We start from the raw sequence: 60,730 nt of genomic DNA, 5'->3' as shown, positions 1-60,730 counted from the left end.
ATTATCTGTTGGGGGGGGTTTCTCGTTTTGAATGGCGCTCCTTTCCCACCCGCAGGCTGCAGAAAGGTTCTCAGTGACTCAGCAGACTGGCCGACATGGAGACAAAGCTGATTTATACAAGATCCAAAGCACAGAAGTGCCGCAGTCACCAGACGCTGCTTCTGTCCTGATTTTATCTCTGTGATAATGTACCCACGGAACAGCAGCCATGCTAAATAACCAAGTATTTGAGCAAAGCTTTATTTCTAAAAGCAACATTCGATTTAAGTGCTGATCCCTTTCTAGCAGCGCTGGCTCTGCTTCAGGACAGGACTACGTGGTGAAAGGATGATGTTACTCTCTAAAGCTCGTTAGTGCGATGAATTATGTAGTACCGTCTACTGCAATCCTCAGCAATTTACATCTCCATTGCTGTATTAACATGGTTACTCCAAGCTACAGTGACATTTTTACCTCGGGCACCGCCATCCTCAGAGCGAAGCACCGGGATACGATCTCTCCTTCTGTCTTAAGGGCACTTTTTAACGGCATCAAGTTTGTCACGGTCCTCCATAGTATAAATGGGCCCGTTGGTGAGATCTCTGTTGTAACTGGCCCCTTGAGCAGCAGTTTACCGTGGGCATAATCTGACCCCCCGGTTCTGCTGCACCCCTGGACTCGCCACCTTAGACCTTTTGCCCTTGGCCAGAATAAATCGCTGCCAGGCTGCATGTTTTATGTGTAAATATATGTTTACATTTTAATATATGATTACTGTTTCCAGCTTGACTAGATTCTTGATCGACAAGCAAAATTGGTTACAGACACAGGCCTGGCTCTGGTTGTGTCATACTAGTGGCCAGCCTGTGGCATATTCTAGCCTAGACCAGTCTGTGGGGGCTTTAGACCCTATGCCACCTAACCTATTGGGTGTCAGGCTCCCTGGCACACTGCTTTGATCTTACCCATCAGCTTATTTATGTCGGCACAGCCTCCGTAGAATTATATTCCTAGACACTGCTTGTTCTTAATAAGTGGAGTGCCAGGGTATGATGGCATAACCGGGTACGCTGTATGCCAAAGATAAATATGTTGCTGCAGACTGCTCCACCTTCTCTATTTCCATTCACTAGCCTTGGTTACAATGAAGTAAGAATCCATGTTGCATGTGGTACATCTGTACCTGGATCCTAAGTCAGTTTAACTGGGCAGACTGAATGGGCCGATGGTTCTTATCTGCCGACACATTCTGTGTTTTCAATGTTGAAAGGGGGTCTGTCTGCTCTACACCCTTTGTTAATACAGCATGCAGGAACATAAGCATGTAGACACCTAGAATACAGTTTAGTATCTTATCCATTTTTTTATAAATTATTTTTTAATTTTTTTCCAAAAATCTCAGAGACTTAGTGGTAGAGGCTGATACAGTGAGGGAATTTAAACATGAACGGGACAGACATACGGCTGAGTAGGAATCATACTTAAGATTAACTTCTGCATCAAGGTTCAGCACATAAACTGACAGGTGTCATATACAACGCTTATTCACATTACCAACATACACATTCATACACATTCATACACATTCGGTCATGGGTACAAAGCTAGATAAAATGTTGCAATCACATGCGTTGCTGATTATAGCATAGATATGCACACAATAAACATTTAGTATATTAGTATAACATTTAGATGCCAAAATAGCTACAATGATTTCACCCTGCCAGCACATCTTCCAAATTCCACTTGTCCTTGTTTCTCCTTGAGTTCTGTCCAGGCGACAATGAAAGGGTTACATGCCCAGTCCCTCTCTAATACCTGCATTATCCTCAGTCTGTTCTCATTCTGAGCATGAAGCAGATTCTTCCGCTCTAACTGATGCAAGGATGATGAAACAGGGGCTGATGCAAGACCTCGCAGGCATTTCATATACAGCAGAGCTGTGTGCGCCTACACGATATGAATATATCCTTAGGAAGAGAAAGATGCATAAAGAGGAGGAAAGCCGTGTAGATGGTGTACTATGGACTCATTATATGCTTTATTTTTGTGTAAAATAAATTCTTTGGCGCTAAAATTAAAAGTATCAGAGAGATAACATGACAGAAGTATTCAAATGCCTCAACTGGATTTAAAAAGTCCAACAGTGAAGTATCTTTCTAAACGAGGAGAAATGTTAGGATAACAGACCAGAGTGTAAAATATGAGCACAAGAAAGTATTTCTCCGCTGAGAGGCAGAGGTTAACAGAGAGCGAATATGAGCCAGAATAGGATAGTGACAAGGCTATACTGAGTATAAGAGAAGACCAAGGTTAGATGCTTTACAGGTTGTGAAAGACTCTCACACCGCATGGACAGAACCGTTCTTATTACATTCTCTTTTTCTAGTACAACTCATTATGATGCAGGTTTAATATTATGTTACAAAATGAACATCTACTGCTTTCATTAATTTGCAATCATTCGCAAATACCCCATGAAGGTCGACTGACACATGACAAGTGCAGCTGCATCTCTTAATATTTGTACATCCCATGAAATGTAGCTGCAGTAGCCTCAACCCAACTGGGCTCTAAGTGGACATATAAGATTTAAACTGGAGGGAAACTGCAACATTCTCTACCCCTGCAATCAGCAGCCATCATCATTATCAAGCCATCTCAACGACCAACAACCCTCTTCAGATCATGCAGACTCATGACTTATCAACTCATCCCCAGGCACTTCCCACTCAACCACCGACTAGATTGTAAGCTTGCAAGAGCAGGGACCTCTTTTCTGTTTGTACCAGTCTGTTATTGTGTGTGATCTGAATTCTTTCATCTGATTGTAACAGTGCTATGAAATCTGCTGGCGCTATTGAAATAAATGTAATGTAACTGAGATGATAAAAAAAACCATAGACAATGTGATTAGCATCCAGTATTCTTTGTTGTTTTAAAACATTCCGAATTCGAGGGTTTTAACTGGACATAGGCTTGATATTCCCAAAGATGGTTGACATTTGAGGAACGTTGAGGACAAATCTCAGCATCAGCATGTTGACAGCCCCAGGAGGCAAGCCAACAAAGGTTAATAAAGTACATTTGAATCCAGATACATGTTTATTTGCAAAGCTTGACTTGTACATTTTCTGGCAAGCTCTACATGCGTCATTGTTACTTTATGTTATGTTCCGTTTCATTATAACTTCTGGAAGATTTCCACCTGGGTTTGTGTTAAAAGAAGGTGTGGTACTTGGCGTTTCTCAAATCTTATGTGTCAATATTTTAAGTATATTTGTAAACTTAAATAATCTATAATTCTCTGAGCCATATATTTGTTTTGCAAACAAGATACATCCTCTGTTATCTCATGCCCCAGGTAATAGTCTCAGCACTATGGTATCATAGAGGGATTATCCAAAAAGACACCTTAGTTGGAGCCTAGGGGTGGCAGCTATGGACCACAAAGTCTTGTTGATCAACAGCAAACATTATAGAGCTTTACATGCTGTCTGCATCTGCTAGATTGTGTAGTGGTTTAATGCCACAACCATCATGGTTCATGTGTGGCATTACTGTCTGGTTTGGGTTACTCTGGGGCTGCTACAAAATGGCCCAAGCCAAGGTATCTTACTCACGTGTCTAATGCATACACACCTCAGGACCCACGGTGAATAAAGGAAACAAGCTGACCAGTTTAACTCACAGACATAGCTATGCCTATTAAAGGGCAGAGAGCTGTTATAAAGGCCGAGCTGGCCCTCCGTAATCCATTATGAAATCTGTAAGATTAAACCCCATGCGATATACTGGAACATATCATACCATCTTCCAGAATTTACTCCCTTGACAGGGCCACCATCATAAATATTTGGTTTAATAAAAGCATAGGGCCTGTGACCTCTACTGCCGCTCTCCATCACCTACAGCAACATCAGCACACCATGTGTCCCTCGGCAACCATATTTTATTTCTCCTGCCATACGTTCCCATTTCCCTCTACTGTATATTATGTACATTCCGTTATGTCTTTGTTTCGTTCAATCATTCTCCGTGTCTCAAGTAACCATCTCTCCTTCTACACCCCTCTGAGTTTTTATCATATGTGAGACCTTTTAATCATCCAACATAAAAAAGAAATGTCCCACAAGCATTCAGGACATCAGAGATGACTTCTTCATAATCCATCTTTAACATAGGTGTCAATTTGTCCAGGGGTTGCATTATGGCAGTTTGGCACTATGAGTGGGCCATTTAACCTCATCACAAAGTGCCCATAGATCTTATATAAGATGTACATGTTTCATCGCTTATAGGTCTGCTTTTGAAGACGTCCACTTCATCACAGGACTATTTCCATGCACTATAAGGTTTGATTCTTCAGGAAAGTATTATACATTTCTAATAGTTAAATAATCTAAAATGTGCCTTTGTAAAAGAAGTCAACAGCTCTGCAAGGATTAATGGAAAACAAAGAATTAAAACGTAAATTTGACCCGGTCAAGATTATGAATCTATAAATAATATAGTGCCATCATATTCCGCTGTTCACTGGGATACATTTTTTTGCTTCTGTTGTTGCTTATAAACATAAACATCTTCTGCTGTAGCTACCATGCCATCACGTCCAAAAACAACAATGGGATGAATCATAATGAACGTGCATTTATATCCCAGGTCTCAGAGTCCAAGTTCCGCTGCCAGTGTATTCAGCAAATCTTAGATTTCTTTCTACCTACAGGAGAACGGCAAGTGATCTGGATACCTGTGATATTGGGAAGAGGATGCCATCATATGGACTGCAGCGGAATTGCAGATGTAGTGGAATCCGTCATTTTGCTAAAAATTAAACTCTTTCATGTTATAGCCATTCCTGTAATATTCCATTAATATAGCCATTCCAGATAGAATAAAACCTTGAGGCTGTAGCTGACCGCTCTAATACTTCACCATCTGACCTATCAAGCCTGTGACAAAGTAGGTTGTATCTGTCTTTAAGGCTCATGGCAGTGCTGACTTCTAGCTATAAGAGGTTAAGGAAATCTAATTTCTGTAATCCATCCAAATGGGAGAGCACTGAGGGCACCTCCAACTCATCTCAGGACCTCTACCTCTTTGGGTGCAAACTATGTTTTGTGATGCATTTGCAGATGTTGGAGATGTGGTGGTTAGCAGCTAGGTTTTAGGACTGACAGACCAAGGAGTAGGGCAAGTCAACTTGTATATGCTTTATTTAGATAATTATTCAGATTGTCGAATACTTTATACACCATTGATTTCTATGAGGACGCTGTAAGACATGTCTGTTTTGCTTCCAAGAAATTGAGTCGCTCAGGACAGAGCAGGATACAGCAGGGAAGTGGACTCTCGGCCTTGGGTCTGACGGTTGATCAAGAATAGGTGTTCCTGCTGGTAATGATCAATCAGATGGGCAACAGAAGGAAATGTCTGGACAGTAAATAGAGAAGAATGTAAGGTGAAAGAACAACAAAGCTAAAGTGTGAGCCCAAAACCTATTACAAAGTCACAGGCAAACACAGATTAGAAACAGGAAGAGAAGGTGAATATTATGCCATATGCCCATATGTTCAGGACCATCTTTAATTATAATGGGGGCTTGGGCAAGTGTCCCCTATTGCTGAGCCGATGGGCCCCCAGCTGTACCTGCTGCCAGCAGCCCTCTTTAATATATCTTGGCCCATCTGGATCCCTCCCTTTCTACCCATGCAGAACAATTTCAGATGGGTAGGAGGAAGGAGAACATACCCGGGCACAATGCTAACTGGCAGCTGGCTCGGGAAATACTTAAATAACTACAGTGGGGGGGGGGAAGCAAGGGACACCTGTAGTGGACTCTTAAGATAAGCCTGGGTATGGGCAGCTGCCCCTTTTGCCCCGATTATGTACAAATCTCTCTCACATACAAGTCATAGAAAAGTTTGTAATAATGAGGTTTATGAAAACCCCTCGGGGCCTCACATACTCTGTATCTTTTGCCAAAATACAGAGAGTGAGGGTTATTTTCGGCTATGTGAGAATATGTGAGATACTAAGCAGGGGAAGAGGGCCCCGAACGCCACTGAAATAACTGTGACATGCGTTTTAGGGCTCTAGAATTATAGACTCATAAGGTACGGTTGTAAATCATGTTACTCTCTGTATCTAAATTACGTCATAGCTGCTCATTCGCCGGTAAACTTCAACATGATTCTCAACAGCTGAAACTCTAGCTGTTGGTTACTTAGGTTTCTAAACATCACAGAAAGAAAATGCAGGGGTCCCGTCACACACACACGTGGATGGTGAAGTCCTCAGAGACACAACAGGATACTCACTTCTTCATACTGCTTTCCTTCCTTGCCCAGTGAGTAGCCACGGGCACCAAGAGACCGTATGGGGATGTTGTAAATGTGCTCCTTGTACAGCACAACGAGGGTGTATGGCTGTAGGTGATTCTGGGCGGAACTCATGCGTACCAAAAAACAGCCATCCTAAAAAAAAAAAGCATAGATATTTGAGGAACAAAGATGAAGATGGACGATACCTGGTGATGGCGGGCGACCCTGGTACTTTTAGTGTCTGATGGCGTGGATATGTACCAGGGTCAACCCGCCATCACCAGGTATCGTCCATCTTCATCTTTGTGGACGCACTTTGCAGCATTTGATCTGTGCCTGGTGCGGGCAGATTGGGTCAGTATGGGGTGCTGTCGGCCAGCAGCTCACCGAGTATTGGCCCTGTGTGCCAGATGACCAGAAGAAGCGTGAGAATGGTGTCTTGTCAGAGATCACAGGAATAATAGAACATTGCTCTTTAGAGAAAACAGGGTGAGGTTACATCGAATAACTGGAGGCAGTGCTGGTTTTTATGCAAAACAGGATATGTGCAGGAGAATCTGTTTATGATATGCTAGATATCTTCCACATAAGTTTTATGGCGTAGATAGACTATAGAGAGCAATGGAGAATCTATAGGAAGAGCGATATTTTGTGGCATTAGATATTTTTATGGGAGAGGTTATATGGAGCAACAGGAGGAATTAAAAACAATTGTATATGGTGTAACAAGGAAAAGCGAGCAATATAACCTTTATTACCCAATATGCACATTAACAGGAATTATGATTCACCCCGAGTTTTACCTTGTTTACTCTGCGCAGCACTTTTTCTGCCTCTTTACGGTCCATATCTCCTCCGTACCAAGTTTTCCCCAACACTCCTGTATCCTATTACAGAGCAGCACAACATCAGCTCATGATGTCATATTAATTAATAATATAATTAATGGTTGGCCTGGCTGTAAATAGGAATACTATGGGGTCAGGGGTCTGTGAAAAAAACAACATTCTTCACATATGCATTTACAAATAAAAGTCAAGTGGCTTCCTGTAATACCCTTTCTATTATGTCACAAAATCAGCATTTTTATAGTTTTAGCTAAAAACCTTAAAACCATAGCGGGTTTGTGAAAAGAATGATTCTGGTGTAAAGATTGAAAAGCGGTCTTATCACCATAGCAGCCAATGGAATGGTCGAAACAGCAAGACCATTCCATAAAATCTCCAGCAGAATCTCCTTTTAGCCATAAACCCCGAAATATACTTTTCTGCAGGACACCGACTTGGAACCCGTGTCACAATATTTGCAGTGCCACAATATCCTCTAGGCATGTGGACCAGAGGTGGCTGGTGGCGGTTTATAGCAGCAGTAGACGTGGCTGACAGATGTTGCTCCTCATAATCAGGAATTAAGGTATAAAGGTGGTGTGAGCATGAAGTTGGTGTGTGTGTGTGTGTGTGTGAAATGGCTTTACAGAAAATGCTGGGCCTTTTGCAAGATGTGCCGAGGGTCCATCCTCTCTATATACTGTACGTATCCTGAGTAGCCGTGTGCCAAACATGTCACCGCACATGTATGACAATAGTACTCACGGTTATTATTTTGGAGCAAGTGGACAAAAGGTGCCGGTTTTTAAACTTTATATTTGTTTTACACACTGCCCCCAATACATTCAATTTGCTTGTCCTTACATGACATAATGATGTGTCTTGAAACCTGCATTGATTACTAGATATCACACAAAATGCATTACCTGTGGATCTGTAAATGTCACATACATATCTGTTGGGCAAAAAGGGACAATGTTAATAGTGTTAAAATGTGCAATATATTTAATAAATAGTTCATGGCATGGTGGTTTATGTAATTAAGAGTTTTGGCTTCACCCCCATTGTCTTGCTGTCCTGTTTATCTGCCTCACTGTCCCGCTGACCGGCTCAAGGAGGTAAAAAAGGAGTTCAGCTTGCACAAAGCCTCCTCATAATGCTAGCCAAGTGGGGTGGATATTCAGGTATGATGGACTGGTGGTCATGCCTCCCACCCTACCTACTTCTGGTTCTGGCTCCACAATTTGCCATACAGCCAACATAAGTGATTTGGACGACTCAAACGTTTGGGGGGTATGTAGAGTAGTAACACTCTAAAGACTCCCCTAGTGAACAAATTGAGTTTTCTTGAATGGTTGCTATAGATGTGAGCATGGAGTGAGGATAAAAGTGTCTTCTAGGCCCTACTTCCTTGGAGTCTGCCAATATTGATACTCCACTTTTTGACAAAGAGTGTCTTACCATCCAACCCTCGATGAACCTCTGAGACACACGGAGGTGGTGTGCGAAGAGCAGAACATGGTAGAGACATCCTGCGGTCAGCAGTAGGGTGCGGCAAAGGCCTTTTGCTGGGTGGTACTGGTTTTGATGGCCACTGAGCTGAAGTTAGAAAAGCAAAGACCAGTTGGTATAACTTTTCAAATTTGGAGGAGGTTAGCTCCGGAACCCTTAGGCAAAAATTACACCTATAACATTTGGTTAGCAAATAAGAAGCGGCAGAATTAAAATTACGGTTACAAAAATTAAAATATGGTCATGCACGGTTCCAAGCAAAACTTGGCCACCTTAATAGTGGCTCTGTTACTTCCCAACGTCTTACTTAAAAATTTAGTAGTACTATGAAAAGGATCAGTGACGGAGATATCATAACCTACCGACATTATGTGCTCCCTGTTGTCTGTGGATCTGCGGGAAGAAGCCAAGTTTAATTAAAAAAATAATTCAGAGAAACAATGATAAAAATTTAAAGACATCACAATTCTAGTATATACACCTTTATATACTTTTCACATACTGCACTCAGTTATAGATAATAATGGCCACTGTGGCAAATCTATTGTCAAGTGACTTAAGTTGGCTTGATGCCTTTCTGAACAATGTATTATGTAATCAGCGTGACAAGGGGTGATGCGGGCCCTGAATAATGCATGTTTAAACCAATTTCATCGCATTCATTATGCAGGTCCAGATAAGCCCTTTTAGGAGAAGAAACAAATGAAGGTTGGCCCAAAATACTGCACCGTGGAGTTTGTGATAACATTGCTCGGTAAGTAACTTGAGAAATTACTATCTCTTCATTTTTTGTTCATATTATATTTTTATTTCCCTCGCTTTCTGGCTGATCACATGTCTGGGAAAGGACCAGGATATATAGGATATATGACTCCATGCAGTGACACAGGTCTCTACTCCCTTGCCTGTCCTCACCTACTGAAGATACAAAGATGTGACGTTGTATCCATCTGTCTGTGACAGATCTGTGATTAGATACTGTCTGTGACTACGCACTCATGAAGAATTGCTTCAGTGTTCAAAAGTCACCTGTAAATTAGACGTTTTCAATGTAGGGCGAAAAGAAAAAGTGAACAGTGATTGTAGACCAGGCCAAGTTTTCTCCTGGAGAAAAACCCTAAATGCTATTGGCCCCCTTGTGGTCATATTGAAGTAATACAGCTTTGGGAGAACTAGAATTTTCTGCTTGTTTAAATACCGAAATATCTCCCGTTTCTCATGGCAGTTTTACATATTTATTCTCAAACATCTCTCAGCACAGTTAAGACTTAACTCTCAAGGGCATTCCATTCAAGGTCTGAAGAAATTGTTTATTCATTTTACAAGTGTGATGGAGGAAGGGGGATTGGAAAAAAATTAAAATGCCTTGGCACAGTAGACAAAGAGTAGAGAATGTGGCAGGTCATATTAGTTTATATGATACAGTAACTAAAAACAATACTAGAAGGAAAGATATAAAAAGAAAGGCCCTGAGAGGGATCGGAACACAGGCAAGAGAAATGTTGATATGAGATTATTATGGATGAGAAGAGGAGGGGACACGTGATATTTTGTGAGAGCTAACGAACTCTACGGATTGGAGGGAAAAAAGCAGAGAGTCATCGACAGATAGGCATAGCTATATAGAGTATATCGACATCATTCTGCCACCAGGAAAAGGAAACTGTGCCTGACTTCTTCTGCGGGCCACATCGTAATCTCTGCCAAAGGCACTGAGTGGGGGGTGAGTGTACTGTTTGGTAGGATGCGATAGAAGTGCAGGAAGAAAAAAGCTGTCATATTTTGGCTTTGACTTCCTTGGAAAATGTTCTGGTGTTCCGGTGGCAGAATGGATGACACACAGAGGGACAGAGACAAAGGGAGTGGGGGTTATGCACAGGGCTGAAGACAGGCCAGCTGGAAAAGAGAAACAGGATTAAATCAGAAAGACAGGGAGTGGAAGAGTTCAGATGAGAGGTAGAGAGAGTACAGAGGAAAAGGATGAGGAAAGAGGACCGTGTAAGAGCAGAGGGGACACTATTATACAGAGGGGACTGGAGAGTGGGGATAGAGTAAGCCAGAGGGAAAAAGATGTAATGGGGGTAATCACAAAAACAAAATGGCTGAGCAGACACCATACATGTTTTCCTGCTACGCCTGCTGGTTATATTAGGCAACAACGATAATTCTAACCTGATTAATTATCTGCATCGTGGGGCGCTTTTGGGGAGCAGGTGGTACTGCGGCGCGACCTAGAAACAAACCAGTGATAAAATTATTTAAAGGTCAAAAACACCTTTGTTTCATGTAACATTTCACGCTTTTACAGGAGGTCTACAAATACCCCAAAATAGCTGTAACTTTAATTTTTCCACATTGTACCCTTAGTCTAAAGGTTCGTGAACTGACCAAGCGATGTAGGGATCCAGGAAGCTTGTTAGAACTTCGTACTTCGGTTAGGATTTTGGTGGGAAAAGCAGGACATTTTACATGAATTGCTCTGGTAATTTTTTCGTTGGATGTCAGAGCTGGAAAATATCTATATCATCAATAACTCATACAATAAATGTATTATTAACAGTAGGGATGAGTGATTTTAGTGCTGAATTAATTTATGGTGAGTGTGAAGATGCGCGGGTGGTGAAACCTCTGGTGATATTTGGATCATTTTGAACATGTAATAGAACCCATTGAACATCAAGATCTGTAGTTAGTTTTTCTCCATCCCTGGTTTTTTATTTCCTTCTGTACCTGAATACATGGTTGTGTTTTCTTGGGGTCTCCATAGAGGAAGTGGTGTCCTGCTTTGGTCATTCGGTGGTGGCTCATACAAATCGTCTTCTTCCTCACCTTCATCACTCTAAAGCAAGAGAGTGACTAATGAGTTGCAAATAAACAATAAGCAACTAACATTATGATCATTATGGCAAGAAGTGATAGAGCAAGGGTCATGGAAGTTAGATTGACTATAGAAATGTTATTACTACTAATTTCCATCAAACATGGACAACTATAAAGCAATGGTTTGAATGAGAGTGGTGGTCACCAGAAAATAACAGAATGCATTTTTTTTATTTTTCTAGACAAAAATGAAATCAAATACCACAAACACAACTTTCAAGAAACCCTACTAATAAGTAGGAGTAAGTAATTATTACTCTTAAGTTTTATAAATGATGACTCATGTAAGTTCTTTTATATGATGGACACACACATGTGTTGGAGGGCAACACAAGGACCATTTGGGTAAGGGGATTGTGTTACTTACCTCCACAAGATTATTCGCTGCAAAAGAAAAATAGAGGAATACCAGTAATTATCAAATACATTAAAGTTTCATGTACATTGTGTAATGGGCCGTGGGTCTGTCTTATTGTCCACAACACCAAGCAAAGCGACCATAAACAAGAGTAAACATAGTCAGGATTGTAGTCCATGATAAGAAATACAATCTTAAGGACCTACAGTTGGGATGCTGGTTACAAAACATATATGGCAGTGCCCTCAAATACACAATAATGCTTTCTAGTGTGAGGCGTGGGATTCGCATGATTTTCCAATGTAAGACTCTGTAGTAGGTGAGTATGGAATATTACCTTCCAGTGTATGGAAACAATCACCTAATTCTTGACCCTACTATTCAACGATTAACATTATGATTCTATGACACATTACGGTGTGAGCCATTAAATCCAAGTGACTGCCACTGTCCTTGACCAACATTGCTTTCTGACGACAGTTGAGTTTTACCATATTTGTGTGAAGGAAACGTCGTCCGGTAGGTCCTAAAGGAGAAAAAGATAATGAGTTTCCAGCACTGAGATATACCAGTATATAAAAACATATGCAGAATTCTGAATGATACTTACATGGGTTTTCCACTTCCATACATATTCTGGAAAACAAAGGTTCTGGATTAACGATGACAGATTGCTGTTGTGCACCATGACGCAGGTGTATTTGTAGATTCCTCTACATATCTCAGTACAAGGAAACATGTAGACGGTGTCTACAAGCGATGCAAAAGCATTTCTAAGATGATTTGTCTCACCTTGATGTTGAGAGCTAGGAGCAGTGCTGATTGATCTGTTTATTCCTATTTATCCCTTGGTATTTTTGTAGATATGTCTGGATTCTTGCATGTAAGTAACGTATTATATTGTGAGTTGTTCCGCAGTACGGATCTGAGTCCGTCTCTGCAATATTGCTGTTGAGTCTCTATGTGTACCTGAGGTTCTTTGTTAACGTGTCTATAAAGGGGGTATTGTTCATTTAATTTGTGTTTTATTTGCATGTGCCTCTAGAACAAAGCAGAAGCAGCGGTTAGGGAAAAGGACATTTGTTCAGGGCCAGTCCCCCCTCCCACAATGAACCCCAACGCTTGTGTAACATTTTTGTTGTAAATGGTGTTCCCGCAATACTGGACTTGTGTCATACAATGATAGCTTATGAGCCCCCGATGAGTGTTCCTCCCAGATGGGTCTTGATGAGCTGTGGTGTTTCCGGCACAGATATCTGGTACTTAACATGCAGCTGGATGGTTGGTTACCCGCTGAATATATAATCGATATGCTTCATGAAATTCATGCAATTAGGCATTATAGTCGCTGTTTGTGAATAGGCAACACAATCTATTAGTATATATTTATGTACTTGAAATCAATATTTGCAGTAAAAGCAGTGGATCGCGTCTAAAACCCGATCATCCAAATTATGAAAAGTGTATTTGTAGATGCAAGAGGCGTTTGCTTATATATTTATATATATATATATATATATATATATAAAAACACTTTCAAAAAGATGGTCAGCACTCCAGGTCTTTAAATAGACAATTTCATTTTATTCAAAGTCAACGTTTCAGTCATTACTGACTTTCATCAGGACATATATATGCGTTCTTTTCTTTGATTACATACAACATCTTATTCTGTGGACAGCACCAAGATATTTCTTCAGACATGTTTCTTCTTTTAAGACCTCTTTAGAGGATCAATTCCATTACATTCCAAACATTCTCAGGGAATGCCTGTAGTGCTATGAAACAAGAGCATTTATTATGCTGCTTATTATTCTAGAACTCTCAGCTAATGTTTAGTAGAGATGTAGCCGCATGTTTAAGGTTGCTCAAAAACATGTGTGAACATGTTTGTTAGGGTTTTGTTTTTTTCCCTGAGCTGTTATTTGGCCACGTACATAGTACATTTTGTTAAATAATTGTGCGGAAAGCCACAAGCGCTGACATTCAACCATTCATAAATGTGCTATATATTTATCATATATAAGAACTGCCATTGACCTGGAAGCCACTTTTTAGGCATACCGGACCCAGCAACGAGGTCACCGCCTGCTAATTATCACACATCTAATGAGAAGGGGTAATCTCCTATTAATGAATTCTTTGAACGTGAGAAGTTAATGAATTGCTGTGCTGTGAATTCCAGGGTGCGGTTTCAGTTTCTGGTTTATATTTGTTTGTTCATTTCTTTGAGTCATTTCCATGACTTCATGGGTTAAAAAATGTTTACCAAACTCAAAATTCGTAACATATTAAAAAGGAAGAATCCATTTTTTTTCCAGAACAGACATGTAGGGGAGATTCCAGATAAAATGCAACAATGATGCAGAACTAGATACCATCTCCATACCTTCCAACATTTCCAAGGGTGAAAGAAAAAAAAATACTTTTTATTGGGTTTTGATAGCTATTTGTATGACATGCTCATTTCAAAGAACTATTTTACTTATTTCTACCACGTAATCTATAACACATCGCCAGTGGATAATTTCCACATTATTCTGACTTTTAGGGCTATAGAACATTGTGATAAACTCATACCCAGTGTATCAGAGGAGACACTGGTGCTGGGTAAAAGCCTCTCGGTCTCAGAAGAGTTCTTCTCCCTCCAACCAGTTCCCCTTTCGGGTTGAGCCTTTTGGGTTTCAGCGGCCGTGGGACTTTCTGATGATCCTCCGAGACTGGGGACAAACGCTAAGGGTGCACATGCAGGAGAGTCGAGACAAGCCATTGTCAGGGTATTCGATATCAAAGCCGTGATCAGGTAGCCAGAGTTCAGGGTAGTTGTATAAAAGATCAGACATCAGAAATAGTCAGGTTAAACACAGGATCAGTACTATAGAACACGCTAGTAAAGGATACACTACAACAAGCACAGGCATGATCATCAGAGGGCAAGAAGCAGTGACTTTCTGAGGCTTTTATAGGGCACAGGAGGAAAAAAAGACACAGAATTAGTATTTGGCACCAAAATTCTAATGGAGTGACGTCACTCCGTTCGTGCCCTTTAACCACAGCGATGTTCCATGTGGTGCGGCTGCTGCTGTAGTTGGATGGAGGCGGATCAGGAAAGGAGTGGGGCACAACGGACGATGCTGCTGCAAGAAGAGCCACCGGATGGTGCGGGACATAGGGTGGTGGTCAACCCCAACAGAGTGGCAGAGGAGCGGACCTTGCTGCGCCGGCAGGAGGCCACCCCAGCAGCACACCAGCATGTAGGTGACAACCAGCAAATATTATGAGCTCCTACAAAAGGAGAGATATTGGGGGAGAAAAGAAGCAACAGGGGAATTTGGATCCCAAAAGGTGTCCCTCCTAGAGAGTAACACTTGAAAGCAGGCCTGGACTGGGCATCTGGAACAGCGGGGAAATGCTCAGTAGTGCTGCATACTTACTGATACCTGCACTCCAGTAGAGATCAGGTCCTGCAGGCTGCATCTGCTGGCTGGATACATGTGGAAACACGTTGCATGAGTATAAAAATGTAACGTGGGTGTAACAGGAACCTGTACTCTGGAATAGATGGGCAGCAGCTCAGGTCCCCAAAATAATATATTACTCCAGAGAACGACACGGAATCAGATGCAAAACAAACTAACGTTTATTGAGGAACAACACTGGTTTTTATAGAAAAAAGACAAAGCAATCATGGGTAAATAGATAACATGAATCAATTCGGTCATCATTATCTGGTGACGAGAGAGTGTCCCTTCAAAGCGGCCAATGGATACAAACCTGGACAGATGGGACACGGTGGACTAATTGGCAAAGAGGCTATTGTCTCAAAGGGGGGGCATGTGGGTGGTCACGTAGGCTACAAGGCGCTCAAGGTAGTAAGAGAACAGTTACTGGGGCATAACTATAACCAACTATGCAGATATACAGTAGCTTATACATAAAACATATCAACAACCCGAACAACACAGTAAAAATATAATCACATGGATATAACTAAAATGATGACATATATTCCATGTCCTGTTACAGCGGGGCTGTGTGTTTTCAGACAGTGTCATATGTAATTGGGAAGCCTCTGGCCTTAAAGTGCCGGTCATCCCGAGGCTAGCGCAGCCTGTTAAGTATGTTATCACTAGACAGTTGGCAGGTATGCCATTTTTTTCTACTTAATAATATTCAGTATCAGTGCATACAATGTAAATGTATAATCAAGTATCCTGGAAACACCTTTATCAGAACATTTGTACACTTTTATTACAAAGAAGAGTTCCAAAGCATATGTCTACAATTACTCCTCTAAACATCACAAACACAAAAAGGCAGCAATATCTTCTGCAGGATTATTATATGGAAAATGAAGGGTTAATGGTGTCATGTGGCGCGTTTACATTAAAGGACTCTTCACACAGGTGTTTGCATACCAGTGCTGTGTCAGGAATCACCTGTATTTGCATAAGGGGCGTGGTCTGGAACCGGAAGTTCTTTCAGTTGCTGTGCTGCACAAGTGGGTGCTGGGAAGTAAGAGGGAGAAGTATGGACGATGGGGGGCAATTATAAAATGTGTGGGTGAGAAATGAAAAGAGGAGGAGTGAACAGATTTATAGAGAGGGGTAACAGTATGAGGACGGGAGATAGGGGTGGTATAGAGAGGAAGGAAGGGGTTGGGGGTGGGGGATGTACATAGTGCTAGCTGTATATACAGTAAATGGGTAAATGCATTTTGGGCTCTAGAGCAAAGGCTTCTTTCTTAAAGCCCATAGCAGGTACGTTACATCATGTTAGATTCTGATTTTAGAATCTCCAGGTGTCTGAGAGTGATAGGAGTTATACTCTACTATGTGTAGTCTCCTGACGTTGTGTGGGGTGAAGGTTCTGGCGAGGAGGAAGTGAGAGCGTGCTGGGTGCTTGAGTGCCGATATATGGTGAGGTATACGTTGAAGGTACAGAACCATTTCCAATGAAGGGTAAACAACAGTGACAGACTTTTACAGCTATATGTACTAAGGGGGGGTATCGCCGGGGTGGATTTATACAGTCTATAAGGGCATTGGGGCCTAGAGTTATCAGTCCTCACATAATTGTACAACCAATGAAGGGAAGCATTGTGTAATAGAGCATATAATTATTGATTTATATAGCACTGTCATATTCTGTGGTGCGGCACAATTGCACATAATTCTGTAGGATAACAAGCATGTGTCATGTATGAAAGGAACTGTTTATACGTGAGGAGGAAGTATATACCAATTCACACACGGCACTCATGTTGACAGCGGATGCCTGTAGTTTTTGTGGAACGGCTACCTCTCGGCTGTTGCGGAATTACAACCACAATTCGCAGCTAACAGGGTTTAGCGTGAATGAATGTGTGGACGAGGAGGCTCCAGCCCAGGTTTCAGGTTGGATTAGGGCAGTGAATAGGGAAGCATATAAAGTATATTGGTTTGTGGTATAGGGCATTGTGTTTAGAATGCACAATGTTATGGGAAGTACACGATGCTTCATAGAGGAAGTCGTCCCTGAATAACACGTTTTGTATTCGCGCTATAGATTGGAGGGATGTTGTTATAATAATATATCTATGACCAGCCGTGTAGATAAGTGTCCGTAGGTTGGTTTTATTAATGGTCCACGTAGACTGATTTTTCTGTAATTCTGTATTCAAAGAGGATAAATGTTTGGAGGGGGTTGTTGCTTGTGGGATATTGGTTCCTCGGTATGAACGCATACTGGATTACTGGTTTGGCACATGCTAGACTTTTACTCATTACAGGTAGCGCGCCAAAAACTGTCCTGTCATATCCGCTCTCACGCGTAACTTGGCAAAAACTTTCCCTTTGTATTATTATATTAGGTTCTCAGATGCCCCCCGTTCCTTTAAAAAAGAAGAAGAGGGGGACAGCTGCCCCCGATGATCCACCTTCCTCTGACTGCCTGTTTCCGGAGGTCCGCGTGTTCTTCGTGGAGCGTAAGATGGGGTCCTCACGGAGGCGCTTTCTTACGTCGCTGGCCCGGAGGAAAGGGTTCTGTGTTATGTCGGAGTACAGGTATTACGTGGGTAGCCCTGAGCTGGTTTGTCTGATGTATAGAGCTTTTTGCTGTGCTCTTACTGCTCATAAACTCATCATATAACATCGATGTGTTGGCCGTATCGGCTTTTTGTCACATGAAGCTACTTACACAATCCCTCATTCCATGTCTGAGGTCCTGGAAGTGTATATAACTTTACATCTTTCTCTGTGTCACTTGCCAAAGTCTTTACTTGAACGCGATACCTTTTATTGAGCCAATACAACTGCGGCACTATCCATCTATTCATCTGGCTATTCTGTGTCTGTTCCCTTTGCAGTGATGCTGTGACACATGTGGTGTCCGAGGGAAATTCATACCCTGAGGTACTGGAATGGATTCAGAAACATGCGTCCCATCCTGTGGCATCTGGGGATACCAGGCACGGACTCCGTATTCTAGACATCAGCTGGTTCACAGAGACTATGAGCTGCGGCAGACCTGTTACTGTGGAGCCCAGACACTCTTTAGGGGTAAGCAAGTAGTTCCATGGTTAATTTTGTTAGCCTGTTACGTTTGGGCAGTGAATGTAGAAAAGGTTTGTTTTACAGACAATACGTTGTAACACTTATGTGCTTGATTTTGAACAAAATAAAACCTCTGTATATTGTAATAACCTGGTTAATAAGTTAAAATAAAGATCTCCTGCACTAAGTAGATAGTAGCCTGATATTTTGTTGCCTACATGAATTTCATGTATTTTTCTCAGGTTGGTCAATCCTTGGGTTCAGCTGATAAGGCTTTGCCATCACCAATACCACAATATGCCTGTCAGCGCAAGACACCCATAGTTCACCATAACAAGGAGATCACGGTACTGTCATAATATGCTATCAGGTTTTACTTTCCCTTTAATCTCTGTGGGTCTAAGGATCTATTCTGTGTCCTTCTGTTTTGTTTTTTGTGTGTTCAATAACAATCCAGTGTGCCATGCGTTACAGCTCTAGACGTTTTATCCATCACAGGAGGCTCTTGAAATCCTTGCACGGGCAGCATCCTTCCAGAGCTCAGAGGTTCGCTATTTAGCCTTCACAAGGGCTGCATCGACGCTAAAATCACTGCCTTTCAAGCTTCAGTCTGTAGATGATGCCAAAGGGTTGCCCTGGTGTGGAGGTCACTGCAACATGGTCATTCAGGTACCTGGGCATTACCACATATGACCACAAGGTGTCATTGTCTGTAATTTGGATTATTATCTTTCATTTATGTAGCGCCAACAATTTATGCAGCGCTTAATACAATACATATATTCAAGGGGTCTGACAAGTTGAGAATTGACAGGCTAAGGCAAACCGATACATTAGGTAAATACTGGCCCATATAGTTTGACAGATGTTAAACATCTATTCTGCAAATCTTACCTTAGCCTATAGGTTATGTTAATATCACAGAGGCTATATGCATAATTTCCTTTACTGCTTGATTAATCCCGTAGTTGGAGGTTTTTAGTGAATTGCTGTAATAGTTTATATCCTGTAGAGTATAGATGGGTCTATTTGCTGTCCCTGAGCTAAAAGCTGTTTTTCTATTTCAATTTATTAGTTTGAAAAAACATGAGTAATGTTAAAGCTAAAGATAGTATAAATGATGGATCAATTAAAGACGCTGTCCCACCTCATCTGCTGAATTTAACATTTAAAATTAAACATCACCCCATGTACTGTCAAGTGTCCAAACCTTCCCCAGGAATCTTTCTTTAATCATGTAATAAACAAGCAGGAATGCTTCATAATCATGTTACTTCTTAAAAGTTCATGTATTGTGTAATGTGATTAACCAATTGCCTCATTCATGCCTATTCCCTCATTGCAGGAAATCCTGGAAGACGGTGTGTGCAGGGAAGTGGAGATGGTGAAGAGCAGTGAGCGGTACCAGGTTATGGAGGTATGTGATACAAGGAGAATTAATCTACATACAGGACATACAAATGCTTCAGTACAGTATGCATATGCTGTGAGATTTGGATAAAAGCAGATCGTTCATCGTGCAATATATGGGCAATTAGAGAAATGCTGGTGGTGTGTCCATTGTAGTAAGTTTGACAATTAGGGAAGTGTTTTAGGATATACATATATAACACTGCAAACACTTTATCTATATCTGAAATGTGTATCAGATTTTTAAATATTTCACCTGTCTTGATATTGGCATTGTTTCTATTCAGTACCAACGTGGTAAAGAAGAACTCAGTTTCTAATTTATCCTAATAGCACGGCCATCTGTAGTCTTCTATAAAGATATGTCATCTCTGAGTGTCTAAGCTTTTTGCTTCTCATTTAATATTTTTTTTTTTTTTTTTTTTTGTCATCTCCCATCAGCTGTTAACAGGTATTTTTGGTGTTGGGGTAACCACTGCAGAGCGATGGTACAAAGAGGGTGTGCGAAACCTAAGTGACTTAAAAAGCATTGAAAGGAAATTTACGGAGGAGCAGAGAGTAGGTGAGACTTGAGGATGATCTAATAGTTGGATAACCCTGTTGGTAGCAGTTAAACTACTTTATTGGTTCTCTTCTAGGGCTGCTGAATTACACTGATTTACAGACGCCTGTGACACGTGAGGAAGCGGAACGCGTGGAGCGTCTGGTAAGAGATGTTTTCGAGAGATTCAAACCCGGCGTCCAGGTCACAATGACGGGTGGATTTCGCAGGTAAAGAAGTGTGGCTATATGGTTTAATGAAAGTATGCTTTTAATCTAAAAGTGTCTCAAAATAAAATGCCTCTGAGCATTATCAGTAACGTGGTTATATACTTAGTATAATGCTGTGCAGCAAGACACCTTGTGGGCTGCATGGGCCTGCATTACATCCCTGTATGCTGTGTAATCTGTAAATGGGGTGTTTTTCTGTACATATGGAATTGTCTTTTGTTTTGTGCCCACGCTGGTGTGTATATTATCATGTGGCTTGGTTTTTATAGGGGGAAACAGCAGGGACACGATGTGGACTTCCTTATTACACATCATGATGAAGATGCTCTAGCTGGAGTTTTGAATAAAGCTGTTAATTGGCTTGAGCACAAGGTGAGGAACGGAGGTATTGCTGTTGCCAACACTGATTTAGTGAGGAATAAAAGCTAAAATGGAGTTGTCGCCTTCCCTGCTTTTAAGAGTTTCAGAATTTGGCTTTTGACAATCAATGTTAACTTAACATGCAAGTCCCAAGAAGAGGGAGGTGAGAAGGATGCTCCCAGGGTATACGTGTAAAGCCAATTTCATATAAGTCTCCATTCGTTCCTCCCCTGCCTCTTTCTACTACAGATGGCATAATTAAGTATGTGATGTGCGCATGATAAGTGTGTCTGTGTGTGATGGAAAGGTAACCCTTATAATAGGTTACTTTTATAACCTTTATGCGAGTCACTGCTGGCAGCTTGATATACGATCAATGTGTTATGACGCATTTATTCTTTAGATTTTATTTATGCAGCACCAGCAGATTCTCTATTGTTACATTAGAGTTTCTCATTTCAGGGTTTGCTCTTGTACCACCATTTGAAAAAGAGGAGTCCTGTGAAACACTCTGTGTCCAGTACCATGGATGGCCATGAAACGTGTTATACCATATGGGCTCTTCCAAACAGTGACCCACAAAGTACGGATCTTACATTAAACCCATGCGAGAGGGCAGATGTGGATATTATGGGCTCCTGTTCTGAGCTACCAACAACTAAAGACTGGAAAGCTGTCCGCGTGGATCTGGTGGTCGCACCACACTCTGAATATTTCTACACCCTTCTGGGATGGACCGGATCAAAGGTCTGTAGGGGGGAGTATCTAGCTCCGTTTACAGAATCGCCCAAATGCTATTTTTTCGGGTAGTCGTCTGGCCTGGTTTTCATAAACTGCTTGTATTCTGAATTAATTTGCTGTTTTTGTGTGTGTGTGTTCTTTGGGGGGTGTTATGTCCTTAGCTTCTGTTTAATAACAATAGTCTAAGTGGTACTTGATATGTAAATGCACTTCATGTTGTTAATATGTAAATGCACTTCATGTTGTTAATATGTATATTTACAAAAATAGATCACCGGTCCATGAATGAGATGGGTGACCTTAAGATAGATCTATACTTCTGTTATTAAAATATGTATCTAATTTGCTTTCATAGAGCTGCCGTCATTACATTCACTAGAATGTATAGAAGGTAGATATTGCTGTATGGCGTATGAGGCCGTAATGATAATGACGCTTCTTCCCCCGCTGCAGCACTTTGAAAGAGAACTGAGGCGCTTTTCTCTACAGGAGAGAAAGATGTCCCTGAACAGCCACAGACTTTATGACACCGTAAAGGTGAGATCAATCAAATGATTTCTATTTTGAAACCATCTTGTATGGGTTTGTGTATTTTCTGTGTCTATTGTAAAGTATTTCTTCAGAGCATTTAACTTACCTGCTCACCTCTACTAAGTTCCCATGACCCTCAGCCAGTCCCTGCATTTTGGTTCTACTTTTGAGGTACTCTTTTCCGACGGGTTCTGCAGAATGATGTAGAATTTGCTTAATTCTGGTAAATGACTTGAAGAGCTCTTTATACTGTTTACTCTTATGACCTAATGTTAGTGTTTTATAACGCCATTGCAGTCCGGATGGGGATCTTCACAGGTTATGCACACGGTTCCATATTCATATTGTCCTGAGTAAGAAGACCATAGCATCAATATAGCAGACAATATAGCAGATCGAAGTGCACCTATGTAAACACGACCTATGTAGCATAATGACAGCTGTGTGACAGGTGGTCCACCTACATTGCTGAATGTAACACCTTTTGTAACTTAATTCAGCACAGAAACATAATTCTTAACACTGAATGCCAAAATCCTTCAGATAAATAATTCTTTAATTATGTAAAACGTCTCATCCATAAAACTGGCCAGGAACATATTCTAATGTTGCCATAGCAACTGGAAAAAACTTCAGGTTTTTTTGTGATAAACTTAAGTGGAAAGAATCTCCTGAGCAATGTTTGCTTAACGTGCTAGACCACACAATTTATAACTGTACTATATGTATCCAATACTTCCGTTAGTACATACAATATCATTTTGTCATTGCTGTAAGAATTAGAAAGTACATTTAACATCATTATAGAAACAAGTACCTTGTGAATGCTCCTGTTACAGCCTTCATCGTGTGCTTAGCTGTGTAGCAGGGACGCTGAAGCCCGGTAGTGTTACTTGTATCACTCTTATAATGATGAAATAAACTAGATTAACTCAAAAGCCATTCTGTGCACCAAAGTAATTATCCATTTTTATTTATTTAGATGTGCTCTCTGGCTGCTGGGTCTGAAGAGGAAATCTTTTCACATCTGGGTCTGCAGTATGTACCTCCAGCAGACAGAAATGCCTAACTGGAAGAGTGCAAGAACTCTCAAAGGCGGCGTGCTTTTCATACACTCCTGCCGCACAGATTGAGACTATTAATCGGGTAAAAAAATCAGGTAACTGCAGAAATGTTTGAATGTAAACATGTTTAGTTGTGCTGATTACAATACAGGGGCAGAGGTAGTTCTTATCTACATTTTAAGTTATTTGAATGCATTTTTATTAGTTCAAAGGAGGGATGAGTTTGCTTACCCTCCAAAGAGGTCTTGAATGGTTATGTGAGCCTACTTATGGCAACTTTAATTATTCCTCCAGGAAAGGTCCCTGACTTGCCCCCTCTAGTGGCTGTGCCTTACAGTACCGCGTTTCAACCCCGCTCGGCTCGGTGCAGAAGTAGTAGAGAAAAATGTAGATGCCTGTGCAGGAGGCAAAGATCTTGGGTACTGTGTAGTTGTTTATGAGAGGGACCAGCTGCCCTTTTGTCAGCAACAGGGTCATCACCCCAGCACTGTTTCTGGCAATGAGGATAGTGATGTGTTCGGTATGCGATAATAGGGAGCTACATAAAGATACACAAATCTATCTGATAGAATTGTTTAATTTGTAAGCAACATGCTTGTCATTGATGTTATAGCATTGATTGCCATTGATTATTATATTGTTGTTAGCTTCTAGTAAATCTTTCAAGGTGTTTGCTGGCTTGGTGTTACTAGGCTTAGGCTGCATGAATGTCAGACCTTTTTTTATGGGAGAGTAAAAATAACTTGATAAAATGCGATTTATGTTTTCATTTGCTGGAGAAGCGCCGTGCTATTACTTTAACGTGGCTGTAGACAAATTGGGTTGTTTTTAGTTAGAGTAAAATCACTTAACAAAAGCTGGCTATCGGGGATATTCTGAAACGCACTGCAGCGCCTGTACAACTTTGCTACAATTGTGCGTTTTACTTGGTGTCTGTTGGGCGGAGGAGAGATTTATTAGTGTTGACTAGTTCTAACAGCAAAAAGCTGACTGCGTCTGAGATTAAACTTTGGCCTGGTTTGACCATCCTGGGTATGAAAGTGGAAAACTGGTACAGGTAGTGTTTTCATTCACTGAACCCTGTCAGCCAGGATCATAGAGAGGATTTTCATGTAAACTTGTGGCCAAACCAAGTGTCATCCTGCTGGCAGATTGGGACAATACTGTCTCTGAACTGTGAGCAAGAGAGGGCGATCTGGGGCAAGCTTTAGATGGCACAAGGTTAGTTGTAGGGGAAATCTGTTACAGGAAGTGTCATGTACCCCCTTTTTTTCTTTTCTTTCTTGTAACAAACATTGCGAAGTGTGTGCAGTTACCTGGTAACTGTCTTAATGCGTGTTTCATTGGAACATTCATACCGTGATAAAACTGCAGAAGTGGCCCTTTTAAAAGTATGTGTATAGCCCCAGTAAATCGGACTGCTTAAATATAACTTTTTTGTATGGATGGCGGAAGGGGGACTACCCTGCACAATCTAAGCATATAGCAATGTATTAAGTGTTTGAACATGGGGCTATGTTATGTGGGGGAGGGATCATCTTAATGCCAGCATATTAGAATATTCTTCTCACCCTACACTTTTTTTTTTTAGACTGCCAGAGCTTTCATGAATCTGCACTATTTAGGCTCCTTGAGTTTATACATATATTCCAATACATATTTATTGCTTATTTTAAAACACAAGTTTATATTGTGACGCTGTTGGGCTCTGGAAAATGACAGTTCCATTACAAGAATGTGTTACTGAGCTAGGAGCATAATTATCACACAGATTCCAAATTATGTAAAAAATGGTTTATCTGTTCCATTTTTGTATAAAACACACAGGAAACCTAGCCAATCAACACACAGATTTCAGTCACAGGACTCAATGAATTGTTTTCTTTAAACTTTTAACCTAAAGAACATACAAATGTTTTCTCAACTCTACACTCTGGTGTCTATGCTCTTCCATTTAACTAGTTCTCTTTAAAAAAAAAAAAAAAAAAAAAAATTAAATGAAAATAAACAAATTCCACATATCCCCATTGTTTTATCTTCTGTCCCAGTTACAGTACAAGAGTAGAGGGCAGCAGGATACTGTTTCCTTATGCAGTTTTCTGTTGTCCCTTCTTTCCAATCAGAGACTTGTGGATGTGGGGAATGACTCCTATAAGACACAAAGAAAAAGTTGCGTCTTGCTGGAGCTACTGTTAGAAAAACCTCTTCTATAAGCTTTATTAGTATTATCTTTTATTTATATAGAGCCAACAATTTATACAGCGCTTCTTTCAATACATATATTCAAGGGGTATGACTCTAGTCCTCTTACTTTGTTGCTGATTGTAGTCGGCTATCCTAGTGGCCAGAATGTAACACTATGAAGCACCTAATTCTAACCTGAGGCTCTGATGAAATATTAGACGATAACTAAGTAAATCCACAAGAGATGTAAAGCCTTGTTATGATAGAGCAGCATACCTCCGCCTGCAATGGTGGCCTTGATGAGGGAGTCCAATTCCTCGTCCCCACGGATGGCTAACTGCAAGTGGCGAGGAGTGATACGCTTCACCTTCAGATCCTTAGAGGCGTTTCCTGCCAACTCCAATACCTTGGGGGGGGGGGGGGGGGAAATGGTCCCCTTAGCATTTTTGTACATATTTGCAAAAAAAAAAGCACAATGTTTTCCTTTACAACAAGCAGGCAAGTCGTGTGGGAATTACATACCTCAGCAGTGAGATATTCCAGGATGGCAGCGCTGTACACTGCTGCTGTAGCACCGACCCGTCCGTGACTTGTAGTACGGGTCTTCAAATGTCTATGGATACGACCCACGGGAAACTGAATATTAAAGGTACACACGAGATGAATCTTTAAGTGTATTTTTGCTTTTAATTATTTATTTTTTTAAATAAGGGTATATTTACCTGCAGGCCTGCTCTTTGAGAGCGAGATACTGCTTTGGCCTTGGCCTTCCCGCTATCTTTGCCAGCCTTACCACCAGCCTATAAATGGAATACAATATTTCACCAAAGCAAATTAAATTAGGCAACAGTAAGTACCATCTGTATTTTAAAAACACCAAACTGTCATACAATTCACGACTGTGTTAAGATTCATGCAATATGTCAGTAATTTAATTTTTTTCCCCCAAATGTACACAATACCGAAATTGCATTCTGCATGATGGGTTGGTACAGACTTTTTATTAAAATGTACTCATGTTCTCACTGCTGGCATCCATTCAAAAACACGCACACACCCCAATATCTCCGCTGTCACACCGCCAATATAGATGAACTGATAGTGTCTCAAACTTCACATAGCAGTCAATACTGAGCTCTATATCTATATAGATATACACACTAGTGTATGAGTTGTGTCTGTATAGTCAATGTTAGTGTTATTCTAGTCAGTGTTTTGGGGGTGATCAGTAAGGATACGGTCATAGATAAGCATCCGTAAGACTGAGACTTTCACCGTGTAAAAACGGTTAAAATTCTGTACGAAAGCGACTGCAGCCTTTAAGTCTTATTTATTTGGGTTCAATAAATACAGACTGACGCATAGCAACCTTCCCCAAGCCACCCCTGTGTCACTGAGGGAATAAAGCCCCCCCGTCAGTGGCCCTGTTCGGTGTGTCAGTGCAGTGTTAGTAAACATAGCGCAGCAGAACATGCTGGCCGCGGGGTTTGCTGGGGGATGCACACCTCCTATACGGTCCCCTACATTTCCTATATCCACCTGTGCTGTGAGCTGCACCTGCGTTGAGGTGCCCGCTGAGAACACACGTCGCGCCTTCCCTAACAGGACTTGAGGCAAATACCCCCTACAACAGGCTCCAGAAAGTGCTTTTAAGCACAGAGGCATTTCGGTGCCAGTCCGTAGGCCATGGAATACAGTGATATTTGCCTCTACCTATCTACTTCCAGTTTTCTCGGTTCATGGGGCAGTTGCGGTATCAACAGCTTTACCCCTGGATGTCGTGCTCCCGAGTGATACTGGCTTTATAACCCCGGTCCAGTGTATTAACCCGGTAGAGTCAGCCATTCGATAAACAGGATGTCGGTTGTTATCACGTTTCCCGCCTTTTTTTTCTACGCCGGGGATATATCGGGGGTATCTGCCGCTGTGAACGGATTGGGGAATGTTTAAATGTAAACACTGCGGCGGTCTGAGGTATTTACCATGTTCTGGGGGTCCGAGCGTCGCCGTGGGAAAATCCGTAAGAAGTTGCCCGGTATCTACGCTCTGCTCTGTCGCCGGTACCGCGCACTGCAAGCCTCACACACACAATAACCCCCCCCTGCCCGTCAGGCCCGAGCGAGAGGACATGCTGCAGCCAATCATTGAATGCCTTCCTGGTTTGAAACTGCGTTGTAGCCAATGAAGCGCCTTCTTCTTCATGAGGTGCCTGAGTTTGCCCCGCCCACATCACTTAACGGCCGTTTCCCTCCCAAGGCCCCATAGCTTTCTTTTGCACACGGCGCTCATTATGGTGGGTGTAGTTTTGGGACGTCAGCGGGAGAAACAGGTCCAACCAGATGGTAGATGGGCTTGTGATTGACACCTTCGTTCCCCGCTGTTAACTTAATAATATTGAGTAGGCAGAACTGTAAGCGTGATTGACAAAGTGACTATCCAATAGGATGAATGGCTTCTGTGTATGGGCTTACGCTTCGCTTTCCCGCCTTCGTATCCCTGTTTGCTTTAGAAAAAAACTAAAATGGCGACGGAGTCGTTGTGGGGGTGGGGGGCCTTACTGTTTGGTGTTGTACGGTCACAATATAAATAACAGCGTTGGTCATAACCGAAGCCTTACGGTAGTGCATCTGAGGCATCAAAGGATGCAGTAGTTCTGCGATATATTTACAGTTTGATTATTTTTGTTTCTACCCACGCACAGTAACGGCTATACGTGCAGGGTCCCACATTAAGCGTAAAACTTACCGGTAATTATTTTATAACATATCTATATATCACATGCAATGCAACCGCTATGCTGTGCAGTGAATAACTAGGTATTATTATTGTTACAGCGTGAAATATACATCATGAGGCATCTGACTGGAGATATGTTAGGCAGTTGGTAACAGGACTTGGCATTTGCTTAAACTTTCCCCTGGGAGGTTATCTTGTCCGTTGACACCCTAAAGAGCCACTTCTGCATCCAATGTCAAGTTACTGTGTCTTACGTTACTATACGGTATAAACATACTTTACAATATCAAGTCAAAGAGCCACAATTAATGGCTGTTTTTATTTTTTTCCTGATGTAAAAGATTTTTATATTGGTCCCGCCATTTGGGTTGCAATTTTCTTTAAAATCAAGAGCACTGTCCACCCTTTTCATACATAATAGGGTGACACAGGGCTGGCAAGCTTGTGTGTTAGTATGCGTGTATATGTTTACTGGCTTTAGCTGGAGCCCGGTGAGATCACTTGGCATTTCTTGCTTCCCTCATAACACAGACATACCAGCACACAAACTCACCCTTAACTCCCCCGTTGTAACACCATACGGTAAAACACACACTCACCTTGTGCAGAGCATATCTTAAGAGCAGCTCAAACATAGTGCAGTGTTAGTGCTACTGCTGCGGGGTTGCTTAAGGTGGCCTTCTGAGTGTTTCAGCTACAGGGGAGCCTAGATGAGGTGCACCTTACTCAGCGTGCCCCCTCCTGAATGCCCAGTCTTGTACGGTGAGCATACACAACTTACCTGTCAGTTAAAGTCTTTCTTTCCCCCTGCCTCTCTCCCACCACACACACATATCTATATGTTCATGGACTGAGCTGGCATATTGTGTGTTGCACGTGCATGTGATGGCTGCATTGTCTGGTCCTTTTTGCAAACGCATGGGATGCTGCGTTGGTCACCTGCAATCAGCTCAAGTGCTCACTCAGGTGAGATACAATGCGCATCTGAGGAAAATCCTCCCATTGATTTCAATAGGAACACTTTCCTGCCACTTATTGACTGTTTCAAGTATTCACTCAGTAGCAAGAAATGTCAGACTGCAACTTTTAGGTCAAGTAAGACCTTTAAATTTATTTTCATTTTGGGAAAAATGCATATTTAAGTACTGACAATTATCACATGCATTCTTTTAAAGTAGGAGTGTCAGGGGCATTACACAGCTAGCAGACTGCTAAAATAAATATTTCTGTTCTGTTTTTACAGAGGAAGATACAGAGGTGAGAGCAGGGCCGGCCTTAGGGGTGTGCGACCGCACAGGGCGCCATGGTAGCAGGGGCGCCTGCCCGGGACTTAACTTAAAACATCGGGGGGGGGGTTTTAACATTCATGTTAAATAAAGTTTTAAAAAAAACCGATGCTTTAATCTAAGTCCCGGGCAGGGGCGGCGAGCGGTTGCTCGTGAAGTTCTCAGCAACCGCTCGGCACCCCTTACTCTCCGTGACTCCGTCGCGGTGCCGGCATCTCATGTTGAGCGCCGGACTATTCCGGCGCTCAACATGAAATGCCGGCACCGCGGCAGAGCGAGAAGACGGATGCCGCCCGCTCTCACCGCAGGACTCCGGCAACAAGGTAAGTGTGGGGGGGGGTGTAGTTTGAAGGGGCAGGGGGGGTAGCCTGAAGGGGCAGGGGGGGTTAGTTTGAAGGGGGGGTAGTGAGGGGGGGCGCCAGAGGAGTAGTCCGCACAGGGTGCCACAACGCCTAAGGCCGGCTCTGGGTGAGAGACTCTTGTGAGCCAAGAGAAATGGGGTGACATGACGCCGCTGTGTTTATAGAGGAAGAAATTCTACTTGAACTCTCCAAAGTAAAAACAGACAAATCAATGGGACCTGATGGGATGCACCCAACATTATTAAAAGAGCTTTGTGTCCTTGCAAAACTATTAGCAGATCTGCTTAACCAGTCACTAATGACAGGTGTAGTTCCAGAAGACTGGAAGTTGGCAACCGTAAACCACTGCACAAAAAAGTTACATACATCATTAGTTGGCAAATTAATGGAAACCATGGATATGATTGTTACCTTTTTGGAATCAAATAGTTTGCATGATCAGAAACAGCACGGGTTTACTACAGGAAGGTCTTGTCAAACTAGCTTAATTTATTTTTTTGACTGGGTAACTAAGATGATAGTCCAAGGAGGAGCTGTTAATATCGCCTATCTAGATTTTAGTAAGGCATTTGACACTGTCCCTCATAGAAGTCTTATAAATAAATTTCAGTCTATGGGTATGGATAATAGTTGAATGGATAAGCCAATGGGTGATTGATAGGAGGCAGAAGGGTGTATATTCATAGGAAGGACTTGCCACTAGTGGGGTACCTCAGGGATCAGTATTAGGACCTGTACTTTTTAATATTTTTATTAATAATATTACAGAAGGTCTTAATGGTATGGTATATCTTTTTGCAGATGATACAAAGGTCTGCAACAGGGTAGACGTTCCGAGTGGAACAACTCAAATGGCAAATGACTTAAGTAAATATTAATAAAATAAATTATTATTAATTAAGTAAATAAGTGTAATATTAATAAATGTAAAATAATGCACTTGGGATGTAAAAATACCAAGGCAGAATATAGGACTGGTGGCACTGTACTGTCTGTAACAACGGAAGAGAGGGACTTAGAAGTAATCATTTCTGATGACTTAAAGGTAGGCAGACAATGCAATAAGCATCCAAAAAAGCAAAAATGGTAAGTGGTTTGCAGGAGAGAAATTATCAGGAAAGGTTAAAGGATCTTAATAAGTATAGCTTGGTGGAAAGAAGAGGGAGGGGGATGCAACAGAAACATTTAAATACTTAAAACGATTTAACAAAGTACAGGAGGCCAGCTTATTTGAAAGGATGAGCAATGAGGTCATGGTCTAAAACTTGAAGGCCAGAGACTTAGATGTAACATAAGGAAGTTCTACTTTACTCAGATGCTAGTAGATAAATGGGGCAGTCTCCCAGCAGTTGTGGTGAAGGTTAATATAGTTAAGGATTTTAAACAAGCATGGGATAGACATAAAGCTTTCACCTCTATAAGACCTGGCTGAAGACTGATAGGGGTTTATATGGATTTAGTTGTGGTTACTGAGATCTGATACAATGAGAAAAATTATTGGGGTGTTGCCATACCAGGATAACTTACAGAAAGGATAGAGATGGCAGAAAAGGAGGAGAGGTTGCATTTTATGCATTCTTATACAGTAAGCAGAACCTAGAAACCACATGGTTAATTTTAGAAGTTGGTAACAACTAAGGAGGCTGTGGATTTGACGGAGACTTGATTTTGGATGGCACTGTAGGAAAGCGTTTGGCTTCCAGTGATTATCAATCTGTGTGATTAATGTAAGGAGAGAGGTTGAAATGTACGGGTTGAAACAGTAAAACCAAGCTTTATGATTTTGGAAAGGCAGGTTTTTCTATTATGGAAAGATTTGTAGGTGAGTCGTGGTCTGGATATTTTTAGACAGTACATGAGAAATTTAACTATTTAAGAGATGTTCTGCTAAAGGCAGCAGAACATTACATTCAACTTGTTAGACTAAAAGAAAAGGGAAACATCTGTGGTCCTTCACAGATGTGGCAAATATATTAAACGAGAAGGAGCTAGCTTTAAGAAACAATAAACAAAGATGGGAGCAAAGATAAAGCTAAGCTTAGGGAAGCAAAGTGCATTATTAGAAAATTAAATGAGTTTGATGCAAGGAGTAACATTCAATTATTTAATTCCTACGATTATACTATCTATAATGGCCCCAGCAGTTGAAGCTGTAACTTCTTGGAATTTGAAATTGCTTGTCTCTTTATCTAGCATATGCAGAAAAGGCTCTGAACACTTTTGACACACATCATCCCAGTAACACATGTTCATTGACTTGATAGATACATTTAGTTATACTTCAACCTGTGACAGTGGTATTTCTAAAGAAACATCCCAGCCACCATATACACTTTAAAGCATAGAATAGCTGAGTGGTCCCCTAATAACTAAGCCTAAGAAGATGCGATACATGGACCCAGTGCTGCAAAACACAGAAGCAGTCGGTAGAGAAGGTGTGAGAAGAGAGTGTGGAAGGGAAGAGCTTGCAAATTTCGGACAAAAATTTGTAGCTTTTTTGATAAGTTTTCATCAGTTTCATGGGGGTCTGGACTCCTTTGCCGTGATTCGTACGAGTTGACAAAATCAGCAAATTTTGCTATGGTGATTTGTGCATTCGGATGTAACACTGCACAATCGCTCTGATGGAGCGATCATGCAGCAGGGGAGGGTGGCACATTTTATCACTGAAGCTTCTGGTGGTAGGATCCATGTAACCCGGCAGTCGAGCCTGTAGCTCAAAGGGTGCTCTGCCTGCCTGTAGCTAGTCTGCCCGGACTTCCACGGAGATGATTCACAGCAATGGTTGAAAGAAGAGGAGGACATTATTTTTTAAGGGGACATAGTATTATGTCCTCATCCCTAAGGGGTTACATTTCTATGTGGATGTGGTCTGTGTTGCAAATACATGGAGTATTCTTACCCAAGCTTTGTTAATGCTATAAATTTCTTAAAGATTATGGCTGTTCTTTCCTATAGGAGCAACATATACACCATATGGACAAAAGTATTGGGACACCAGACCATTACATCAACAGAGACCGTTATGACATTGCATTCTAAATAAATATACATTAATATGTAGCTGATCCCCCTTTGCCGCTATAACAGCTTCCACTCTTCTGGGAAAGCTTTCCACAAGATTGTAGATTTTCTGCGGGGATTTTGCCCATTCATCCAGGAGAGCATTTGTGAAATCAGGTACTGATGTTGAAAGAGAAGGTCCGGCTCGCAATCTCCATTCCAGTTCATCCCAAAGGTGTTCAATGGGGTTGAGGTCAGGGCTGTGTGTGGCTGGTCAAGTTCTTTCACACAAACGCATCCAACCATGTCTTTATGGACCTTGCTTTGTGGGCTGGGGCCACAGTCATGCTAGAATAAAAATGTGCTGAAGGGGATATACCAAGATATTTTGGACAATGCTATGTTTGAGGAAGGACCTTTTCTATTCCAGCATGACTGTCCTGGGCAGGGGAGGAGCACAATACTATGTCACCTGCATAACAAATGAATGAGTGACCTGAAACTGACATGGACAGCATGGCCAGTTTCAGGTGTTTATGCTCCCTGTGCAGCCACCCCTTTGGCGTCCTCTCCCTCGTTATCACCCCCAGAGTCCCTACAACTCTCTTTTCCTCCCTCACATAGTTCAGTTACAGATCAAATACAAAACACATGGAAACAGAGTATTGCAGGTATAGATCAACTGAATAAGACATACAAACCCTGTATCTGCAGGAATTAATAAATAACACATAAAACGAAGCATTGCAGGTACAAATCAACTAAAACAGATGTATGGTAAACGCAAACAGTGACAGAAGCAACAATCTAAATAAAAAACAGCAATACGTTGAAAGTGCATTAATATACACACCAACATACAGTATAGAGTGGAAGATACTTCGCTTAATACAATATATGTTGTAGGATTGCTTTTTATGTTCTTGGATCATTTACTACTTCAATCAGCCATAACATTATGACTACCTGCCTCAAATTGTGTAGGTCCCTCTTTTGCCAAAACAGCCCTGACTTGTTGAGGCACGGACTAGACCTCTAAAGGTGTGCTTTGGTATCTGGCAGTAGCGTACCTAGCGGGGGGCGGTCCGCACCGGGTACCGCTCATCAGGGGGGTGCCAACTTGCCGGCACCCCTCCAGCGGCGGACATTACTGTCCGTCTCTGGAGGGGTACCGGCAAGTTGGCACGCAAGGGAGCGGTATCGGAGGTCTTTAGCAGACCTCCGGCTCCCTTGAGTTATTTTAAAACCACTCAAGGGAGCCGGAGGTCTGTTAAAGACCTCCGATATCGCTCCCTTGCGATCCGCGCGGCAACAGCTGCTGTGCGCCGGGATTTGTTGTCAGATCCCGGCGCACAACACTGAAGCCGCGCCCACTGCCGTTCGTGCCCTCTGACCCGGAAGAAGACAGAAGAACTGAAGAAGAGGAGTGAAGAGGAGGAAAAGAAGCTGTAAGGAGAAAAGAGAAAAGGTAGGAAAGCATTCACTGAGTGAGAGTGGATTGGTGTATGTGTCTGGATTGGTATGTGTGTGGATTGGTATGTGTGTGGGTTGGTGTGTGTGTGTGTGGATTGGTAAGTGTGTGAGAGTGATGGGTGTTATGCTGTACCATTTCCAATGTATTTTTCATTATATAATTATGCTCTAGTACATCATAAATCCCATCACTCTATACTGTTCCATACAGTGGCAGAGCTGGGAGACAGAGGCCTTGCACCCCCACCGCAGGACTCCTGAAAGGTAAGTGAACTTCAAAGTGGGAGAGGGTAGATAGTTAGGAGGGGGTAGATAGGGAGAAGGGAGTGAGACGGGGGGGATAGGGGGTAGATAGGGAGAAGGGAGTGAGAAGCAGTAGGTAGGACAAAATGGAGTGAGAAGGGGTAGATAGGGCAATCATACTCCTATCATGCCAAGTCTGCGCGTACATCCTGGAATCTGGGAATGCCTGGGCATGATAGAAATGTGATTGCGGTTAACAATTATATATATATATATATATATATATATATATATATATATATGTAAAAGGGTGAAGCCGTATTAGTCCAGTAGACACGATGTCAAAAAATAGAGTATTGCAGAGTATGCGGTGATACCTTTTTTATTGGACTAACATAATATTAAAAAGACAAGCTTTCGAGAGTTATCCTCCCTTCATCAGGTCTGAAGCAATACTAATCAACATGATAGAGGTTACAACTTAAAACAAGTGATGGTATTGGGGGGGCTTGAGTGGGGTGTCGTAAATAATAGGTCTGGAGGTAGACATTTCTCTGCATTTCTCACCTCCAGACCTATTATTTACGACACCCCACTCAACCCCCCCCCCCTATACCATCACTTGTTTTAAGTTGTAACCTCTATCATGTTGATTAGTATTGCTTCAGACCTGATGAAGGGAGGATTACTCTCGAAAGCTTGTCTTTTTAATATTATGTTAGTCCAATAAAAAAGGTATCACCGCATACTCTGCAATACTCTATTTTTTTACATCGTATATATATATTAATATTGTTATTTAATTGTTTTGGCCTATTTTGGTGTGTTACTTACTTGAAATAAAAGTGTTAGATTTTTTTTTATGGTGTGTGGGGGGGTCATATTCGGTTTCGGCCAGGTAAATGCTGCATTTTCGTTTTCAGTCCAGAATTCGTTTCGGTGCATCCCTACTACTAATGAAGTGGTAGGCCTACACCACATCAATGTTTGGCTTAGTATATAGTGATAGGAATTATGCTGCACTATTGTCAATGTCTGGCTCAATGTATAGTGATAGGGATTACGCTGTACCACCGTCAATGTGTGCCACAGTATATAGTGATAGGTGTTATGCTGTACAACCGTCAATGTCTGCCTCAGTATATAGTGATAGGTGTTATGCTGTACCACCGTCAATTTCTGCCTCAGTATATAGTGATAAGTGTTATGCTGTACCACCGTCAATGTCTGCCTCAGTATATAATGATAACAGTAAGTGTTATGCTGTACCACCTTCAGTGTCTGCGCCGGTATATAACGGTAGAAGCTATGCAGTTTTAAAGTGTGTGTGTGGGGGGGGGGGGTGCCACATACAGGATCCGCCCCAGGTGCCAAATACTCTAGGTACGCCCCTGGTATCTGGCATCAAGACGTTAGCAGCAGATCCTTTAAATCCTGTAAGTTGCAAGGCTGGATGCATCCTGATGCCATGTGTACTTCAGGTAAGCGACGCACACACCCAGCCATCCACATGATGTAAAAGAAATCATCAGACCAGGCCACCTACTTCCATTGCTCCGTGGTCTAGTTCTTATGCTCACGTGCCCATTTTAGGTTATTTCGGCAGTGGACAGGGGTTAGCATTGGCTCTCTGGCTGGTCTGCGGCAGCCCCATACACGAGAAACCATTTTTCCTGCTTCTAACACATCAACTGTGAAGACAAAATGTTCACTTGCTGCCTAATATATCCCCCTGCTGACAGATGCCTTGATAAGTTTATCAGTGTTATTCACTTCACCTGTCAGTGGTCATAATGTTCTGGCTGATCAATGTATATTAAGCTAAGCATTTTGCACTCTGATTATACTGTATATTGATGTATATGTGTCATTCCTGGGATTCAGTAATATTTCAACTTGTATTTTTTTTTAAAATACATTTGATTGATTATCTAACTATCCCACATATTTAGGCGCAAATCAAACTTCTAACAAATCATATTTTCCCACCTCAGGCATTAAAGCCATTTTATTATTTTCAGTTTTTTTCTGATCTGGACACCTTTTATCCTCGACCCCCGTAACAGACAAAATAGTATTGGTTTAAAGAGGATTTTTACGCAAAACCTTTAATAAAACAAGCATCTACCTACTGCTCATAAGTCCCTCATAACAAATTATTACGTACAAATGTAACATTTATGATAATCTTCACATTTTCATGTCATGGGAGTTATAAATAAACAAAGTATGTGCCTGTGATCTTATTTTTGAAAAAAAAAGTTATCAATTTTAGATCACAACTTTATTGTTCTAGCCCTTAACATGTCAGGTGGTACTCAGCAAAACATGCTTTCATTTTTAATTCTCTTCCCTATTTTTCCCCTAAAAATATTAATGTGACGGGGTTGAGAATAGTGTGACAGGGTTGAGGACTGCAACAGGGTTGAAGGGACACATCACCTTCAATTTTAATTTATTTTCATTCTTATGAAATCCCCCCCCCCCCCCAAAAAAAAAAAAAAAACTTAACCAAAACACAGTATTCTATTTTAGGGAACTGTATAATAATGACATTAGTTATTTTTATTAATATAAACTTTATTCAACCAGTGGTAAAATTATACCGGTACTTTTGCCATCCCATCATATTGACTGGAGACAGGGACACACTTTTGTTTGCATAAATCTATTCCCAATACATGCATACCTTGCTAGAAGAGTCACAAGATACCATCTCAGCCAATCGCTCCACGTTTGAAGTCTCAATTACCTTCAGCAGATTCAGCTGATTCAGCTTGTCGGCCGCAAAGCTCAGATTCTCATGGAGCTTGCACTGGTATGTGTTTCAGTCAGACATGGAAAGGTGTACAACCCAAAAGGTCTTAAGATGGCAAAACAGAGAATAAGAGATATTCACGAGGTTCTCTGATTTCTGTGCAAATTTTTCATGGGGTCCTGCAGGAATCTTTTCTACATCTTCGCTTTATGCAATGTGATTGTTTTAAGTTTAATTATGTATAAATAACTCAACCCTGTCACAAGTTTACAACCCCAAAACAATGACATACATGACGAGGTTGACTGTGACGGGGTTGTGTTTATTTTGCTCAAAATGGCCACTGCTCCTCATGAGGTGTAAGAAAGTAAGACTACATGGCACCAATGAAATAACTTTTTTATATATTTATTGGTTAAAATATACATTTTAAAAGTGATACATTTCCATCTTAATTTTATGTGTTGGGTTAAGTGGTTAAGCTTGACACTACCTCCCTGCCTATGGTATGCCTCAAATATATTAATAAAAGTATGATATTGCTGAATGATGTCACTTCCTGTCAATTATGTCACATATGGGTTGCGTTTTAATTATTATGGGCAGAAAATCTTGTGTGACGGGGTCACAGACAGGGTCCAAACTGAGGGGCATAACTTTATAGCCTATTTTTTTTTTCCCCAAAACAATTTATTCAAAGAGGAAATTGTACAAGAAAAGTACATAAAAGGAAAACAGGGCAAATCAGAATACAAGATACAAATACAGCAAGCATGTAAGAGTATCATAGAAGGTATACAAGGCACATATCGGCAGTGAGTAAAAGACATGTACCAAAAATGTACAAGAATGGCAAAAAAAGGATCCACCACAGAAGGCATATAACAAACAACCTGGACGGCAGAGGGAAGCACAATAAATAGGTAGTGTCAATATAGAAGGTGCAAAAGTACAGGTATAAAAATTTCTGACATAAACTGCAGCAATACCTTAAGACCCCAGCCCAACCGTAGCCAGATCAGGTCGGAACCCAGGGATTGGAGAGGTTCCTTTCAGCATTTGGAGGCAAAACCAACCAGTGGAACGAAAAGCCTTAAAGAGAGAGAATTTGATGGAATCGTCCATAACGGCAATAAAGGAAGACCATTTTTGGAAAAAAGGATTTGGCCTTTACCTCCCTATGCAGGGCAGCTTCCAGCCAATCCAGATGAAAAATGCAGAATAATCGGCCCACAGCCATGTCAAGAAGTGGTGGGTCAGGCTGTATCCATTTTTACTACCTGCTGACATGGTGAGCAATAGGGTTTTTTCCCTGGCAGCGAAGGGATGAGTACCTGAGGGTGGCAGAATTCCAAAAAGGGCCCATTCCGCAGTTATAGCCCATTTTTTTAATAAAATATCCTGCATTTATTTTTGAAACCTAAATAAATACTTACATTGTTGTCAGAAAATTATGGACACTTTGCACATTTTATTAATTATTTTCAAAATATAAATTCAGTGAAGTGCCTCAGGGACATGAAAAAATGCTTGGTGGAAGATAGAAATAATACATACTTTTATGATTATTTGAATGCAATAATAATTTTTATTCATAAGAACGTACATACCAAGGTATATTAAAAAGCTTTTAACATTTCATTTTGGTGAACCACCACTTTCTTTGCCCCAAACAGCTTGCATTTGCAATACTGTTTTCACATCCATGCTATCACACACATACGCATCCATTCACAGATATTCATTTACAAACAAATATTAATTCACTCATTCACACATATTCATTCACAAGCACTCACTCACTCACACAAAGGTAGGGGTGTATGTAAGTATGTTGGTGTATGCAAAAATATGTTAGTGTGTATGTACGTATACTGGTATGTTTGCGGAAGTATGTTAGTTTGTGTGTGGAAGTATGCTAGTATGCAAAATAAGATAACCAAGCATAAAAAATAAAATCGAAATCATTTATGTATATAACTAGATTCTAATTTTCATGTAAACTAGATTAAAGATGTGTTTGTATTCATGTGTATATGTCTGTGTGTATGTTAGGGTGAATTTGTGAGCATGTATATGTGTGAATATTTGAATGTGTGTATGTATATGTTGGTAGGTATGTGTGTGCGTGTGTGTGTGTACATATATATATTGTGGTAAAGTGTATAGGAAAGTGGTGGATGGGGTATATATCTCACCTGGTTTCCTTAGCCAGGCACGGTAGCAAACCCAGGAGCCCTCAGGTGAGGCTTCCTATGCTCATTACTGGGGAGGAAGCCTTAAAAGAGAGGGCTGTTAGGTTTGTAGGGTGGAGGAGAGACTGAGGCAGGGAGCAGCTACAGCCAGCGCTGCAGCCCACCAGGTATGAAGCTTTACACATGGAAAACCTGTTACCTTGCTTTGTGCCAGACCGTAGTCTTGTAGAGAGGTATTTGAATGTTTAGTTAGAGTTTGTTTTATTTTCAAGGAGCTCTGTGCCTACATCATCTCAATAAACACGCTTGACTTTTGAAACCTGTGTGAATACTGTCATTGCCGCTCCATGTGTGAGCTGTCCCCTACAATATATATAATGTAGGCAAGTGTTAAAAAAGAAAGAAAAACATTACAATGCAGGGTCTGTGGAAAAAATGACTGGAGGCTAGGGGGACAATACAGGGGGTTTGCAGGAAATATAACTAGGGACTAAGAGTTATAGCTAGGGGACTGGGTATATGACAGGGGCAAAAGATATGATGGGGGCAAGGAATGTGACACGTGGCAATGACACAAAGAAGATGTAATGGTGAAGTGTAAACCATGGGGGTGTGTAATGGTAAGGCGTAAAACATGGGTGAGATGTAATGGTGGGGGTTAAACCAAGACGAGAGGGGAATAGTTTCAGTAAAGAAAGTAAAGGGGAGACATAAAGGAGGGGAATAATGAAAAAAAAAGTCAAAAGGGAGTAGTAAAGAAAGAGTTTCATAAAAAAGAAACAAGAGAAAAGTAAATTGGGAGGGGTAAAAAAGATGAGAGCATTAATAAAAAAAAAAAAAAGATGATATGGGGAGACATCAAGGAAGGGGTTAATAAATACATATGAGGAAAAGAGTAACGGATGGTGAATGAATTTCAAGAAAATTGTAGGAGAATTTTAAAACTGAGGCCAAAATAGCTGAGTTTGGAAAATGTGCAATTCAGCTGTTATTCCAACTCAGCGTTTGGATTCTGTCCCTTAAAATTCTCACCAATGCTTTGCTTGGTAAATAGACATGTTTTATGTTTTCAAGTTTATGACTATGTTTTTATTAAATAAATAACTTTATTTGTTGTGTAATCTGTTTACTGCAAAACAATGGTGGGAGGCTACAAGCTATTTTGCACCAAGGCTCTTAGGTGACTAGTTCCGCCACTGAGTGGTGGTGAACTCTACACCAATTCCAGCTGAGTACTTGGCATCGCACATAGTGATCTTCTGCTTGTGTGCAGCTTCTCGGAAGCTCTCAATGCATAGCGATGGTTGTAATGTTCCTTACAGAGGCAGCTGGGGAATGTGCTATGTAAAGGTGCTTTTCACGCACTACACGCCCCAGCACTTGTCGGGCCCCTCTTGTGTGTGGTCTACAGCTTCATGGTGGCGCTGATGTTACTCCTAGATGCTTCCACTTTTAAACAAATTTAATGAGGTGGCGTATCAAATGTGGCATCTTATGACAGTGCCATGTTTATAGGTGCTATGATTCTATTGCAAATGTATGTCTATGGAGATGGCATGGCTATATGCTTGATTTTATACACCCCTTAGTAAACTCAATAGTTAGGAGGGGTGTCCACAAACTTTTGTTCATATAGGTTTTCCCAAAAATAACTTGTGCACTGACTTTGGAGTGTCATATGTCCTATAGGAACATTTATCACAAATAAAGTTGCTCAACACTCCAGTAGTTCAGTGAGGTATATTTAATTCAGCAACACGGGCAAGGTTTCGACCTTACTGTCTTTATCGAGCCATGAGTAGAAAGAGCAATACCCTTCTTGACATTGGCTCACCATATCCTACTCAAAGTTGAAGGGTAAGCTGTGGTTGATGTAAGGGGATGAGTGAGGGAGTATTCCTGCATGGATGTGTGTGAGCGTGGATGTGTGTGAGCGTGGATGCATAAGTGTGTGTGTGTGAGCATGAATGTGTATGAGTAAATGGATGTGTATGTGTGTATGAGCATGGATGTTGTGGGGTTTTTTTTCACAACAATGTATATGTTAGTGTATGGTGTGTGTATGTATGTGCAAGGTGTTAGAGTGGGCACATGTATTTGTATGCATGTGTAAGAGAGCTGCACATCATACCCCCCCGCATTATAATTCATTCACAACTCCCACCACAGTCATTATCCCCCAACTGCCAAAATTTTTATCCCTTACCATAATCACCCCATATTGCATCACAATCACCCCCCTTCCATCTTCTTGGACCCTAACTTCTCATAATCTCCATAGCCACCAGCATTATTTCCCCATCATCTTCATACCCTTCCTTTAGCACACCCCCATTCATAGTCATACAAACATATTTATTCCCTCACCCCCCATCCATGGCCTCTGAGTCTGCAGTGCCGTCTTCCTCTGCACATCATGATGTAATATCTGCAAAGTGGTTGAACTTTCATCTTAGAGTGGAGAACTTTAGTTGATAGTTGATACATGAGAACAATTGATAATTGATTTTACAGTCATTCCGCATGCATCGTATTTCCCTGGGCATAGTGTTCATACTATTCACAGACACTTGGTTCAATTCTCCTTGGTGACTCTTTTCCTGGCACAGGGTCCAAGTGTCCTCACACTGACATTGCACCATGTTAGGGCAAAATGATTACCCCTTATGTACATTGTCTACTGGAGGAAATAATTTCTGTCCCTTTTTCCTCACCTGAAGTACTTAATTTCTAAAAGCTCAGAATGTTTGCTGGAAATGAGTGTATCCCAGTGTTGTACAACTATAAAATTTACAATAATGTATAAACAGCAGGAAATGTATCTATAGATTGAATTGTGTTAATAAAATACATGAGTCTTCTTCTAAATGCCTTATACCAGGGGCGTCCAATGTGCGGCCCTCCAGCTGCTGCAGGACTACATCTCCCATACTCCTCAGCCAGCCCCTTAGCTGAAAGAGCATTATGGGAGATGTAGTCCTGCAGCAGCTGGAGGGCCGCACGTTGGACGCCCCTGCCTTATACTATTACATAAATCAGAGGTCACAAAGCCACATAAAAAGTCTCTCTATTTGTCATTTTTAAATGTTTGGAGGTATGTAATATTATTATTCACAATAGCTAGCCGTCTTGGATCCTATTACAGAAGACCATTTGTTGCGAACCACAGGGCTGGACACAAGCTCCTAAATGTATTCAGATAATCCATAAAGGGTAGGTGGCACTTCGTAGAAAATATTATATGAACTCCATTGATGTAATATAAATCTCTTTATTCCATATTAAAAAAAATTAAACACGTGTCCACTGCTGCCCGACACTTCCGCCGGGGCTTCTATGACAGAGATCCTGTGTGACATGACCTTCCGGTGCTGCGTCATAGAAGCCCCAACGGAAGTGCCGGGCAGCAGTGGCGGTTCTCTGCGCGCATCGTGCATACATTTACTGGCTCTCAGAAAAGAGGATCCCTCGCAGCTCTTCAGGGGAATAAAAGGAATAAAATAAATGAAAGTAAAAACAAGAAATGCATTTTTCTCAATCATAGTTTTTATTAAATATGAAAAAATAGTGTACATGTGAATTAATATTTACTAGTAAAACTTTTTTCCTATAGGGTGGTCTAATATTTAAGATTTCGTTTTTTCCTAAATTAATATTCAAGTTGGGGGGGGTCGTCTTATAATCGAGCAAATACCGTATGTCACATCAGTGGTGTTCATGTAATATTTCCTATGCCGCCTACCCTTTGCGGATTGTCGCAGTTCCTATAATAACTGCACAATTATTATTATTATTATTATCCTTTATTTATATAGCGCCAACAGTTTACGCAGCGCTTAATACAATACATAAATTCAAGGGATATGACAAGACAAGAATTGACAAACTAAGACAAACCGATACATTTGGTGGAGAGAGCCCTGCTTGCAAGCTTACGATGCATTCTTACGTGTCACCTTTTAAAAGATTTTTTCAATTATATGTGTTTGACAATATATCTGATCTTTAAATGTGTTTAAAAAATGTGAAACACAATAATTTGATATAAAGATAGATTGGATATTTTTATGAGAATGCAAGAAGTATTCACTGCATCTCTGGGAAAGCATGCAAGATGAGTTGAAGTTCTATTGGTTGTGCAGAACTCTGAGCTCTTTAACCCTTTTAATACCAGCGGTGTGTGAAATGCCTCAATCACCCCACTGGCATTGAAAGGTTTAATGTAAAGCTTTACGTATGTATTCTTCTTCACCCCCCCCCCCCCACATGCATGCTGGGAGTAGGCTAATGACAGCTGGGGGTGCGGAGCCCTGTACACAAGCAGTTGTAGAGGCAAATCTATATATATAGCTTGGCTTGTAAGGGGAGGGGGAAGGGTCGTGCATGTTGCATGTTTTAAACAACCTCCCCCATCCCTGAACTCCTGCTTCTGTGCAGCCGGCTAAAAATCAGGTCATAGAAAATCCACAGTGTATTCTCGTTCACCTGCTTTTCGTAGTTCAGACAAGGCCAAGACAAATGCCAAAGGCATTATTCATAAGCAGCATTTCTGAGGAGCAATCAGGAACATTTTATGGGTTTTCACACTTATTGCTCATATTTAGAAATGTATAAAGAAGGACTAATATTTCCTAATCGTTGGAGGCACATAAATGAACAGCACTGCAATCATTTTAATGCATCCCCCATAATACATTTCCTGAAACGCAACTGATGTGTGTTTTAAATAGACCCCGTAAAACTGGCGTCATACTTTGTTCAGGGGATATAATATAGCCTTGAAGGATCCCTTTAATCATTGCATATACAAAGCCGGAACAGCTTTACCTTACTCGTGAAATGCATCCAGAGACAGGCAGTTACAAGATCTAAGAGATAAGCTGTTCCTTTCTACCGATTTTATTCTTTCATCCAATCTTTTGCTCCATTGCATCCATAAGTTAATTATTTTATTGATTCTCCAGCTTTACTCAATACCCCTCGCTCTCCCCTCCCTTTATTTGAACACTTAAATGGACAATCCAGTGTTCCTGGCAGGCGTTATATGGAATGCGCACTTTGTTGGTACATTAAGAAAATCAAAATTGCAAAAAACCTTGCCTTTAGGAGAAGCTGCAGCTCTAGAACTGTTTAAAAAAAAAATTCCCGATTGGCTGCTTGAAACAGTCAATCAGTGAAAAGAAAGGACTCCCACTGAAATCAATGGGAACACTTTCTACACAGGGTATGAGGGTCTCATTAGGCCTCCGCAAAACTCAGTGAGTGGTAGGTAAACTAAATATCAGGACTGAACACGTCACTTGTATGGCAAATAGCTGAAGCACAGGGAAAGGAGTGTATGCCGAATCACCCCAATTCATTTGCAAAGGGAACATCACAAAATTTAATAAAATAATCTAACCTCTAAATCCTGTGTATCATCTAGTGCACTACAGTCCTATCGAGAACCAGGAGTGTGCTGGTCAGGGGGACAATTGCAAATTCCTCAAATAGGGCAAGTTTGATTTGGCCCACTTGAAGAGGCCAATGTCTTGTAACACAACATTACGTGACTCTGCGGTAACTTATACAGTGTGCAGACAGGCTCTAGGCAAATTATTGTGTGTGTTATTGTGTAACTCTGATCACTTTATACTGAGCCAGGCCCTGATTGTGGTACACCTTAACGCCGATCAGTTTCTACAGAGTCACTGATGGTTGGACACCATAACTCCCATCACAGCCTCACCCACACTTTTACTCATGCTTTTCCACACTCTCACAATGTTTTCTTACTTTCCCATGTCCCTGTCTCATATCCTGTCCCTCCTCTTCTTCTTTCTACACCTGCTCTCGCCCTCTTCCTTTTCTGCCTGGTCGGTGGGCGCATCTTCAATGCTGACGATATTCAGGCCCTCGGCACTGGTTTTCAGTGTGCGTTGGAGCAGAACACATGTATGGACAGACCTCCCACTCCCTTGATTTTGAGCTGGTTAGAGGGAGATTAATTATCTCCACAGGAGGCCCTGTTCCTCCAGCTGTGGGCAGTATAGCCCGCCTCTGGTGGACCCCCCATGTACACCACTGGCGGACAGGCCCCCAGACCCTAATGGGCCCTCGGTCTGGCTTTTCTTGCACCCCGGGCCCTAAGGTATGAATACTCCCATGAAACCACATAATGCCCGGTAAAATGGTCCCATACAACCTTATTGAAATCAAGGGATGCTCAGTACCCTTCTTTGCTTCTGCCCTGCCAAAGTACTAATGTGAATATGGTAAACTAATCATTATAGTTCCGTATATAACTTCAGGCAAATGAGAGGGGGTCCATTAGAAAGGAGACTCTACATAGGGGATAACCCTTTTATTAAAAGTTATGTTAAAAATAAAAGAGAAGTGTTTTGAAGTGATTTAAACACTCATTAAATTAATTCCTTAAAAAATGTGAGCCAATAAAAAAAATAAACTTTGGTCAGAGACACATCAGTTCAAAATAGGACTTCATTTTGTAGGAGCAGGAAAATAAGAATAAGTTTAGGACATATATCTATATAAATGTATATATATCTAAATTGGCACCACTGTGAAATGTTGGATAACTGGGGAAACAGCCTAATATTGCTGGTGTAATTGTATCGTACATGCATAATTCAGTAATAATCTTTTTCCCTAGAAATAGGTCTTATCTCCAATGTGTTTATAGAACAAGAAAGCTCTGGAGAGCAGGCCTGTGGGAAATGCTTTATATTGTCTTCAGCACTCACAGTATGGAAAGCCATGATAAAGTGAAACGCAATTACCACACAATACCCAATGCAGGAGTGGGCAATTAAAATACAATATAAGTGTGATGTGTATATCAGATATACAACGCAATCTTAGGCTGCGACGCAAAAGTAAACCCCCTCATCTATTAGAACGTTTATAAAGTACTGCAAAGTTCTAAAATGAAAAGAAAAAAAATTCTCAGTACATTCTACATATTGCAGCAAGGTGCTTCTCCTCGACCAAGCGTTAGGTCAGAAGCTTTTAAAATATTTGATTATGCTATAAATGTTTTATGACAACCAATAAATTATGTAGTGTATATTGTATATCAAAAAGGGGCACAGCTAAACATGTTCCTGTAACGATTCACCATGATCTCCTCGCTCACAATACTAATAACATTTAGAGACAACTATCCAAGTTAGAGTTATGTGTTTCATTTGTTAAACCGCTGGTCTCCCCTAACCAGACTTCCATGGAACTGTGCAGCGGCTAAGAACCGCGGCGATGCCGGCCAAGCGCTGTCGCTCAGGGTCCCAACGACAGATCATGTCGCTATTTGGAACATAACATCCTTCTCCATCGGTGCCCCAGGATTGATGCCGCTCCCTTGGGATCACCCTGAAATAGTTACTCTTTGTCGGGTGGGTATTGCTGGCCATAGAACTGTATGGAGGTGCCGGGCTGTCTGGTAGTTGATGGGATTATACTCCCGATCTAATTATGTTGTGTGTATAAATATCTGTGCTGTTCCCAATACACTCAGTATATGTGCTGTATACGCTAAGCTATGGCTAGCTACGGCTCCAACGCCGCTCCGGTCCAGAGGCCTCCATCTTCTCTCTAGAACACTGGTTCTGTGTGGCTCTGAGGCAATAAACCGCTGGTGTCTCGGCAGAAGGAAGTACAGCTTGATGGGTGTTCCAAGTCGGGGTACAGGTCGTCCCGTCACAGTGATATGAGATTAAATGTTTTGTCTCACCAGTTTAATGTTTAAGGATTATTGAGGGGCAACCTTTGTGATCTACGTCTGTAAGAAGGTCTGTGTGGGCCCTACATAATGCATAGTTGAAACATTTTCTTCCCAAGTCAGGTTGAAGATTGGAGTATAGACCTATGAGTGCATGCATTCACTCACTCACCAACTCAGTGTTAGGGTTTATTCACTGAAGGGAGAGTTCACAGGAAAGTTTGTGTTTCAACTCCTTTTTTTCACTATTCATTATGAAGGTATAATGCATAATTCAATTAAGAAGAAATCTTACTGATTTAACAATACATTATACATTATTATTTTCTTTACCACTGGCAGCATGATAAGGAGTGAGTTGTTAGAACACTTAGAACACTAATGGCTAACGTGCAACTGCCTTGATCATTATATTATGCAAACATTAAAATAGTTCAAAAATAAAACTGAAAGCAACTAATCTAATGTATGTTTAATCTGATACCAGTAATAAAAATAGTGGGAGTTCCTTTTTAAAGATAAATTGTATTCTCTGTCAAACGAGAGGCCCTGTCTTGAATCAATATGAAACACTTATCAGGAATATAATATACCACTTGCTGTAGCAAATTACTCTTCATTATAGTTACTAAGTCATATTGTGACTGGAACAAACCTGCATGTTATCTGAAACTCTTAAAACATCAGTACTTACCATTGCTGTTCTGAAAAAGACAACATAATAATAATATAATATAATATTATTCCACTGATGTTTAGGGTAGATACAAATTAAGAAATGTGGGTAATACTATTATGTGGACAAAAGTATTGGGACACCAGACCATCACACAGACAGGGACATTCTAAATACATAGACATTAATACGTAGTTGGTCCCCCCTTTGCAGCTATAACAGCTTCCACTCTTCTGGGAAGGCTTTCCACAAAATTTTGGAGCGTTTCTGTGGGAATTTTTGCCCATTCATTCAGTAGAGCATTTGTGAGGTCGGCACTGATGTTGGACGAGAAGGTCCGGCTCGCAATCTCCATTCCAGTTCATCCCAAAGGTGTTCGATGGGGCTGAGGTCAGAATGTGTGGCTGGTCAAGTTCTTTCAGACAAACTCATCCAACCATGTCTTTGTGGACCTTGCTTTGTGCCACGGGGCACAGTCATGCTGGAATAGAAAAGGGCCTTAACCAGAATTGTTCCTACAAAGTTCGAAGCAGAGCATTGGCCAAAATGTTTTGGTATGCTGAAGGGGATATACCTTTTCCTTAATTCTTGTTAAATGGAACCTGATTGCTGCAGGGAGAGTACAGAGTGGAGTTGGGGAGAGGAAATTGTACTGCTAGTTTTGCTGCAGCTTTTATCCTCTGAGATAAGGCTCAGGCTGGAGGGTCTGCTTACCTGTTATCCAGTATTGTTTGTCATCCAAAAGGTGACAGGACCTGGTGCCTCTGGAGGGCAGAGATGTCTTCAGATACTTCAAATAACCTTGGGAAGCCCTGATAGCTGTAGCCACACGTCCCGAGTATATCCAATCACTGTACCTGCACCTCTACGGTGTACGTTGGTCTACCACCACAGCCACCCTCCCTTGGACTGATATTGACTGCCTGCCCAATTTGTAACTTTATTTTGGATTTCATTGTCTAAAACGCTGTAAGCCAAGAGGGCCCTCTCTCATTCCGTACCAGTATCTCTTAGAGTGTGTATATTTTAATGCTTGATGGTAATTTTACATTTTTGTTGGAATGGAATCTGCTGGCACTCTGTTAATAAAGTGTTGTTTGTCTGTGGCCCTACACCATTGTTCTTCACCTGGGCTCCAGACCAACCTTAAGTGAATCCTCACCACCCTTTCATCGTAAACCTACTGGTAAACCTTAGTCCAATGATCACAATTTTATCTTACAGCTTTACACTGCAGAAGATGAGCGCTCAGTAGGACAAAAAAGACAAACACAGCTAGGTATACATGAACATGTCTAAAAAATGTTGCCTGTTACTTCTTTTTATATGTGGAGCCGAGTGGGGCAACCGCTCCAGGCGGCACTTTTGAAGGGGCGGCACTTTTGAAGCCCTTTTTTTTTTTTTTTTTTTTTTTTTTTTTTTTTTTTTTTAAACGAAAGAGAGAGAAAGGGGCGCCGAGTGTTTTTCACTTACCAAGCTTTCGGTACCCGCTCGGCGCCCCTCTCTCTCTCCTCTGCTGCGAGTCTCCCTGTTCAGTCTCGGTGCCGGCTTGTAATTCTGAGCATTACAAGCCGGCACCGAGACTGAACAGGGAGACTCGCCGCAGGACTGCTGAAAGGTAAGTACAAGGGGGGGTAAGGGTAGATAATGGGGGGGGAGGCGGCAGGGACGGGGGGAGAGAAAGGGTAAATAAGGGGGAGGCGGCAGGGACGGGGGGAGAGAAAGGGTAAATAAGGGGGAGGCGCATTTTAAAATTCGCCCCAGGCGGCATTTTGCCTTGGGCCGGCCCTGGGTGTGAGTTATCCTTGAGAACGTCAGGATCCTAATCCTGTATTTTTATTTATTGGATTATTGGAAAACATTTTTTAATTTTAAGGAAAAACACTTTGGTTAAAAAAGGAACATATTCTAAGCATGGAAACTATAAACCCAAAATCCACAGTGGAAAAGCTTATTTGAAGGATCGATCAAGACAATACTCATGAAAGTCCTATGCAGCAATATCATTTGTAGAACTAATTTTGGTAATGAGTAAAATAAATGTGCTTGTCTTTATGGAGTTTTTATTTAAGGGTGATACCTTTTATTAGACCAAATTAAAAAAGATGTAAAGTTGCAAAAGCTTACATGGCGTCAATTAGTCTTCTTCAGATGAACTGTACATTTTTTTCTATGTTGGCCCAATAAGAAGTATTCACATCAACTAAAGTGTCAGTTTTCTCTTTTGCTAATATGGTTAAATCAAATTTTCTTTTTAATGAAACTGTAAGTCACCTTGTGGAGCACGGAGCAAGGATGTGATCTAACTGGATATTAAAATACCATTTTGATACCATGCCTTATAATAGTTTGCTATCTACATTAAAAACATACAGGATTGGTAGTATAAACTATTTGTACTTGGATAGAGCATTGGATAACAAACATATTATAGAGGGTTACTGTCGATGGACCATTTTCCACCGGGATTTTTTTTTTAGCAAGGTACACCAAGGATCTGTCCTTTGTCATTCATTTTAAACTACCGTATTTGCTCGATTATAAGACGACCCTGATTATAAGACGACCCCCCAAAATCTGAATATTAATTTAGGAAAAAAAAGAAAAAGCCTGACTATAAGACTACCCTATAGGAAAAAAGTTTTACTAGTAAATATGAATTTATGTAAACTATTTTTTCATATTTAATAAAAGCTATGATTGAGAAAAATATTTTTTGTTTTTATTTCCTTTTATTTGCTAACCTACCCCCCCCAGTTATGCACATCTGCCCCCGGGCTTCCTACTCTGCCTCCAGAAATGCTGTATACCCAAGAAGAAACTGGCAAACCTTGCACAGAACAAAGACATTCCAAAAAAAGATCAACCTTATCCACTGAAAGTGTCAATGTCCCTATGCAAGCTAAGAATGTTAACCACCATGAAAGCAACACAGACAATAATGAAATTGTTAACCTCTCCAATCATCATCTATCTATACCTGAGAAAACAGTCCTATCCAACGGGCTTACATTTTGTCCAAGCACAAAACTGGACCACATTCAATTATACTCAGACTTGGAGGAATTTTTTTTAGAAGACTTAGGCTTAAGGACTTTTTCTTTGAGAAAGAAAACACCACATCCAGTCTGGTTAATAATGGGGAAAAAAAAGAACAAAGACTTTACACCTGCAACAGGACGTAATATGAAATTGGACAACTATATTGATATCTTCCGCACAAGAGTAGCATCCCTCGCTACCACACAACAGAAAAAAATGCTACACAACCTCCTACCTCCAGAAAGAAATGCCTTGAATAATTTAATGAATAATAAAAACATCATCATCAAGCCAGTTGACAAGGGCGGATCAGTAGTCATCATGAACACCTAGGACTACATGGCAGAAGGAAATAGACAATTGGCAGACGAATTGCACTACAAAAAAATTGAACCAGGACCCTACCAGGGAATATACAGAAGATCTTACCAAACTAATCAGTTCCTTCTCAAAACACATGCAACAAGAATTAGAAAATCTTGTGCCTTCAAATCCTAAAATAGGGACTTTCTACATGCTGCCCAAAATCCACAAGCCAGGCAACCCAGGACGGCCCATTATTACAGGTATGGGAACTCTTACTGAATCTATATCTGGCCTTAAAACATTCTTAAGCCCCTAGTTATCAACACTGAGAGCTTTATACAGGACACCACTGATTTTCATAATAAACTGAGCCAAGTTAGTAACCTACCTGCCCATACTATACTTGCTACCATGGATGTAGAGTCTTTATATAGCAACATCCCCCATAAAGATGGTATTGAGGCCTGCATTAAATTCCTCTCCTCCCGCAATGCCACACAAAAATATGATAGTGAAACCATCGCCAAGCTCATAGAATTTATATTGACACACAACTATTTCAATTTCTATGACACTAACTACCTACAAATGACCGGGACAGCCATGGGCATCAAAATGTCACCGCAATATGCCAATCTTTTCATGGCTGACTTGGAACAGAGATTCCTAGCCACTCACCCCCACAAACCGCATAATTATTATCGTTACATCGACGACATCTTCATAATATGGACAGAAGGTGAAGAAAACCTTTTAAAATTCCATGAATCTTTCAATTCATTCCACCCATCAATAAAACTAAAAAAACCACAGTGTGAGCTTCCTGGACTTCGCCATAACCGTCACCTCTGGCTTTCTTCACTCTTCCGTGTATAGAAAACCCACAGACAGGTACAGCTACCTTCACAATTCAAGCTTTCATCCCAAACACACTAAACAAGGTGTCATTTACAGCCAAGCCATCAGATACCACCGTATCTGCTCTGACACTCAGGACAGAGACAAACACCTGGGCGCGCTGGCAGAGTAATTTCAGAGAAAGGGCCACAAGGAAAAAAATATATCCCAAAAAATGTAATCTGCTGTAAGAACACCACGGGAAAGGCTTCTAGAATACAAAAAAAAGGATAACACAAGCAGGATCCCTCTGGTAGTTACCTACAACCTAACTCTTGAGGAAAAGGAAAGACCTACAGCCGATACTCTCAGAAGACCCCATACTGAAGAAAATATTCCCTCAGCCCCCAATACTGGCATTTAAGCAACCACCAAACCTGAGGAAAAGATTAGAGTGCAGCAAACTGGCCCCAGAACAGGAGCATACACAGAATGGCACCGTACCACGCAACAAATCCCGCTGCAAACTTTGCCAACATATATGTGACAGCAACACAGCCAGTCACAACAACAAAACATACATCATCAAGAACTCTTACTGTGTACATCGGCAAACGTGGTGTACATCATACAATGTTCTGCGTGTGACAAAGGGTGCTACATTGGGGAAAAATATTGCACCCCGGTAGGACATCATTTCACACAGAATAATCACTCAATCCAAAACCTAAAAATTAAAGTACTCAAAGGAAATTTCAGAGACTCTCAGGAAAGAAAAACATTTGAGATGAAAATAACACATTTTAACACCATAAAAGAGGGACTTAATGTGGATTCTGGTTTCCTTACACACTACCAGAACTTCATATGAACTTCAATGTGTGTCTAATTGCTGTTATTATCTTTGATGTTTTACTGTGGTTATTGGTTTCCTAGGTTTATGTGTTCTGTCCCTTGGTTATCTCTCTATCTCTCTGCATTTCTCACCTCCAGACCTATTACTTACGACACCCCCCTCACCCCCCCCCTTATACCATCACTTGTTTTAAGTTGTAACCTCTATCATGTTGATCAGTATTGCTTCGGACCTGATAAGGGAGGATAACTCTCGAAAGCTTCTCTTTTAAATATTATGTCAGTCCAATAAAAAAGGTCACCGCATACTCTGCAATACATCGTGTCTACTGGACTAATACGGCATTTACATTATATATATATATATATATATATATATATATATATATATATATATATATATATATATATATATACATTTGGAGAAGAACAGCACACATGGTAATTAGTAATATAATACAAGACTGGGTTGTTAAACGGCGGATACATTTCAACTTCGAGAAAAGGGAAAATCCTCTAGGTAGAAGGATCTCAGAATGGATAATACACTTTCTACTTCAGGCAGTTGCTGTGATAGCAAGCAGGTTATTAACAAGTGTGTGGGATGAAAACATAGTTGGAACACACCTTGAGTATGAAGTGTCATTTTTGGCACCATTTCACAAGAAGACATAATTGAACTGGAAATGGTTCAGAGGCAGGCAACGAGACTAATTAAAGGAATGGAAGATCTCAGCTATAAAGACCGATTTTCCAAACTGGATCTGTTTACTTTAGAGAAAAGATACCTAAGTGGGGATATGATATCTAAATATCTTTAGGTACTCCCAATAGCCTTTCTACACCCCGTTCAAGTCTACAGATCCCATTGAAGTCAACACAAAGATGCAATATAGGTTTTTTGGATGGTCTCTTTCCTTGGGCCGAAAATTGAGGAATGGGGGCTTTACCCCAAGGGTAATTTTATTTAAGTTGAGGGATTTCCCAGCACCCCATCCTCTAGGCTTGCACATGTGTTCAGCCGCTATACTCACCATCAACTCCTGCAGTGGCTTGTATGAGAGAGTTTGCAGGGGCCAGGGGGCCAACAAAACCCTCTGCGTGCATGTGTCCAAATGGCTTCCATTGAATCATATGAGAACACTTTCCTGCCACTGATTGGAACATGGATGGCGTGCGCTGCTACTCTGTTTTTCCTAATGTTAATTTTTTTTTTTTTTTAAACATTTTAAAGTACTTTACAGTTCTTAATTGGTTCTGCTACATTAAAATATCTGGATCTGAAGGCTTCTCCCAATTGTAATTTAATTCTTCAAGTAACTTTTAATGGCCTTGTCCACTCTCCTTTAATAGCAAACTAAATACAGGGGTTAAATAATATTTGGTGTTTCAGACCAGGTAGATGGTATTTTACCATCATCGTGTTCTCAAACTAATCTCCATGTTACACTTTTGGCCCCAAGCCCAGAATATCACAAACCCAACCAAGGCGCCAAGGTCAGCAGCTGTGGGACAGGCAGGCAGGTGGCCTCAGTGGCAGCTGTTTAAAAACAGAAGGGGATATTTTAGCAAATAGCCCTTTACACTAGAAGTGAGTTTTCCCAACAGCTGCAGACCAATTACTGCATCACATACTTCCCATCTATCCAACCTCACTATTTAAAGGTACAGACCGTGTACGCTTCTTCCTTCCCCTCCTACTTTTCAGTTCCTGTAAATAAGGAGAATGTAACCAAACTCATTAGCAGATTAGATGTTATGTTCTTGGATATCATGAACAAATAAAAGTAACCATCTCAAAATTCAATTAAATGGTTATTAGAACAAAACCCTTACGATACTTACTATTCTGTTTTAATAGACATGGTTGTGAAATGCGTTTCATCTTTGCAGCCTTAGTTAAAGGAACAGTATACTTCCCTAGACATCCCTACCATGGAACAATGATTACTTTAATATGCATTCTTCCAAAAAGAAAAAAAAGAAAAATAAAGCTCTTACCTGACACAGAAGGTGCAGTCTCAGGCTGAATTACTTAATAAAAAAATGGTTTCGGAGGGGGGAGTCTATAAAAGGCTCATAGCAAAATAGCTTCTAAACCAAGGTGAGCCCTATAGAGTCCTTTGAAACACCCTGTCTAATAAAGGGCGAGAGATGTGACTTCTACTCTATGACTTTGATATATATATCAAGGGACAACCTCAGTAAGCCTCAAAAGAAGATGAATTATGCGGTATACAGAGCTACCTCGGTCCTTCTTGCGGAGAAACCCTTCATATTTGGAGCTTTGCAATTATAATTTCAATTATTGAAAGTAAAACCTATATCACCCACGTGAAAGAGTAATTATCGCACTAAACCAAATACCTGGTTGTGCCACCCATAGAGCCAGCAACCGCAATCAAATGTTTATGAAAACTGACAGTGAGTCTTTTACATCACAGTAAAGGAATTTTGGCCATCTTTTTGGCAGAATTACTTTAATTCAGCCACACTGGAGGGTTTTTGAGCTTGAACTGTCTTTTTAATGTCATGTCACAGCATCTCAATTGGACTCAAGTCAGGACTTTGACTGGGCTACTCCAAACCTTCATTTTGTTTCTTTTGAGCCATTCAAAGGTGAGCTTGCTTGTGTGCTTTGGATCATTGTCCTGCTGCATAACCCAACTGAGTTTGAGCTTTAGGTCACAAACTGATGGCCAGATGTTCTCCTTCAGGATTTTCCGGTAGAGAGCAGAACTCATGGTTAATCAATTATCGCAAGTCGCCCAGGCCCTGAAGCAGCAAAGGCCACTACCACGTTTGATGGTATGATGTTCCTATCGTGGCACGATGTGTTAGCTTTACACTAGATGTAACGGGACCCAGATCTTCCAAGAAGTTCCACATTTGACTCATCACTCCGCAGAACGTTATCTTGTGGGTCATGAAGATGTTTTCGGCAAATGTAAGAGGAGCTTTTGTGTTCTTTTTGGTGAGCAGTGGCTGCAACTCTCCCATAGATGCAATTGTTGCACAGTCTCTTTCTTATTGTGGAATTATGAACACTGACCTCAACTGAGGCAAGCGAGGCCTGTACTTCTTTACATGTTAGTCTGGGTTAGGCCTGGATGAGCCTCTGATGCTCTCGTGGAGGAATTTTGGTTGGCCGCCCACTCCTGGGAAGTTTTCTCCATTTATAGATAATGGCTTAGAAATGGCTTTGTAGCCTCTTCCAGAGTGATAGATGCCAATGGCTTTGTTTCTCATCTGTTCATGTGCTGCTTTTTGAGACCTTTTAAGCTACTTTACTATCCAAGACAGGTTTACGTTAACTGACCATTTTTCCTTACAGACCTGCTTAAGCTCTGCTGTATTCTTAGGATGTCTGGTGTGAATGGCTCTCATTAGGTTATTCCACAGCATATCAGTTGGCTTAAGGTCAGGGCTCTAGCTGAGCCATTTGAAAAGGCCTACTTTCTTTTTTTTTTTAAGTTATTCTGTAGTAGATTTGATATATTTAGGGTTATTGTCCTGCTGCATCACCCAACTTCTACTGAGCTTTACCTGGAGGACAGCCACCATGACATTATCCTCTACAACACCTCGATAAACTTGGAAATCCATTGCCTTTGATGATGGCAAGCTGCCCAAGGCCCTCATTCAACTGCACAATTTGACATATTTGGCATAGCTGCCATCTATTCCAAAAGAAAGGTGTAATTCAAGGTTTTGAATTTTGTTTCAATTTTGTTCCCTCTCGCTGACTTGTAGATATGTAATCATAAAGCTATAACATTTATTATGTATTTTGGTGTAGTATTGTTGCCTCCTTGAACCGTTCTTATTAATTTGTGTAGATTTTATTTGTATTACTTTATACATTATAGGGCAAAATGTATATTCAAAACTGTATAATTTTTCAAAATTGTATAATTTACTCAGATTTGAAGGACAGCATGATTTATTGCATAATGTTGTGCAAAATAAATATAATAAGTATAGAAAAATACCCAGTTTTAAGATTACTTCGCAAGTGTTCCTTATCTTCTGTTGCTGCAGGACACGGCCCCAGGTAAACCGATCATTCGTATGTATCGTTTGCTTTGGTGTTATATTTACTTTCATATGAAACGTTTATACGGCCACATTCCAGGCATACCCCACATTAACATACACGATGAGTCCACACCACGTATGTAAAGCGAAAACCGTGTACTTCACCGTATCAGTTCCTTTTCAACACAAAGCACTCAAAAGATGAACTCGTGCTCTTATGTGTCCGTAAACCACGTCCTTATTTGCGAGTTGCCCATACAGTGAAGGTTCTTACACCCGGAACTGATAACTAAACGGTTAAGGACCTAAAAATAAAACAAATCAAAGGCCAGGCACAGAGTTAGGGTTCATTCACTTTTCCGCATACTTTATTTGTTACAAACATACATTTTCTTTAAATATATAGATTGTAAAACTCAGTTTTGCAAAAATCTGTTATTGTATGGAGTGCTGACTAGCAGGAGTTTACTTCCGAGTCTTGCATTTGCTGATATTCCTTGTTTTCTTTACTCCGCTAGTGCGCTAGTGGTAAATCCAAGGCCTGCTCTTCTGAAGCCAGTAGCATCTTTTAGCTCCTGGCTACGTTGTCGGTAAGACAGGGGACAATCTTTTTTTTTCCCCCAGCTCTCACAGGGAGAGACATCTCAGCCAGAACATTAGTTTACAGATAACATGCATCATAACCATCAAACATTTTTGCTAGATTAGGCTAGGAAACCGGTCTGAGTCTCCGTAGAGAGTTGGGGAAATATTGACCAAGGAGCTATGGTCAGCAGGCAGCAGGTTTTCATAACCTCAAGGGATAAGAATAAAAGGATTATATTTTACTTTAGGGTGTGGGAAGGTCTGCTTCGTCTTTAATTTTGCCATTTAAAGTGCTTTTTAATTTGTTTTTAAAGAAAAAATATACTTCTTGATATAATTCTCTTTTTTTTGTCAGCAAAGTGTATTTGAAGGTTACGTTGAGTAAATGCCTGCAGCAGAAATGCATTTATAATTTACGTTATCTCCAAGTGACGGGTGCCCTCAAACTGCAATCCAATAACACCGTACACAATGCCAACCTCCGCGTGCGCTCAAAGCTGAAACCAAGAAACTTGGCCGTGCAATGGTCTAGGCCATTAACCCACTAGGTGCCAAGGGGATGTGCAAAGCAGTTTGGAAACTCACTGGCACACAAAACGGTTTAAAATGTGCTTTGTACTTTTTCCACACGTATATATCGTTTAAGCTTGTAGCCGGCCCGACACAGGCATTTATATAAACCTTTACAGTGCTGATGAGCCAAGTTAATGGTGCCAGTTGGCATTTTGTGGGTCAACGTTCTGGCACTTAACCCAGACCTGCTATATAACACGCAGATATCTGGAAGAGTGTTAATTAAGGCCACAATTTAGGCGTAAAACCGTATTAAGAACAAAAAAAAAAAAAAAGGCATTTTTATAATTTGATAGATAAAATCAGATCCATTAAAAAAAAACATTAAAATTCACAGGGCAAATTGTGGCATGGAGGAGCTTTTAATGGGGGGCGGGGGGATTACCTAGAAGCAATTTCTGCTCAGGCATTCAAACCGCAACTTCAAACACTATGACCAGAACAGCAGGAGCTACGCACTTCATATAAAGAGTAACGCAAATGCCATGACTGTGGCAGATGGCCATTTATACAAGCATTGGGCCACTTGCAATGACCGATTCCGTAACTCCAATGCTGGATTAAAACTGCCACGATTCTCCAACGTTCCATTATCTTGTTCCTAGGTCGGATTTACTTTGGTTAAACTGGGCTAGAGTGAAATTGCTACTCATCTTCATGCACAGAAGTTTCCACTTCCAAGTTCAACAATGAAACCGATACATGTTCTAGAAGTCTATACAACACCCACAGTTAGAATAAGATTCTGCGTGATGTTCTGCAGCCAGGTTAACAAAACATTACAGTCCAGCAAAGCACATTGTCAGATAACTAGGAGAAATGGAAAACCTCATCCAAATCACACTTAAAAATCCATTTTTGACTGAACCAGAGTCTGAATGTAGACGGCCCCGACGATTTACCCCTGCAGTGTAAGCATTGCTTTCGTCAACAGGCTAACCCTTCCGCTGCCAAATTGGACCCTTTGCAGAGCAATGTATTCTGGTACTGTAAAGAGTGATCATAGCGAACACTTAAAAAATGGTTAAAATTAAGTCTAAAAGGATCTTTTGTGTGAAGTTGCGGTCAGGATTTTTTCAAATATTGGCAAACAACAAATATTTGTGAACCCGAGATAAATGCTGAACATGTGGAGCAGTTTGAGTTACAATGGACATTTTTTTGCCAAAAAAGTTAACGGCATCGAGGAAGATGTAGAATATACTCCGCTTCAGATGCTTCTACACTATAGGGAGCAGATCACCTGCGAGTTACTGGAAGGAATTCAATGAGCCTTAGAAAAACCTACAGGAGTCCAATAAGCAAAAAACATTCAGACTTCTACCACCCCTGTATATTTATATACAGATATATATATATATATATATTTTTTTTTAAGAGGCTATACAACATTTACAGATAACATCTGAGTTTAGGAATTTTTTTATACAAGTATTTGATACTATGGGTAAGCTGCGTACAAGGGCAGTGTGTGATGATAAAACACCAGGTGTTGTCTAAACCATACCACTAAAGGAGAGGAGTTTCAGCCTGGGAGAAAAAAAATATATATATTTTTTGTAAATTTTTTTTTTTTTTTTTTATAGATTTGACCTGTCTTTCTTCTCTCTGTGCATACCTGTGCCGAGACATTACATTCAAGATACTGAGATTTGGGGGGTTCTGTGATTAACATACTAAATGCCATCACTACTACTATTCTTTTTTTGTAACAGCAAAGATAAAACATAAGTTCATCTACATACATGGATTTAATTACTTAAATATAAAAGCATCAATGTGTCAATCTAAATGATTGGGAAATAAACCCATTTTCTGACTGAGGGATGCAAGTTATTTGCTTTAACCGATACAGAACTGATACTTCACATGTCCCTCAGTATTAGACATTTATTAACATTTAAGCCATTTCAGTTCTTAGTGGGGAAAACACATGCCATTTGTTACATTTAAGCTTTGGTAATATTATCAAAGAAACAAAGTTGTTTAGGTAGATTTCACAAAACTTTCAACTCCCTACGCATTATACAGTGCCAACAAGGCTGTTTAGGGTTGACTATTTATTATGGATTAGGACTGAGCCAAGGTTCCCTTCGCAACCCACAGCTGAAGACCCTGCACGGTGTGAACAATCCACCCAGCTGTAGTTTATGGCTATTGGGACAAGACATTCCCACCAAGTTCCTTGGCCCCTCTGTGCAGAGCAATGCTCAGCCGGGGGTTCCTTTAACAAAGGCTGCCATGCCATGTGGAAGTGGGATACATGCCTCCCTTCATCACGAAGCACATCAGACTACTTTTAGTTTATAACATGACAAATGGTGTCAACGGTCTGACACGCGGAGCATAAAGATTTAGGTCTAGATAGAATTTTAAGAGAACCCACAAAACTGCTGGCAGTATATCAAATATATATATATTCAGCTGTGCCCTGTCTGGGCCTACATCACATGTGCTCATTATGTGCAGAGTTTTTTGGAGCAATACATGCCACTCATTTCTTATTAACAGGCAAAAAAAAAAATAATAGCAAGGAAGCAACGATCTGCAACAAAACCCTGCATAGACCGAG

General features: G+C 40.9%; 2 protein-coding genes across 2 annotated transcripts; one reads left to right on the top strand and one right to left on the bottom strand.

Annotated features, from left to right (window-relative positions):
* The first annotated feature begins 15,010 nt into the window (after nt 1-15,010).
* LOC149300203 (DNA-directed DNA/RNA polymerase mu-like) lies at nt 15,011-23,294 on the top strand. Its single transcript, XM_089485655.1, has 11 exons — nt 15,011-15,133; nt 17,763-17,923; nt 18,226-18,418; nt 18,655-18,759; nt 18,911-19,081; nt 19,758-19,829; nt 20,264-20,384; nt 20,461-20,593; nt 20,863-20,965; nt 22,148-22,231; nt 23,208-23,294. Exons 1-11 carry the CDS (start codon nt 15,011-15,013, stop codon nt 23,292-23,294), a joined length of 1,353 nt encoding a protein of 450 aa, XP_089341781.1.
* A 2,082-nt stretch (nt 23,295-25,376) lies between these two features.
* LOC149300202 (histone H2A.V-like) lies at nt 25,377-28,844 on the bottom strand. The gene is made up of 5 exons (XM_089485654.1): nt 28,809-28,844; nt 26,196-26,273; nt 25,996-26,109; nt 25,750-25,879; nt 25,377-25,438 (listed from the first exon to the last, which is right to left on the bottom strand). The coding sequence occupies exons 1-5, from the start codon at nt 28,842-28,844 to the stop codon at nt 25,377-25,379; spliced, it is 420 nt and encodes a 139-aa protein (XP_089341780.1).
* Between the last annotated feature and the right edge of the window lie 31,886 nt (nt 28,845-60,730).

Source organism: Sceloporus occidentalis, unplaced genomic scaffold (genome assembly GCF_023333645.1).
Source record: "Sceloporus occidentalis isolate IW3139 unplaced genomic scaffold, rSceOcc1.0.p SCAF_26, whole genome shotgun sequence".
In the NCBI taxonomy this organism is placed as follows: domain Eukaryota; kingdom Metazoa; phylum Chordata; class Lepidosauria; order Squamata; family Phrynosomatidae; genus Sceloporus; species Sceloporus occidentalis.
Note: the sequence above shows the minus strand (reverse complement) of the source record. Positions and strands in the feature narration are given on the sequence as shown.

What these genes read in the sequence shown, in the direction of transcription:
- LOC149300202 (XM_089485654.1), bottom strand. Translation starts at nt 28,844, where the DNA reads ATGTTTGAGCTGCTCTTAAGATATGCTCTGCACAAG. An exon ending in CTCAAAGAGCAGGCCTGCAG is followed by an intron (nt 26,110 to 26,195) that starts GTAAATATACCC and finishes TTTAATATTCAG; the next exon opens with TTTCCCGTGGGTCGTATCCA. An exon ending in TGGAATATCTCACTGCTGAG is followed by an intron (nt 25,880 to 25,995) that starts GTATGTAATTCC and finishes CCCCCCCCCAAG; the next exon opens with GTATTGGAGTTGGCAGGAAA.
- LOC149300203 (XM_089485655.1), top strand. Translation starts at nt 15,011, where the DNA reads ATGCTGCTGCAAGAAGAGCCACCGGATGGTGCGGGACATAGGGTGGTG. An exon ending in AGCCCAGACACTCTTTAGGG is followed by an intron (nt 18,419 to 18,654) that starts GTAAGCAAGTAG and finishes TATTTTTCTCAG; the next exon opens with GTTGGTCAATCCTTGGGTTC. An exon ending in GACTTTATGACACCGTAAAG is followed by an intron (nt 22,232 to 23,207) that starts GTGAGATCAATC and finishes TTATTTATTTAG; the next exon opens with ATGTGCTCTCTGGCTGCTGG.